General features: G+C 44.8%; 1 protein-coding gene and 1 long non-coding RNA gene across 2 annotated transcripts; one reads left to right on the forward strand and one right to left on the reverse strand.

Annotated features, from left to right (window-relative positions):
• Nucleotides 1–93: 93 nt before the first annotated feature.
• LOC119444553 (uncharacterized) lies at nt 94–7,558 on the forward strand. Its single transcript, XM_049664643.1, has 8 exons — nt 94–911; nt 1,011–1,136; nt 1,718–1,811; nt 2,041–2,204; nt 2,674–2,882; nt 3,724–4,141; nt 4,886–4,986; nt 7,390–7,558. Exons 1-8 carry the CDS (start codon nt 706–708, stop codon nt 7,434–7,436), a joined length of 1,365 nt encoding a protein of 454 aa, XP_049520600.1. The 5' UTR covers nt 94–705; the 3' UTR covers nt 7,437–7,558.
• Nucleotides 7,559–40,938: 33,380 nt separating this feature from the next.
• Nucleotides 40,939–56,096, reverse strand: LOC125943878 (uncharacterized). Its single transcript, XR_007465958.1, has 4 exons — nt 55,924–56,096; nt 48,530–48,689; nt 48,017–48,114; nt 40,939–41,178 (listed from the first exon to the last, which is right to left on the reverse strand). It is a non-coding gene; the product is annotated as an uncharacterized LOC125943878 (long non-coding RNA).
• Between the last annotated feature and the right edge of the window lie 3,903 nt (nt 56,097–59,999).

Consider the following 59,999-nt stretch of genomic DNA (forward strand, 5'->3'; position numbering starts at 1 on the left):
CATTTATTCCTCACCTTAAGTATCTGAGGGCAAAATGCCTGAAGACAATGAACCTTTTAAAGCTTCTGTCGCGTACGACTTGGGGTAGTGATTGAAAGTGTTTGCTTAACTTGTATAAAAGTCTTATCCTCTCACGCCTTGACTACGCATCTATAATTTACAATTCAGCAACGCCCAGTGCATTAAAAATCCTAGACCCCGTCCACCACCTGGGTATCCGTCTCGCGACCGGTGCTTTCAGGACAAGTCCAATCCAGAGCCTGTACGTAGAGTCGAATCAGTGGTCGCTTCATCTCCAGCGGTCATACAACAGTTTCACGTATTTTCTGAAAGTACAAGCAAACATTAAACATCCTTCTTACTCAACTATAAATGACATGACCGCTGCCACACTCTTCCATAATCGACCTGCAGCGAGAAAGCCGTTCTCTTTACGTGTGAGGAATCTTAGGGCACGTTCACACTGGGGAATCCGGCGTCTGCAGCGAACGGAATTCTTGTGCCGCCGAAATTCGCGCCGTTCACACTGCTTGCCCACCGCGCCGCCGGAACGCGATACAGCGCCATCTGCGGTGTAAAGCGCTAACCTCCGAACAAGCGCGGGATATACCGGATGTGTCCACAGCGCCGAAACTGCGCAGTTATCTCCGCTCGCGTTGAGTTCGCCTGGTTTTATTTTTCGCCTCATCGCTGCAAGCAACGACAATGAACACTGAGCAAGAAGAGGCAGTACTGCTAGGCTTGTTGGCAAGCACTTTTCTGGCGATGCATGACGCGGAGAAGCATTCGCAGAAGAGACGACGCCAGCGGCGGTGGTGGGTTCGTCCTGCTTTGCAAGAGCGCGAAAAGCTTGGTCACGCCACCAAACTACTACCCTTTCTGCGAGATCGCGACGTGGAGTACTACCGAGAGTAAGTTGAGATGTATTGTTATTCGTGACAACAATAAATTACGGGAAATCGGATACCTCGATGTGGTGTTGGCTGTACGTAATGTATTTTTATTCGTAGGTACTTAAGGATACCTCCACGTACTTTCGACACGCTCGTGCAGCTTGTCGGACCCCACATTCGGAAGAAAGACACTAATTTCCGGAAAGCAATCAACCCCGAGCACCGGCTTGCGCAAACTGTCAGGTAAGATGTCCAAAAGATACGTGCATGTCACTGTCGAGGACGTCTCGTGTTCTCTGTGAAATGAAACCTAAAAAGCGTTCATTTCAGATTTTTCCCGTGGTATCAGTGACCCTACCACCGTGTCTTCTTGGAAATGCGTTAATTAACGAAAATTTGTCTAGCGCAGTGAATGGCTTTTAAGGGTGACAGGTAATGTCATACCTGTCGTTTAAGTTGAGCAGGTAATGTTAAAAGTACGCTTCTCCGAAGCAGTGTTTCTTTAGCATAGGAACCTCTATTGTTGCTTTATAGCATCAGAGGACGAATGTTATGTCGCTATGTTCTTATTGTTTGTAGCGTTGAGAAACTGAGCCTATTGGTCATACATTACATACTCATATATGCTCCTTTGCTTTCATTGGTTTTGAGCAACATGCTACCTGTGTCGAGCCACATAATATGCCAGACAATTGCAATGCAACATCCTTGTGAAGTTGTTATCGACTTCCTTTAAGTGTGCATATTTTCCCATTTAGTTAATCTTGCACCCCTACGAAAATGTGCACACTCTCTGAATTTGTTTATGTATTTATTTTGTACAGGTTCTTGGCTGCAGAGGAAACTCTCCACTCATCTTGTTTCAGTTTCCTAAATGGACGCTCGACAGCATGTGGCATTGTGTCGTCGGTGTGCCAGGTGCTGGGACGTCCTTGGACCTTTATATGTTGCCTGTCCATCAAGTGCAGATGAGTGGCTACAGGTAAACACCATGTAATACACACGTTTTTGATACATCTATTTTTATTGTGATCGCACGTATATAACTTATTTGTCATCTCTGCAATGGTCATTTTCATCAATGTGCCTATTGCTCACAAGACAGCAATATGCATTAATTCTCATCTCATGTATGCTCATCTTTCAGATTGCAAGCGACTTCGAGGAACAGTGGAACATGCCCCACTGTGTGGGCGCAATCGATGGAAAACATGTTGCCATCGAATGCCCCTCAAAATCAGGAAGTGAGGACTACAACTACAAAAACTGTTTCAGTAAATCACTGCTTGCTATCAGCGACGCCTGCTACAGGTACATGCTCATAATCGATGCATTACTGGTGCTAACATTAATCATGGTCAGCAGCGTGCAGTACAATTATGTTCAGTCTGAGGTACTAATCAACAGTGTACTGATAACTGTTCTTCAGTAAAAGGCATTTACTTATATTTAGATGTATGTTAAAAAGCCCCAGCTAGGTCAACATTAATCCGGAGTCCTCCATTATGGCATACCTTGTAATCATATTGTGGTTCTGGCACATAAAACCCCAGAAATTTTAATTATTTCAGTAAAAGTAGTAAGGGGGGGGGGTCTTCGTATGTCGAATTACTTCAAATGTGTAAAGCGTTTTGATATAAAAGGACAGCTTACTGTAATGTAGGCTGTGAAGTTGCATCCTTGATGCTTGTTAATATAGATTTTTTTGTAAGCCAGTACTTTGTAGTCAACCTAACAGGTAGGTGGAGTGTTTACAGAGAAATGTTCTTGTTATCTTCAGATTTCTGTACGTAGAAATAGGACACCACGGGAGTGACTCAGATGGTGGAGTGTTCAGCCGAAGTAGGCTACAAGAGGCCATTCTTTCAAACAAGCAAGGATTTCCCCCCGATGCACCGCTTGGCAACGTTGGCAATATTCCCTTCTACTTGGTGGGAGATGAAGCGTTTCCCTTAAAGACCTACATGATGCGGCCATATCCCCGGAAAAGCAAGTGCAACCTTTACATTTATTTGCCTACTGGGCTGCATTGTTTTAATGTTACTTATTTAAAGCTGTTCTAGTTGTCATTAAGCGGAAGAAATGGAGCTGGGCAGGCCATGTTATGCGTAGGATGGATAACCGGTGGACCATTAGGGTTACAGAATAGATACCAAGAGAAGGGAAGCGCAGTCGAGGACGGCAGAAAGTCAGGTGGGATGATGAGGTTAGGAAATTCGCAGGCGCAAGTTGGAATACGCTAGCGCAAGACAGGGGCAATTGGAGATCGCAGGGAGAGGCCTTCGTCCTGCAGTGGCCATAAATATAGGCTGCTGCTGCTGCTGATGATGATGACGATGATTTAAAGCTGTTTAATGACCGAATTCACAGAAAAATGAACTGCTCAGAACACATTGTTATTGGGTTAGTGCTTATTGAAGGTAATTCGTCAAATAGGGCATTGAGTTATCTGAATCAGATGATCACATAGTTCTTGAAGATACAATTTTGTCAACATATTTGTCCTGCTAGAACGGCATTACCCCGTGGACATGGATTACACTAGCCGGGCACATATCGGTCTAGAAATTTACAACGTACTTGGCGGTTGCTAGCATAATCGTAATTTTTTCGTTATAGACGCCTGAATCGCTTTGTTGACATATATGTAAACTTTTGTTTGGAAGTGTGCTTCTTCGTTTCTTTCCTGAGAAAGCATTTTCTTGATACACTAGCAAGACAATGTTACAGAAGCAAGGCACGATGTACATACTGCTCTTGCACATTATCTTGTCACATCTGTTACAGGAACAGTCTTTGCAGCTAAAAATGTGCATAACTTGTCGTGCAGGTCTTCACCCATTTTTGGCTGCTAGCACGGAGGAGGAGCAGTTACATGGTGACCAAGGCGATTCTGCATTGACGAGCCACTTCGCTGAGCCCCACAGCAAAAGGATATTTAACTACCGTCTGAGCAGAGCCCGTCGGGTCATAGAGAATGCCTTCGGCATAATGGCACAAAAGTGGCGCATCCTGCGCCGCCCGTTCAAAGCTAAGGATGACAACATGAGAAGAATTATCTCTGCTTGTGTCGTTCTGCACAACTTCCTGCTCAAGGAGTCCCCCACTTCCCGGTCTGCATACTGCCCTCCTGGAACAGCTGACCACCTAGACTGGCAAGGAAACATCACTGAAGGCAGCTGGAGGGCCGAGGATAGCAGCAACACTGCACTGCCGCCACTGCGTAGCACAGGCTGTCACTCAACCAGGTAATGAAGTTTTGATGTGGTACGTTTATTGCATTGAAGTGTCCTTAAACGTATATAACACCTGTTAGCATTTGTCAAAAGTTATGTAAGTTACATTCATCCCTTGTTAATGATTAGCAATACAAAGGCCAATAACAGTGGCTCTTGTGACACATGTGTAAGTGGGGGTCTGTTGAAATGTTGATACGATAATTGTATTAAATAGAATCTGCCTATAAGAACTGCGAATTGTAAGTTTTTATGAGCGCATCAGCAGACATACGAAGTGGCAGTCTCATTCCAATCGACAATGCCACATCACACCACAACACAGTGTGTCTTGTAATCACTGCAAACGTGTTGCAACTCAATAGCAATTTTCGCTGTCTCTATTGTCCTGGCTGCAAGTTCCTTGCAATGGCTACTAAGAAGACGCGCTTCACGTAGAGGTGTACAGACTAGTGGTGGTACAATGTACGTATTCCAAGTGCACACTTAGTACTTTGCTGCAAGGCTTGATATCAATAGCATTACTTTCACAAAGGCAAACTATTCAATATTGAAAACCAAATAGGGGATTTTCGTTCGTTCTGCGAACGAACGAACGAGTGATTTTCTTCTGAACGAGAGATTCTTCTCTCACTATTAGGTGAGAGAAGCAAGGTAAAAAAACTTGACAGAAAGCATGCAAACTCATTCCTGTGCGCAGGGCACTTTCGTCATTTTACTCCTGCATATTTACAGTTGTGTGAAATTTTTTCCTAGAGCTGCCTACAGAGTGCGAGACCTCCTTGCCAAGTACTTCGTCACTGATGGCAAGATCCCTTGGCAAGAGTACATGATCAAGGACAGAACACTGTGCAGTGGTGAGTAAAAGGTTTATTGTCACAGTCAGGGTGTATTTACATCTCGTACTGCTTCATGGCAGCTCAAACGTGCTGAATGTACATACAAAGCCTGTCTCTCCGAAAGGCGTTCAGCCATGCTCTTAGAAAAATAGATGCTTCGTCTTTGGCGCTAACTTAAAATTGTTCCTACATGAGAAAAATCGCGCCAGCTGAGGGATATGACACCTGCAAAGAAAACACATCACCTGCCCTTTTGATTATCTGTTTTCGCTAAAGTACAGTCGAACCCAGATATATCCAAATTTAAGGGTATCGGGAAATATCTCAATATATTGATAATTCAAAGTCTAACACGCTTCTATCTAAAACATATTTGTAAACTCCGCATGTCTGGGACACTCTTCTGCATGCTCACTCCATGAAAACATCGCGTGCCATTCATTTCTTGCCGAGCACGAGTGCTGAACCAGGAAGCCTATTGACATTCATGAAGCACCGATTCTCTTTTCAGCACTGAATGGCAACTTGTTGTTTGCTTCACTGCATGCCAGTTAGTCCTTCCTGACTATAGCACGCTTCATCACTACATTACACAAGTGTGATGTTGTAAAGGTTAATAAAGAAAACTCACCATAATGGCGCACAAATAGGACCCTTGTACGAGCGCCCTCCAAATTTTCCGACGAGCTCCTTACTTATTACTCCTGCATGGCTTGCACAACCTGTCATATTGAATGCCTTGATAGCATCTGTTAAAATAGTGTTGTTCCGTCAACATGTACATTTCTGATGACATGACAGATCAGTCTTGTAGGGACCAGCATTTCATATATGAAATGTGTTGGCAAAAATAAATTACAGTAAGGTTTTACGTGCCAAAACCACTACGTCCTCCTGAGACCTGAGCACAATGATGGGACTTAAGCACTCAAGGTGGTGTTTGTCTGCTGTTATGTTTTAAATCTGAAAAACAATTTTTTAAATTTGAACATCGTGGTTAGATGCCAAAAGCTATGTCTCCATTGTGCGAGAAAAAAGTAACCACCTTTATCATCTTCTCGTGTTTGCTATGGTAAAAATGACATTTCATTGCTTAAACGCTGAGATGAAGATGTAACTATGCGTAGTATATTGCCATGTTGCTGCTGCGTCCGGTATTTTCACGCAATCTCAGTGACATTGAAAGACACCTCGAGGTTGCTTTCGGCCGTCTGGGACGACATAGAAGTCTCGACCAACTTGTCAAATTTCTCTAAAGCGGATGACAAGAACATAAGTAAACCGCTTCTTTATAGCTACATATGCACCGTACTTTATACCCAGAGTGAATATTTTGCGTAATCACTTCCCAGTGAATTGCGAAAAAGAGTTGAATGCAATGTATTGTACAAGGGGTCTTAGGAGGATATGATAATGAGGCGCATTGTAATGGGGGACTCCAAATTAATTTTGACCACCTGGGGTTCTTTAACGCGCACCTAAATCTAAGTACATGGTTGTTTTTGTTGCAGCCACTATGACAAACACTCGAACTGGCGCCTTAGTGCTTAACAGCACAATGCCATAGCCGCTAAGCTGCCACCATGTGTGACAGTGAATGGGTGTTCGATATGTGTATGGTACAGTGCCATACTTTTGCAATGGATTCCCAAGGGGATGTTAAAAATGGTCGACACAGACAACAATTCGGTATAACCAGGTTCGACTGTAAATAGTGTTCGATAGTTTTAAGACACTTCTTGTATGTGTGAAAGTTGAGCCAGGAAGCTAATTTTCAGCTATTTGACACTGCCTCTTTTGCTTCATTAATTTTCTCATGCATCACTTGTTGCAGTGCTGTAATTGCATCTATTTGCTGATGGGTATTCAGTAAACGTAACTGTTGTGCAAGCGACATGCAGAAAAAGTACGGAAGGTCGTGACATTCTCTAGTAGATTGCGATGTCCTGACAGCGCGCAATTGACTAAGACACTCTGTTGCGATGTCCACATGCGAGACCGGCGGTGCAGAGCTGCAAAGAAACATGGTATATACTTTAGGCATGTGATGGTCACAATATGTGCGCTCTTATCTTACTTAGAATCACTGGCGGACATCCTAGGGATCTTCCATGGCCTGTTCATCCAGAAGAGAAAATTGAAGTATACAGTGTCAAAAACAGGTTGTATTGCAAAGTGTGAATAGCATGGATGCATCAAAACTTTCACAGTAATCCTACTGCAACTACTTGCCTTTCAGCATGAAACACTGGATCTTGGTCAGTCTCTGCACTGTCTACTGACCTGCAGAATAAATTGCTGTCACCACATATATATTGGACTGAAGCTGAACATATAGAATGAAAATTTACAATTAATTTCGGGGACTTTCAGGTTCATGTTGAAAAGATTGCTCTCACATGTCTGTTTCCATAATTGCAGGTGTTACGGGGAGTGGTGATGCCCCTGCTCCTGAAAGCTCATCCTGAGAACTTGCGTCATAAGTGGCATCCTCCAGCTGCGGTGTCTCTGCAACCTCCGTGCTGCCCTCTGTGCTCGTACTTGGGCGATCCAAGTTTGGTGTTCTGTGTTGTGTCATTGACAAAAACAATCATGCGAAACAATTTTGAGCTTCCTCACTGCTTTGTTGAATAGCGTTTGTATCAAATGACCACTGGTGATTGCTTTCAAGCAGTGCAAAATTACTTCGTGGAACTGGAGAAAAAAATAATTTCAGACGAATTTTTCCAATATGTGCCATGCAGTGACGAAAATATGTACTAAAGCCACAATACACTGCACTGCGTTCAGTGCAATTTGAGTGCAGTTTTTGGTTATTTTGATGTACGACTTCATTTACACTTTAAGGATGGAAAACGAGCTGAACTCATCAAGCGCATACTTTGTAAAAAAGGACAAATGACGAGACTAGCTCGTCCAGCGCTTCTTTGTTTTCCATGCAGGCCTGAAGATGATTTAGCTCCTGTGAATGATGGTCTGTGCCTCTTCTAGAAGGTGCACGAGCATCTTCTGCTTCTATATAACGTCACATAGTGCAAGATGTTTAAGAGTAATGTTCAGAGTGCAGACCCTGTTCTGTTCCTTTCTGTATATTTTCTGTATATTTCTGTATATAGTAAGTGCATGCTTCAAGTAGTGCTGAAATCAAAATAAAATGTGATGAGTCTGAGTTTAGTGAGTGAGAGTGAGTGAGTGAGAGTGATTATGAACTGGCCTCGGGCAACAATCGTCAGCTGGCTTGTGCGCAGTGAAGGCCTCCCTTGTTAGACTGTTTTTTTATAGCAAGCTAGATCTTGCTGACCAAGTTATCATGCTGAAAAGTAAACGTGGTGATTGTTAGAGCTCATCTGCTTCGAGTGCAGGTGAATTTGAAGTGACATTGGTGAGCAGTAAAACCCCCATTTGCTTCAGTACAAAAATTTTTTTCAAGTAAGCCCTTCGGACCAAACTTTTTTGGATAATGTCCCTTTATGTGATCATGAGATTTGTTTGCACGCATAGAAAACGTGGCTTTTTTGCAAGTTGTCTGAATATTATTTCCATCCTTAAAGGGTCAACACACACCTTTTTACTGCCCAAATTTATTGGAAGCTCTGTGAGAGCTCCCTTGCAACTCAGCGTTCAGGACTCGCGAAGTCAATGTTTGTGCAGATGCTGAAAAGAGGACATAAACACATGTTAATTATGCTTCACCGTGCCATAGGTTAGCCAAACCCTTTCATGCCTAACCTCTCATCCATCAGATACATACCACTTTGCTAAGCTTTAGTGATTATTGTGCATCTCTAGTTTATCAGAGCAGTTGTTCATGAAGTGTTATGTAATAGCTGATGATGTTGCCAACTGCCACAGCTGTCCCCGATTCGTCGTCGGCGCGAAGTCAATCGACGGGGTAGACAAGCTGGTTGGTCGTTCCGTACGCAAGCGAGCACAGTGAAAAGAGTCAGAGTCGGGAGTAAACAAAAAAACAAGATATTTATCGGCTGATAAATACACACAGATTAATAAAATACAATAATAAAAAACACAAGACAGACTAACACACCTGAACTTAATCTGACACAATGATGAAGACAAATAAATATGAGCAATTAACAGTAGATATAAAAATGAAAGAGTGCGAGGATCGAATACACAAGAATACACTAAACACTAAAGCAAAGTTCAAAAGAAAACAAATGGTGTCATACGCATGGCCGGGCAGCAGCAGCAAGTCCATAAACCGTGGAAGTCGGTGCACAAAGCTTTCCCGAAGAATGCTGGCGGTCCGATCTTGTCGAGGTGGGTGCGAATTGCTGGGCTGGGTTTCCCGGGAGTCTAGATTTGACGTCTTCTCTCAAGCAGGTTGAGCTAACTTGAGGCGAACTACCGTGAGCTTCGTTGCAGACGCTGGTTTGACGTCTCGTACGTCAACAAGTTCCTCGGAGTTCTGACGTGGCCAGGCGGCCCAGGCGATACTGGACGGCACTAGCCCCCCAACGGCTTCTCAGCAGCGCATAGGTTCAGCTTCCAGACTAATCAGCAGGGCCCAAAACATGCGCTTAGATAGCCTCTCCTTTCCCTAGTTCCCTAGGTAGGAAAACTGCCGCTATGTAGCGTTCTCCGAATTCAGGGCTCTTAGCTCCCACCAATCTTGGCCGCGCCCTTTCGCTATGGACGAAGAACCGCAGATTATCCTCTCTCCCAATGTCAAGGACCGAAGTCGAGCCCGGCACTACCACGTGGCCGTACACGCACACTTCGGGGTCCGTAATCGGCGTGTCACGTCTGGAATCGAGATGGCAGCCCGAGCGGCCACGACGCTTTTGACGCCCGTAATTCGGCGTGTCGATGTCGAATGCATTATACGCTGCACAGTCAGGAGCCCACGTTTTTGACGCTCGTAATTCGGCGTGTCGTGAATCAGCGTCCAAACCATTCGAAAATATGCCGCTCCGTGACACCAACGTATAAATACTTATGAAATATTTAGCTTGGGTATCACATCGAGTGCGTGTTACTTTGGAGATCTGAAATTGTCACTGCATGACTATTGAGATGCGTTCAGATTAACGGTTATTTATATGTTATTTATCAACCGTTTGCATGGTTATTTATAATCATTTCTTCAGTGTACATGGTCACAATGTTTACTCTCTGTCAACACTATGCAGCACCATTTGTGGACTGCTATTGTATTGTGGTATCTAGTTGTTCATTTTTTCCTACATTGCAGTGCGTTCAATATAAATTTTTATTTCGAATTAGTTTGCCAACAGTGTGTATGTAATATAGGGAGCACTTCTTGTATACAGGATGCATGCGTTCGTTTGTTTTTCTTTGTGGTTGTTAGTATATATTTTGTTCATTTCTTGCATGTAATTGACTGAAATTGAAGTAATAAAGATAACCAAGAAAAGTCATGCTGAGCTCACATTGGATCTTTCAAGACTGGACCCATCAGAGACATCATTGACTCGAAGTGTGCCCACTTCACGGTTGGTACATCAGCTGCACCTGCTCCGCTTCTCATCGAGTCTTTGATTTTATTGCGGTGCTTGTTGAAAGTGTCCTTCAGGTTCTTGAATTTGTTTTGAGCAGCTATTCCTGCAAACATTTGATTTATTTATACACGCATGCATGCAGAGGCTGAGCCATGGTTTAAAATATAGTTAGCTATTCACAGGTGAAAGAGACTCTTTATTAGAAAAAACATATTTACCGGCACGTGTATACCCGCTGGCATGTATACTCTGTAAAGGGATGGGGAATGGAAATAAAAGATTCTAGAGGAAAGTGGCAAAAAAGGAGAACAAAAATAAATGTGAAATGCGCAAGTGGACCTGATACTATACATAAGTTGCACGTGACGTCAGTTCCTGCCTTCCGGTTTTGCGTCCGCCATTACCGAGCACATACGTCGTGGTGCCGGAGCAGCGGAGCTGTGTTTACGTCCGTGCGGCGGATCGTTTTGCTTTGTGCGTATGCTTTAATCGATTGCCTTGCGCGCGTGGCGAAGGAGAATTGTGCAGGACTTTGTCCTGCATACTTTGATGAACTTGTGGGACCAATGCGTGCCAGGTACAAAGAAAAAATCGCCCTATGTGACGGCGTGGATCCATATCGGCTACCAGTTGGTGCGCAAGCCGCTGGTAATGCAAGCCTGCTACCACCGGTTACGCATGTTGACATTATAAATTATCTCGTGTTATCAACAAAATACATTATAAATTATCTAGTGTTATGTTGCATTAGATCATATGAAGGCTTACAAGTCGCTCGACTCGCACAACTACTTTACGAGCGGATGGGTCCGGAACCTCATTGCGAAGAAGTTGCCGTCTAAGCGAGTTGTCTTGCTTAGCCAGATGAGTTGAATGCACTCGTCATTTCATAGCTGTGATAAAAAAAACAGCAATAACCACATAAAGGATCGACATACATCAGCCTAAGTGAAATTGAAGCTTCAACTCGCGTCGGCCACGTGGCGATGTCGCCGAGCGGGGATAACGTACACCGAATTTCACAATCTGGATCGGAAATGAGCCAACGCAGAGTGAAAGCAAAAAAAAAAAAAAAAAAAAACACCTGTTTCCCTGCTATCCGTTAAAGGAAAGCAGCTTTAGTGTGTCTACTGCCGAACTGTATTTTTTACTGCCCCTGAGTCCCTGTTCTTTTCCTTAAATTACTTGGGATTACCTGCAACGGGAGCACGACAGCTGCTTTCAAGACTTGTGCATGATCATTACCAGCTTTGTGTCAGCCAACAACACTGCAAACAGCAATTGTGGTGCTCAGTCACCACATTTTTTTCTTCTTTGCTTTGCAGCCGAACACAAGAATGAACAACTGCTGTGAGGAATAGCAAAAAAAAAAAACGATTTCATGTGATTGCTGACAGAAAATGAAGGAGGCTGTGACAGAGATTTTGTTTTGACTGTTTCTCTGCAGGTAAACATTCTTGAGGTCCTTCCTGTTGATGCGCGCAAGCCAAGTACCTCTCCGCTTCTCGGACAGCGCCTTTGTGTGGTCACACTGATTTGTTATTACCTCAGGCAAACAGTACACCCCCGAGTCTGGTCCCTTTTCATGCGAATTGCACTTACTTCTCGTACTGCAGCCAAATATTTCACAAATCGCCATTGCGACGTACGGCGTCGACGGGAAATGAGAAATCCGCACAGCTTGGCGCTGTGTCGTCTGCCGCAATGTGCTCGGTAATGGCGGCGCCTTGCGAGATCGTATCCCAGAGTTCCGCGGTGTGACGTAGTTACAAGTTATGTATAATAATTACAGGTGAGATGAATTTAGGCTTTTCTATATGAAATTGTATACTTCCTTGTGCTGGTATAATATTTGCTGCACTTTTCATATCTGCATTTATTCAGTGCCAATAAAATAATGTAGCTGTGGAATACTACTTGTTCAATATTGTGCAATAGTGCACAATATGTTCATGTTTCCCTATGACTCGCCTGCAAAACGTGTATATTCGTAGTGCGCCGCTACACATCAAGTTGCTTTCTCAAATTGTGCTCCTCGCCACCATAGAGCATGCAGCGCAACTGATGGGCACGCAGGATAGTGAACGGACACGCTCAGTGTTCGAAATAGCATTCCGGATGTGCGTGGCTTTTCCACCATGTCCCATCTGGCTGCGCTGTTTACATTCAGAGAATGCAGCACCTGCTTGTACACTGGGCTGGCCGGCCGTCAAACAAAAACAAACGTGCTCGCCAGCGTGTTTGGGCACATGTGTTGCGATCTTTTATGGGCATGACTGCAGAACCAATTCTGCTTTTCTGATAGCCTAGCGCAAGGCTGTATTATCGCAAGGCTGCAGCATCGCAAGCCTCAGCTGGAGCTTGCAATATGAGCACCAAATTAGGAAGATCATAGAACACGCACTTACCACTCAATCCAAGTTCACTGCCGTTCTTATTCCACAGCTCATCTTTTAGCACGTTGTCATTTTGCTTGACGTGGCGCTTGCCGAAGAGTACAGGGTAGTTGCGGACCAATTCTATCAACATTTCCGACGTCGCGACCGACTTCGACGACTGCGACATGACGCGCGCGTGCGACTCGGCCGCCCTCTTAGAAATTCTACTCGCGCTCCGATTGGTCCGCGGCGAGGGAATCCGCCGGCAGCTGCCGCAAAAATCGGTCCGAGACCGATCGGCGCGGAAAGGGCTATTCCGGCGGATCTCGCCGCCGCCGAACTCGGTTCCGCGCCGCTCCAGACGCCGAATGTCTCAGTGTGAACGCGCCCTTAGTGAGGAAATGGGTGTTCCGCTGCTTGAACAATGTCCTATGGCTCCAGCGAAACTGTTGCTGCCGTGGCACTGGCAACTCATAGAGTGTGACATATAGTTCGTAGAGGTCACTAAACACGCGCCAGAGGCACACATTAAAATGCATTTCTTAGAACTCCAATCTAAATACTCGTTTACACAGTTTTACACAGATGCTTCCAAGTCACATGCCGGGGTATCTTACGCAGCCGTCGGCCCATCCTTTTTGGAATCCGGTGTACTCCACCCGGAAACGAGTATCTCTACGGCTGAGGCCTATGCATTACTGTCGGCTGTGAATCATATAAGGGCATCAAAACTTCAAAAAGCAATTATATTTACAGACTCCCTAAGCGTGGTGAAAGCTCTGATGTCACTCTGCAAAAACAAAAATCCTGTACTTACTGAGCTCTATTCCATTTTATGCAGAACGTATATATCTAACCAGCATGTGACTATATGCTGGGTGCCTGGCCATAGAGGCATTGAGGGTAATGTGTTTGCAGACCAGTTGGCCACATCAACTACATCGCAAGCCATTAATCCTGCGGCTACTATTCCTCCCGCAGATCTGAAGCCCTTTCTGCGAAGAAAACTGCGAGACCACTGGCAGCACTTGTGGGACGCTGAAACAAATAATAAGCTTCACTTAATTAAGCCACAGTTAGGTTTCTGGTCCCCCGCAACGAAAACACGACGAACTGATGTCCTGTTCTGTCGTCTAAGAATAGGACACACATATGGTACTCACAATTTTCTGTTGAATGGAAATGATCCTCCAACCTGTGGTAGATGTAGTGAGAGCCTGACCGTCCTCCATGTCCTCGTGGAGTGCCGGAGAGCCGAAACCGAAAGAAAGAAATATTTTCCACAAGCGTACCAATATCATGTCCCGCTTCACCCCATTATGTTTCTTGGCGAAGAACCGATTTTTAATGCCAAAGCAGTCGTCGATTTTTTTGAACGATGTGGTCCTGCATGTTATTAGCCCAACTAGTTCGTAGCGCATCCTCTCTCCAGAGGACGCCGCTGTGATAGTTTTTTTATAGCACATGCCTCTAGGCCCTTGTGGTTCAAGGGCTCTGTTCAGGCAGTAGTGCTTCTTGCGAATTACTGCATCTTAAATATTTTAAATATCGTGTCATTCTTTCTCAATGCATTCTTCAGTGCATATTACACCTCATTAATCATTGCCATGATTTTAATACATGTATATGTTACGCACTTTACAGCGAATATTTTTAGGCCCCTTTACAGCCACGCCTCATCTACATCTCAGAATTCATCGCTCCACTGCAAACTCACAAACATTGGCATGGCGCTCTTTGGCCATAACTGGCCCTTGCGCCATAAAACACCACACATCATCATCATCATCCCATCAGAATCGCTATCAGGAGCTGTCGAATCGTCGCGCTCTCCTGTCAACGCGGCCTCCGCCTCACCGGCAGTGCCGGCACTTCACGATGCCGTAGTGTACTCGTCCTCGACAGCTCGCCGCGGTTCCACCAGATCTTCATTTCAGCTTCGATGGTATGAACCATCGTTTTTTGAGAACTCCTGCATAACAATGACGCTTCAACTGTAACGGAACATGCACTTTTTCTACCATAACAATTGAAGTGTCGATCGAATAAACAAAATTTACTTACAGCTTTAGCGAGCCGCAACCGGGCTGATGATCTGTTGATCTGGGCACTGTTGTGTCTGGCGGTCCTTCGAGACAAAGGAGGCTGGCGCCGACGCGCCCACCTGGCGACCCTTTCGCGCGGCTGAGAATTGTCACCTGGGACTGAGGGATTAGCAGTTGGTCTCCAGGCTACCTCAGGCGTCGCTAAACGGCGGCGTCGCCCTTTGGTGCGGCTCCGTCAATTACCAGCGCCGCCCGAACCACGACGAGGCTCGGCGCCGACTGCGGCGTGCCAACTGGCGCCCTTTCGAGACAGCCACCGCCCCCCCTGGTTCCGCGAACTGACCGTTATGGAGAGGCGAATCTTCAAAGGGGCCAGTGTCTGGCAATCCCGGGGGAACGACCTCAACGTTCGGTTCCCAAGGTGTCAACCGCTGCCTGTGTTCGGGGGCGACCTGGCAAGATTGGAGGCGGGGCCCGGCGGGAAACGACGACACATCACGTGCGGGATATGGCCACCTGATCCAAGATGCTGATTGGCTAAAAGAACTGCAGTGTATTCCCTCGTCGAGTGAAAGAGGGAAACAGAAGGGATAAAACAGGGGACTTGAGTGTTGTGAGGGGACGCTTGAGGCTTGACCATGTAGAGCACGCTTGACGATGTAGAGCACGCTCGACCATGTAGAACGCTCGGAGATGTAAACGCTACCACATGCAAAGATGTTAGCACGTAGACGACTCCAATATCATGGAGCCCATCCTGTAATATACCATGTACAGTGTATATAAAACAGTTTTCTAATCTCCCTGGATAACTCCTCCTCTTGGCACCTGGCACGGCATCATACATGGAACCTTCGTGGCCGCACGGACCATCACCATTCGCAACAGTGGCTGGCAGCTTATGGGATCGGCCGGCGTTGGCTACATCGGTGTGGTGAGTGCTACGTGTTTGCTTCTCTTTTCGCCAGACTCATTAGCGCAGGTTACTAAGTCGGTAATGATGATTTGGTGTTGTTAGTGATTTCATCTCGCCGACCAAGAATATAGTGTCTCGTGGGCTAAGTTACTAAGGGGAAGAAACACAGGGTGCACTGTAAATACGGATAAGTTTGAAATCCAGGAACTCCTCAAAAGTTGTGAGCCGATGGGCATTTTGGTTGTCCCTGCGGTAGGCAAAAGTCAACAATTGGAGCTTTTACAGAATGAGGAAGTGAGTTGAGAGAAGGCCGGAGAGGCCAGGAAAATTGTTTCATAAGAAGGAACGAAGAGAGAAATTCTGCGATCTCCTGATGGTAGCGATAAGGACGGGCTTAGTGCCTGAGTTTGCGCTTCATGTCGCCAGAACTCTCTAGTACAAGTAGGTAGTTGCTAGGAGATTAACTGTGTGTTTTCTGGCGGGCACCATTTTGGGAAATTCACCTTCTTTAAATAGCGAATTTTAAGAAGGGTGAATTTTGAAGGCAAACGAGATCGCTATGGAGAAATTCAGAGAGCAGGACCTCCTTCTAATTTGCGAGGAGTTAGGCATTTCGGTCGACTCCGCAAGAACGAAAGAAGCGGTTCTCGACGTCATGAAGGTAGAAGAGGTGACGGTCGAGGAAGCTGATGAGGCTTGGGAGACAATAGAGGAAAGAAAGCAAAAGGCAGAGGACTGCAGGAGGCGCGAGCTTGAAGCGGTAGAGAAGCGCGAGAGGCGCGAGCGTGAAGAAGCAGAAAGGCGCAGGCACGATGCCGAAATTCGCGAGAGGCGCGAGCAAGAAGCAGCGCAACGGCACGCTCTTAGGATGAAAGAGCTCGAACGGGAAAATCAGATGCTCAGATGGCGGACAGCGCGACGCCAGCTCCACACTTTCGAGACAGACGAGGGTATTGTTAATTTCCTCGCCGGTTTTGAACGAGTGTGTGAGAAAGAGGGTGTCAGCCGGGACTTGTGGGCCGAGCGATTAGGAGCACTTCTCCCGTTTAGTGTCGCCGCGTGTTTTATGCATTGTTTGTCCGAGGAGAAAGCGCGCGACTACGACAGGGCTAAGAGGGCTTTGTACAGACGCTTTGGTGTAGCATGGCAGGCCGACTTCGAAGGCCCAAAAGACAGTGAAAAAGCCGAGCCTGTCGAAGGTAACATTAGCACTGAGATGACTAGTGTAGAAAGCTCTGAAAAAGGTGTGATGCAAGTGGCACACACACAAAGCGAAGAGAGCGGCAGATTTCCCGCACCAGAAACGGAAGGCCCTTTAGGCCAAGTGTGTACGGCGGCGGCAATTTCGGCCAGCCTGCCAGACAAGGTCACGCATTGCTTCTCGAATCGGTCGGAGCAAATGCTGAGGGAACCGGGAAAATCCATCTCCAGCAAGGGAGCTTTCAGGGCAAAGCACGTGAGGAGACTCAGAGACTGATAGGCTTATTCCCTATTGAGCAGCGGTCACAGGACCATGGAACGATTCCAGAGGCAGCTGTAAGCAGTGATGAGTTAGACGGGTTAGTAGCCGGAAGCGAGGTGAATACGGTCACCGAAGAGAGCTGTGGTTTTCCCGCCCTAGAATTCGTGGCCGGCTGCGAAGGCCAGGATGAGAACAACAAAGCTAGTTCAGACAGCGCTGAGAGGGCTGTGGTGCCAGTAGTTGACGGAAACAGTGACAAGCGCGAAGAAACGCTTGTTTCGCCATTTAGTAAGGCTGTTTTGAAAACAGAGGCCGACTTCGAAGGCCAGCAAGAAGTTTGGCATGCTATCGACGGCAGTGATGGAGCTAGGCCACCTGAAGATAGACTTAATGACGAGCTAACTTTCTCAAAGGTCAAATCTGGTCCTGCTCTATTAGAACGGTAGTCACGCTGTGAAACCCAAAGGGGCAAGGAAATTTCAAGCGCGTGTGCCGAAACTGCAGACTCTACGAAGCATGCCAAACAGAAAAGGCGTAGGCGCAAAACGAGAACGGCGGACGCGGTCGAGGCGCTTGGAATCAAACATGCGGAGCGCCAAAGCGACAGGGGCAAATTCGCTAGGGTCAGAGTCCAGACAGAGAGCGTGAAAAAGCGAAGGAGGGTAAACCCCAAGCTTAGGCGTTTGCTGCGGTCAGGGACCGGCGTGACGCACGTCGCGAAAAGGAGAGTTTCGCGAAGATTCAGGCGTGGTGAACGTCGCCTAACCGCATCTCGTACAACGCATAGTAGGCAGAGGGACAAAGGGAAGCGTCCTGTAGGCTGTTACAATGGCCGATCACTCGCAGGGGAAAAGAAAGGAGTCTGCCGAGCAGATAACTGGAAAGTGCGCGCACGGGTCTGTCAGTGTATCTCCCTCCCCGTACTTGGAGGCGGTTGTCCTAAAGTCACAGCTACCGGATGTGTCAGGCGAATTAGTGGCTTTTGCCTTCTTCGCGACGGCGCCTCGCGAAATCCCCGGAATGCGCGACCCCCTCGAGTGCGTTTGAAAGAAAGGGGTGCGTTTGAGGCCCGAAAACAGAGAAAACAGGAAGACGGGTAGGAGTTTTCTTCTTTGTATTCTGTCTGCCCGAGATTGAGTTCAGTTTTGAAAGTTTGACAGGCGTAAAGAATGCCGCAGTTTTTTTGTTATGTTGTTAACTTTCCGGCTCAGGTTAGACCCACGATTTAAAGGGGAGTGTGTACGCGGCGACAGATAAAGAATTGTATTGCAAACAGTGTCAGGGTTACAAAAAGTTTAGAAGGTCACGCGCAGGTTGCGCAAGTTGATGACCGGAGTTTTCGCGCGAGTTAGTGTCGCGTCATGTTTTGTTTGCTTTCATGAAAACGTGACAGCTGATTTTGGAAAGCGTCGGATGGTTGTTCCCGCACGCACGTGGAGAGGACCGCGCGTTAGAAACTGGTTGCGCGGATCGCCTTTAGCGATAGATTTATTTTGTCTTCAACGTCTTACAAAGGGGTATGTCATATGAATACGGCCACCTGCTCAGATGGAGCTTATAGCATTAAAGCAGCACAATTTCGAAGTGCGCAGGGGAAAATGCAGAATAAGTTAGGCCTTGTGAGCCACTTTGGGCACGGGATAGATGGTTTTCTTATTTGCTGATTTAGTATCTCGGTATTATGTAATGATTGTGTAGCTTTTTTGTGCTAAGTGTTACGGACTATGAATTGCTGAAGGCCAGCTCTCCCATCGCCTTCCTGATCTGTGGAAGCTCTAATTCATAATAACTTAGCTTCATTACATTAACCCAGATGGTGTCTGTTTCCGAAGACACATCATCGGAAGTTTTTTGGTACTTGTCCGGATCAACGAGCACCTGGTGTTTCAGGGTTTTCTTTAGATAGGGGGTTGTCAGATTTTTGGAATTGGTAGAGTCTGGCGATGAGAGTGGCTTGCAGTGGCGCTTGCAGCATTGTGTGTGGCTGACAAAGGTCGCTCCTTGGAGCTTGTCATCTTGCATTTCTGCAGCCCAGTCAGAGCCCACCTATGAAGAGGCCTTTGGCGGGAAGATCATCATTCCTGGAAGCAGCGGCCCCATGGCTTTGAGCGAAGCAGGCATCAAACCGGCCGAGCTGCATGGAACAACTCGACCTCCCGATGCATCATCTGGCGGCGGGGGTGCTGTTGTGTCTGGCGGTCCTTCGAGACAAAGGAGGCTGGCGCCGACGCGCCCACCTGGCGACCCTTTCGCGCGGCTGAGAATTGTCACCTGGGACTGAGGGATTAGCAGTTGGTCTCCAGGCTACCTCAGGCGTCGCTAAACGGCGGCGTCGCCCTTTGGTGCGGCTCCGTCAATTACCAGCGCCGCCCGAACCACGACGAGGCTCGGCGCCGACTGCGGCGTGCCAACTGGCGCCCTTTCGAGACAGCCACCGCCCCCCCCTGGTTCCGCGAACTGACCGTTATGGAGAGGCGAATCTTCAAAGGGGCCAGTGTCTGGCAATCCCGGGGGAACGACCTCAACGTTCGGTTCCCAAGGTGTCAACCGCTGCCTGTGTTCGGGGGCGACCTGGCAAGATTGGAGGCGGGGCCCGGCGGGAAACGACGACACATCACGTGCGGGATATGGCCACCTGATCCAAGATGCTGATTGGCTAAAAGAACTGCAGTGTATTCCCTCGTCGAGTGAAAGAGGGAAACAGAAGGGATAAAACAGGGGACTTGAGTGTTGTGAGGGGACGCTTGAGGCTTGACCATGTAGAGCACGCTTGACGATGTAGAGCACGCTCGACCATGTAGAACGCTCGGAGATGTAAACGCTACCACATGCAAAGATGTTAGCACGTAGACGACTCCAATATCATGGAGCCCATCCTGTAATATACCATGTACAGTGTATATAAAACAGTTTTTTAATCTCCCTGGATGACTCCTCCTCTTGGCACCTGGCACGGCACCAATACATGCAGCCTTCGTGGGCCGCTCGGACCGTCACCATTCGCAACAGCACGTAGAAGACACTGCTTGGATTTAGGTACTTTTTGTACCTACCACGCTTCCTCCGTTTTTTCTGCGGTTCCATATCCCCAATTCACAAGTGACCACTAAGCGTACGCACGTACGTGGGCTAGAGCACTGCAAGGGCCTGATTTTTCGGCCCGAGCCCGGCCCGGGCCCGTAATACAGAGCCCGAGCCCGGCCCGGGCCCGGGCGTACATGACCAAGACCAGCCCGGGCCCGGCCCGGGCCCGTGTTACTGAGCCCGGACCCGGCACGGGCCCGGGCGTTCATTACTAAGCTTAGCTAGGGCCCCCGTGTGCATGACCAGGCCCGGCCTGTAAGAAAAAAATTCTTTTTTTTTACTTACAGATTGTACCGTATCTGTCAGCCTCACCTTCTCGAGGTTTAATCAGCTGCAGTATATAAGCAATAAAAGGCCGAAATCTTTGTTTCTCCCACGGGAACATCAGTAATCCGGCCCATTGCCTGTGCTACTATTTTTCTGGTGGTGCGCATGCACTTACCTTGATTTGTACGATATGGTTCTATAATGTCATTTAGCATGCAAATATACAGGGCGTTTCACTTTAGCTGAACCAAATTTTTAAAGATTGCCTGTGGCAGATAGCTCAGTTATAATCCTTGATCTAAACTACTCGATGAGGCGGCCATTACTTCCACGAGAAATCAAAACGCCTAATTAAAGAATTAACCTAATGACGCTAATTAACGTTTTAAATAATTATTTTATGGCACATCTTTCAATCTGCGAATTATAGCCGCCGAGTTCGCAAGCCGTATCCACTTGGAACGAATTCTCAGGACTAAACCAGTTTCGAGATAATAATTTTCAAAGTGTCCAACGAAATCAATCAAATCAAATCAATTTCTTGTCCAGTTTACATGCTGGACGGTCATTTTGGACTAAAAGCTACATATGTAGCTTGACGTGACCCAAAAGACCAGGCGGGGCAATAGTACAGCAAACAGTGTGTACAAATGCACAATAATTCACATATATTTCCAGCTATCGCTGGAATTCCTCATAGACGAAATAGCTATGAACAGAAAGACAAAGAATATTTGCGTCACGGCGAGTTAACAGAATTGGAAAAAGTTTTAACAGAATGCATTTTAAACAACACTACAATAACAATACTAGCTATACAAAACAACGCAACACCAGCTACACAACATAGCATGAGACTGAATTTTACAAGATGAACATTTGCTAAGAAAACGAAACAGGATTTACATTATATACTCAGAACCATGCACAAAGAATAATCACATCAGATACATTACAAGCGACCAAAGTGTCAGCTGAGTTCTTTCTTACTGAAATTACCGCCATTTTTGTATCTGTTCAAAGTGAATGGTAGGTAATGTATTAACGACTGATGCTTATAGAGTGTTCTGAAGTATGGAATTGACAATATCTCAGGATTTCTTCTGTTCGCATTAATGCGACGACGCTCTGAGGAGGCTAATTGATTTATGTAGTTCCAAGCTTATTCTGACATGGATGGCCTAATGGATGGTCAGAACGCCTAATTGAATATTTAACATAATTACGCGAATTAACTTCTTAATTAATTATTTAACGGAACATCCTTCAATCTACGAATTATAGTCGCTGAGTTCGCAAGACGCATCCACTTGGAACGAATTCTCAGGACTGAACTAGTTTCGAGATATTAATTTTCAAAGTGTCAGACGAAATGCATGGGCGTTCCAGTTAACTTTTAGGGGAAAAGGCTGTTTTATGCATTGAAGCACAAAAGTAACTGGCCTTAACGCTAAAATAATGTCATAGTATCGGCACTGATAATAGTGCGACCGCAAAAGCGGTAACATGGAAATGGTTTGAGTAGTGGTTCTTTGTATAATTTATTTTTCCTTACGCGGAAACAATGTTCGTTTTTGCGGAACAGAACAAAAAAAAATGTGCGTAGCTTGCACTGGCGGCGCAATGCTAAAGAGACAGCGGAGATGATGGGCACCTAGCTAGTCCTGGATTTTGGGCTAGACTGAGCACTACCAAGTCATCCCCAGCATTTCCCGGAATTTATTTATTCCTGATTGATTATCGATTAGCTATTCATTGGCTATCGATTGTCCATTACAAGATATTGGCCACGTACTTGGGATAGGCCAATCACTACCAAGTTATCCAAATTTATTGATAATTGATCCATTATCGATTAGCTATTGATCGGCTGTTGATTGGTTATCGTAAGGTATCGGCCACGTATTTGGGCTAGGCTAAGCACTACCAAGTAATCCCCAGCATTTTCGGGAATTTATTGATTATTGATCGATTATCGACTAACTATTGATTGGCTATCAATTGCCTATCGATAGACAATTAATTCCCGCCATTCTTAGCTAGACATATCCAGGCTCAGCTTTGCTAGGTCACAGGTGTATGTGCCATTGCTCTTGGACCCTTTCTGCACTGCTGCCAGGATCGGCTCACATTTTTGGATTCAGCGAACACATTAGGCCCGGCTGAAACAGCTCCGCTGTTAAAAATGAGAACTTCATCTGTTTTACTATTTTCTTTGATGAGATATAGTCATCTGATAAGATATGCAGTCAAGAGAGCAGTGTGGATCTGAGAACAAACTGGGATAACCGATATTCTAGTTGACATTAAGCGGGAGAAATGGATCTGGGCAGGCCATGTAATGCATAGGATGGATAACCGATGGACCATTAGAGCTACAGAATTGATACCAAGAGAAGCGAAGCGCAGTCCAGGACGGCAGAAAACTAGGTGGGGTGATGAAGTTAGGAAATTCGCAGGCGCAAATTGGAATCAGCTAGCGCAAGACAGGGTTAATTGGAGATCGCAGGGAGAGGCCTTCGTCCTGCAGTGGACATAAATATAGGCTGATGATGATGATGACAGTCATCTTGCACATGTCACTTCAGCTTGGCACAGAATGCATTGAACCATGCAATGCATAACGGTCGCGTGTGCTCGAAGGCCTACTTAGGCCCTTCAATGAGCGGGCCCGAGTCTGGCCCGAGCCCGTGGCTTCAAGCCCGAGTCCGTCCGGGCCTGCGGCCTCAAGCCCGAGCCCGGCCCTGGCCCGCGGCCTTAAGCCCGAGCCCGGCCCGGGCCCGCGGCCTCAAGCCCGGGCCCGGCCCGAGCCCGCCGACAAACGCTTCGGACGGCCCGGGCCGGCCCGGGCCCGTGCAGTGCTCTAACGTGGGCTGCTTGCAGTCCGAATTCGGCGCGCGAGACTCCGCTGCAGCAGGCAGCTAGGGTTGAATCGCTGAATGGACTGAGCACCATGTGGATGTGGAACACTAACAAACGTTGATACCAATATCGCTTATGTTGAGAATTTTACTGCGTAAGTCATCATCATCATCAGATTATGTTTATGTCCACTGCAGGGCGAAGGCCTCTCTCTGCGGTCGCCAATTACCCCTGTCTTGCGCTAGCTGATTCCAACGTGCGCCTCCGAATTTCCTAACTTCATCACTCCACCTAATTTTCTGCCGTCCTCGACGGCGCTTCACTTCTCTTGACATCCATTCTGTAACTCTAATGGCCCGCCGGTTATCCATCCTACGCATTACAAGGCCTGCCCAGCTCCACTTTTTCCGCTTAATTTCAACTAGAATATCACCCCGCAGGGGTGTCTGCGTCAGCAGGCGTCTGTTGTGTGGCGACACCACGGACCCGAGCACACGAAGGTTGGACCCTCCTGCGTGTAGCCGTGCGCAGCTCAGCCATGACTGGGGAAAGGGGGATCCTGGGGGTTGAGCCGATGCTGGGTGTTCGGACCTTTAAGACCCCCCGGCGGAGGCAACACACCTCTTCGGCCTCTGCTTCACATAGACGGCACCTCCAGACTGGCCCACCTGGAGGAAATCGGCAGTCGCCTTTTCCTGTCTCTCTCTCCTCAAATCTGCGTCTCTCTCGCAAACTTTTGGTCTTTCCTGTCTTCTACTCTCTTCCACTTCCTTTTTTCGCTGGCGGCAAGGGTTAACCTTGTGTGGCTATCCTACCTTGGATACAGCAGATTTGGTTATAGTAGCGGCGTACGACTGGCGTCGTGCAGACTTGTGTACAAGCTCTGCCGCGTCCCCTCGTTGGGCTCCGTGGTGGGCGGTCGGCGCTGCTGCCGAACATATACACCTTTTTATGGCAGCGCAAACCGCTGTCGTCTATGATCGGCCTCTGAAAAGAGGCCGCACCGAAGCAACGTTGCAGTTCTCCTTTCGGGCAACAACCCAGCATTCCCCAAGTACCATGTAGTCCATAGTGAAAACAACACACCCGTGAGAAAGCTGTCTCCTTTCCTGGTGGTCAAGTGCCTAAAAGACAAAATTGGACCAACATATAAAGCCTCAAAAATGTCTAGCGGGGACCTCCTCCTAGAATTAAGTGACAAAGACCAAGTACAAAAGCTCTCGGAACTTACCAGTATTGGCGATATCACAGTAACAATTTCAGCCCACAGAACTCTAAATGCAAGCAGTGCTGTGATATCCGAGGAGGACTTCCTTGGTTTGAGCGATGAGGAACTGCTGGAGGGTTTCCAGGAACAAAACGTGACCAAAGTACAAAGAATTGTCATTTATTTATTTATGTATTTATTTTTTATGAATACTGCGGTCTAGTTAGACCATAGCAGAGTGGTACATTTTGTAGGAAACATACATTTGGGCAAAAAAACAGACAATAACAAGTGAGTATTAGAAGGACACGGCACATTTAAAATAAACGCTCTTCAAAGGACACCAACGATTTTTGGGTTACAGCTTCGTTGGAGAGGTTATTCCAATCGTTTATTGTACGAGGAAAAAAAGAATATTTGAAAGAATTGACTCTTTGTTTTAAAGGCATAATTGCTTGCGAATGTCGGTTTCTAGTTGCGTATCTTGTAGATGGAGTCAGTATATGTGATGTGTTAATTCTGTAATAACCATTTACCAATTGATAAAGGAACTTGAGTCTACAAGCCCTGTTTCTATCAGTAACTGGCGGGAAAACAACCTTTTTAATTAATTCACTGATAGAGCTGCGACCATATGAGTTGTAAATGAATCTTAGAGCCTTTTTCAGTATTCTTTCTAATTTTTCAATGTTGGAGTAAGTGAAAGGGTCCCAAATTACTACGGCATACTTCAACATAGGACGGATAATGGATTTGTAGGCAAGAATGCGCACTTGAGGGGTAGCTAACTTGAGCGTACTCCTTAAAAAGAACAATTTCCTTAAAGTATTGGCTGCAACATTATCTATGTGTGTATTCCAGGAAGGTTTGTTAGTAACCAGCAATCATAAGTATTTATATTGCTCAACCTCAGAAAGTACTTGAACAGAAGTAGAATAATTAAAGAGCAAGGGTCTCTTATTGTGAGTAATTCGCATGAAAACAGTTTTTTTCAAAATTGATGGGCATTTGCCACTGCTCACACCACAAAATAATCTTCGCAAAATCGTCATTTAACTCCACCTGATCACGCACAGAACTGACTAATTTATGCAGAACGCAATCATCAGCGTACAACCTAATATTCGTAGAAATGTCTTTAACAATGCCATTTATATGAATACAAGAAAAAGCAAAGGCCCGAGAACGGACCCCTGGAGAACGCCAGAATCAATTGTCACCCCCTCGGAGGAAACCCTATTGAACGCCACATATTGGCATCGATCTGAAAGATAGGCTCTGATCCAATTTAATATCTCGTTGTTTTTGATTCTGTAGCTTAATTTGTACATTAATTTTTTGTGCGAACTTTACCAAAAGCTTTTTTTAAAATCCATGAAGATTACGTCCACCTGCTTTCCTTTATTTAAAGCCTCTGCAAAGTCATGTATAATGCTAACTAATTGGGTGGTGGTAGAATATCCCCGCCTAAAACCATGTTGAGCATTTGTCAATATGTTATGGTCATCGAAAAAATTGGCTATGTGTTTATGTACTATATGCTCTAGAATTTTGCAAGCTGTTGATGTTAAGGATATCGGACGGTAATTTGTAATACATTTTTTATCTCCAGATTTATGAATGGGCTTGATTCGGGCTGTTCTCCAGTCGTCTGGCGTGACACCCTCCCTCAATGACCTCGTGAACAGTACATGAAGAAAGTTAGAGCACCATTCCGCGTACTGCTTCAAAAAAGCGTTTGGTACTCCATCAGGTCCTGGGGACTTTTGAACATTCAAGTTTAACAATAAGTTAAGGATACCCTCTTTTGAATTTTCTATATCTGGTCATCTGGGGTACTGATGCACTGAATTCTGGCAGACATCCGTTGTCTTTGGTGAAAACACTTTTGGAATATCAATTGAAAGCGGAAGCAATTACCTCTTCGTCGCTTTCACATGTTCCATCTATGATAAATGTCTCACTAGGATTGGAATGGTGTGTAATCGCTCTCCAAAAATTTCCGGGAGAAGTTCTTATATAACCGGGAACAGTTTCGCCCAAATATTTTTCTTTATCTTTTGCAGTTTGTATTTTTAACTGTTCTGATACCTCGTCTATGGTACTTTTAATTTCATGACAGTTTGGTTTTAAGGCCTTTCGCTTTTTTAATCCTTTAAGTTTGCGCTTCAAATGTATAGTGTCTCGAGTAACCTAACGATTTTTGTGCACATATTTCTTAGTTATCTTTGGTATAACGCGCTCTATACAGTCTTGTATAATTTGTTTAAAAAGAATCCAAAGATCGTTCACACTACACGTATTTTTTTTTGAAAACTGCTATATAGAAAGCTCAACTCATCAATGACAGACTCACTGACTGCGTGAGCAAAGTTGGGAAACGTTTTACTTTCATTATGGTGACGTAATAACGTGCCTTTTAATATTAATACAACAGCAAGGTGGTCCGAGATGCCATTCACTACTTCAGCCATAATATCATTTGTTATATTACCGCTTACAAAGAATAAATCCAGCACTGACTCAGAGTTAGTGTTTTCTCGTAGGCTCACAGACAACCTGTAGGAGATCAAAATGATAGGCAATGTCGAGTGTTTCAGATTCAGGAGATTTGGAGCATTGGGTTGTGAAGTTAACGCAGTTAATGTTCGGCAAGTTAAGGTCACCAGCAAGGATAAGCCTAACATCACTTTTAACGTGGCATTGCATATAAGACTTTAATTGTTCAAGACCATAAGCTGAAGAGCCAGGGGGTCGATAGAAGGCTCCAAGTACGTACCTTACTTTATTCACATACGCTTTGCAAAACAAGGCTTCTACATGTGGTACATCGGACATTCCATAAAGCTGAATAGAAGCTTTATATAATATGGCAACTCCCCCACCTCTTCTGTTACGATCTTTGCGAAATATTTTGTAATCACTTGGAGTTATTTCACTGTCGAATATATCTTCACACAACGAAGTTTCCGTAAGCACTACAAGTTCGGGATCATGCAAAGCCAAAAGGGTTTCAAGCTGCATTACTTTATTAACTATACTTCTACAATCTATATTTAAAATTCTTTCCGTTTACTTTTCCTGCTGTCGTCACTTCCCGTTTCTAGTGATCTTGTGGCGCGTGTTAGTGACTTCATCCCAAGCATATATAGTGTCACCTATGGCCAATTTATCAAAAACTAGATTTGCCTTAGCACCATTATTTCTTTCTTCAGACGAGCTGAGCCATAGCTTTTTCCTAATTTCTCTTACCCTCATTGAAAAATCTTCACTGACTGAAATCACGGAGCCCTTCAATTTGGAGCATGATTTCAATATCAGTACCTTTTCACGATAATCCAGCAGTTTGATAATGACTGGCCGTCCTTGGCCATTCCTCTTTTTCCCTAGCCTGTGGCATCTTTCAATGCCATTATTAGAGAGTTCTAGTTTTTTCTGGAACAGATCATCTTTTATTATACCTAGAAGGCCGTCCTTAGTTTCACCACTGGGCTCATCAATGCCAAAGATGACTAGATTATTTCTTCTGCTTCTATTTTCCTGCTCATCATGTATTCGCGTTAATTCGGAATTATTATTATGAAGCAATAGTACCTCTGACTTGAGCCCCTCGACTTCGTTTTTCAACGTGCTAATAATGGGCGAAAGAGACTCAATAGCACTGATCCGTTTAGTCAAATCTGCTAAATCTGTTTCCACCCTTGCCTGTTTGGCGAGAACGTTATTAAGTGTCGCAGTCATATACTGCTGCCCCTGAAGTAGTTGAAGCAGTATTTCATGATCGGAGGGACCAGGGTTAGCCTCAACATCACCGCACATCAGAAGACACTTTTTAAAAGAACAAATATCTGAAAGAACATTTGCTACAACCAGTGGGAACGGCAGCAGCACTAAAAAACGATTGTCGCTTCTGTAACAATACGCTGGCAAATATGCACTAACCTGCAAGGCAAAGCAAAAGGGGTTGCTCAGCATCGAGCCCAATGTGCTGCTGCCAGGCCCACTGAGCGGAATCCGATAGCCGATGGTTCTTATAGTCTCCGGTAAGTCGACGTGGTCTGATGTCACAGTGGTCAGCGCAGACGCAGTTGTCCACACTGTCGGTGCAAAGTCATTAAAGAAAGGACACCGGTCGACACGTGGCGTTGATTCCCCGAAGCCAGCACTTTCTCGTCCAGCGATGATGCGCCCAGTCTGAGAACAGCCGAAAGTGTCGAAAGTGTCCGTCTGCGCCAGCATCAAGGCGGCAAAAACCTGCACGGCAAAGCAAAAGGGGTTGCTCAGCATCGTGCCCGATGTGCTGCTGCCAGGCCCACTGAGCGGGATCCGATAGCCGATGGTTCTTATAGTCTCCGGTAAGTCGACGTGGTCTGATGTCACAGTGGTCAGCGCAGACGCAGTTGTCCACACTGTCGGTGCAAAGTCATTAAAGAAAGGACACCGGTCGACACGTGGCGTTGATTCCCCGAAGCCAGCACTTTCTCGTCCAGCGATGCTGCGCCCAGTCTGAGAACAGCCGAAAGTGTCGAAAGTGTCCGTCTGCGCCAGCATCAAGGCGGCCAAAACCTCCACGGCAAAGCAAAAGGGGTTGCTCAGCATCGTGCCCGATGTGCTGCTGCCAGGCCCACTGAGCGAGTCATCCGCAGAAATAATCAAGAAATTCCGACAATACATGTCATACTCTCCTTTGGAACAAGCGAAATGCCTACTTCTCTAAACGCAGGGTACGTAAAAGTAAACGTCAGACCATATATCCCGAACCCCCGACGATGTTTCAAGTGTCAAAGGTTTGGACATGCTTCACACGAATTCCGAGGACAATCAACCTGTGCTAAATGCAGTTCCAATGATCATCAATCTGACAATTGCACTTCTCTACACAGTGTTAACTGCAAAGGGGACCATCCAGCCTACTCGCGGTCCTGCCCTTGCTGGAAAAAAGAAAAGGAAGTAATTGCACTAACTGTGAAAGAAAAAAATCTCGTTCTATGAAGCAAGAAAGCAACTGTCTTACCTTTCTAGAAGAAGTTATGCCGAAGTGACGCAGGTGGGGGCAGCGTCACAGAGGCCTCGGTAGTATTGCGGGCCGACACACAGTGGTCCTGCAGTGACTCCTCCCGCCCCCGTGGTGGAAGCAGTCAGCGCTGCTTTATCGTCTTCGAAGGACCCGCGGACACCAGTCCCGCTAGGCCCTAAAATCAATCGAACCCCAAGGCCCGAGACACGTGTTTCGGCGCCGAACTCTCGGTCCTCGAGCGCCTCAGGGAGAGCGATAGAGGTCGACGCAATAACCCCGGTGTCGTTGACGCCGAAGGACAAGCACTCTGTCGAGCGCACAAAAAGGGACAAAGTTCCAATAACCACGACAATTAAGTGATAACCTAAAGGTTATCGCTCCTTTGTATTAGCCTTCTCCACATCTATGTCACCTAACATCTTATATTTTATTCAATCGTAATGCCATTTTTTACCCTCCAGTTTTAATATGGCTTTTATTATCCACTGGAATTGCAGATGACTTTTACACCACTTAGGTGACATAAGAGATATAATGAGTAACTTCGCTCCTGTGGCTTTGTGCCTACAGGAAACAAACTTATGGGATAAGAACATTAATATCTTACAAGGCTTGACTGTTGTGCGGCGCGACCGTACTCAGGCTAACCGGCTGTCGGGCGGTGTGGCTGTTGTTGTCAAGCACGGTATTCCAGCCAGAGCAGTGACCGTTAATAGCCACATAGAAGCTGCTGCTGTCATCATTATAGCACATAAAACCATTACCATCTGTTCCCTCTACATCCCTCCACACACGCATTTCACTGTAAGATATTTAGAACTGATTTTAGACCAGCTACCAGAACCATTTCTGATAGCGGGAGATTTTAATGGGCATAATACACTACGGGGAAGCAAAAAAAAAAAAACTGACCACAGGCGTCAAACAATCGAACATTTTATCCTAAGTAACGAACTATGCCTTTTAAATACTGGTGATGCCACATACTGCTCCACAAGCACAGGAGCTATGAGTTGCCTTGATTTGGCACTGTGTTCTCCATCTCTGTTCACTGATCTCCACTGGACTGTAATAGCTAATCCCTACGGTAGTTACCATATGCCTGCAGTCATAAAACTAACGTCCATGCTACCCATGCTACCTTTTAGACCACCCCGTTGGAAACTTGACCAAGCAAACTGGCCTCTCTTCACTAAAAAAGCCAGTTTAGATAAAGTTATTTTAGATTACCTAAGCATATATGAAGCGAATGAGAGGATTACTGCTTGCATAGTTGCTGCGGCGGAAGAGGCTATTCCCCAATCTTCTGGATTCTTGAGTAAAAAACTAAAACCCTGGTGGATGAACGAATGTACAGAAGCTAAAAAACTTCAAAACAAAGCGTGGGGTATCTTCCGAAGGTACCCAACCCAAGATAATCTCTTATTATTCAAAATAGCGAAAGCAAAGGCGAGGTATGTCCGTAGACAAGCAGAAAGAAATTCATGGAAGAATTATATCTTCTCGATTAACAGTTCAATAACATCCAAGAGAATGTGGGACCAGGCTCGCAAGTTTAGGGGCAACTATGCTCCCTACACGATCCCCATACTCTCAACTCCAGGCACACAAACAAGTCTCCAGGAACAAGCAGACATATTAGGCCGTTCTACACCATATCCAGCTCAGCAAACTATTCCGCAACATTCCTAAAACACAAACAGTCCGCAGAAAAACAAAAGCTTCCGACAACGGGAAGTTCAGATAGACCGTTCAATGCCCCTTTAACACTCCACGAAATAAACAGAGAAATCTCTTTGGCTAAGAAAACAGCACCGGGTCCTGACAAAATACATTACACTATGCTGGCCCACCTGTCCCAGAAAGCGGTACAGGCCTTGTTGCGTTTTTTTTCAACACGATCTGGGAAACGGGTAAAATGCCTGCAGAGTGCAAAAAGGCTGTTATTGTTCCCTTCCTGAAAGCGGGAGAGTCGCCAAATACTCCTACCAGCTATAGACCTATTGCACTAACAAGTTGCCTCGCTAAATCATACGAAACCATAATAAATATCAGATTAACATACGTTCTCGAAGCAGGTAACTTGCTAGATGCTCACCAGTTTGGTTACAGGAAAGGCTGCTCAACAATTGACCATATTGTTCGTCTTGAACAAACCATACGTGAAGCCTTCCTTTACAAACAGCACTGCCTAGCGGTCTTTTTCGACCTAGAAAAAGCATACGACACCACATGGAGGTATGGAATTATACAAGATCTACCAACACTAGGAATACGCGGCAGAATGCTCAACTGTCTGGCCGATTTTCTGTCAAATCGAACATTTCAAGTCCGTCTGGGGGCAACACTATCCCGAGTCTTTGTTCAAAAAAATGGTGTACCACAGGGTTGCGTATTAAGCACTACTCTTTTCGTGGTAAAGATGAATTCCATAAATTCAGTTATACCGTCCAACATTATGTACTCTCTATACGTCGACGACCTTCAAATTGCATGCCGTCCCTCGGGTATGTCCACATGCGAAAGGCAAATCCAGATAACAATGAACAAGTTGACGCAATGGGCCGATAAAAACTGGATTTCGGTTTTCTACACAAAAAAAACTGTGGCAGTGGTATTTTCACAAAAAAGGGGGTTACAACCTGACCCAGCTCTCAAATTAAATCAAAGCCCGTTACCGGTTAAGCATGAGCAAAAGTTCATAGGAATCATTTTTGATAGTAAACTAAACTTCATCGCCCACATTAAAAGCGTAAAAACTAAGGCAAACAAAGCACTTAACATCCTGAAGGTCCTATCACGTAAGCATTGGGGCGCCGACCGAACATGCCTGTTACGCATTTACCGCGCTGTCGTGCGCAGCATTCTTGACTACGGTTGCATAGTTTACGGGTCAGCAAGGCAGTGGTACATCAAACGTCTTGACCCCACGCACAACCACGGACTACGCTTAGCAACTGGTGCGTCCAGGACCTCACCAGTAGAAAGCCTATATGCCGACAGTAACGAACCCTGTTTGGAGCACCGAAGAGCCTTGCTTACAATTTCATACGTGCTTAGAATCACAGCTCTACCTAATCATATATGCCACACTCTTGTTACGTACACCACACACAGAATACACTATGCCAACAAACCACATAGCGTGAGACCACTGATCCTTCGATTCGAAGATATGTGCCAAAGCTACACTGTTCCGAGCGAGGCCCTCAAAGTCGCCGAAAGACCGAACAGACTGCCCCCGTGGTATGATTTTGCACATTTTTGCGATTTTACTCTAACATGCCACAAGAAAAAAGAAACACCGCTTGAACACATAATGCAAGATTTCTCAGAATTACAAGAAAAATACAGTGACGACGTTCTACACTGACGGTTCCAAGACAAATGAACATGATGGAAGCGCAGTCATATCGGAACACTGGGACAATTGTCCTAGGTTGCCACAGTTTGCTTCGGTTTTTACAGCCGAAGTATATGCCCTGCTTATCGCCTTGGAAGAAATAGTAACCGGAGATTATAAAAAAAGCAGTTGTCTACACAGATTCCCTTAGTTCACTTAATAACAAGCCTGCAGCGAGAGAGCCATTCTCGCTCCGTGTGAGGAGGCTGAGTGAAGAAATGAACGTTCCGCTTTTCGAAAATTGCCTAACGGCTCCTGCTAAGCCGTTACCGCCGTGGTTGTGGCGCACCATTGACTGCGACACGTCATTTGTGGAGGTAACGAAGCACGCTCCAGAGGCCCACATTCGTATGCATTTTCTAGAGTTACAATTTAAGTACTCGTGCCCAGAATATTACACAGATGCATCTAAATCACATGCCGGCGTATTATATGCGGCCGTCGGCCCATCCTATTCGGAGTCAGATGTTCTTCACCATCATACAAGCATCTTTACAGCACAGGCGTATGCACTATGGTGCGCTGCGAAACACACCAAGCAGTTAAAACTACATAAGGCGGTCATATACACATACTCGTTAAGCGTCGTTAAAACATTGATGTCATGCTGCAAACATAGAAATCCAGTAATTGCAGATCTTTTCTCTCTCCTATGTACTATTTATGCCTGGGGCCAACATGTTACGGTATGCTGGGTGCCTGGACACAGAGGTATCGAATGTAACGTGCTAGCAGACCGAATGGCAACTTCCTTAGATACAAAATCTTGCAACACGTCCATAGCTGTTCCAGTTATAGACCTGAAGCCATATTTGCGGAACAAACTCAGAACCTACTGGCAACATGAGTGGGACGCTGAAATCCTTAATAAGCTTCACGTGGTTAAGCCACATTTAGGGTACTGGCCATCACTGACCAACTCAAGACGAAGTGATGTCCTATTCTGTCGTCTCAGAATAGGGCACACTTATGGTACACATAGTTTTTTGCTGACTGGCGGTGAACCTCCAATGTGTAGTAGATGTGGGGACACACTCAGTGTTCAGCATGTCTTCCTGGAATGTCGCGATGCACAAGCCGAGAGAAAAAGACACTCCCCTTTAGCATATAGGCAGTGTATACCACTTCACCTGGCACTGTTTCTAGGCAGAGAACCGCTATTCGACATGAAACCCGTTTTAGCATTCTTAAATGACGTCCATACGCTCAACGCATTCTGCCCAAGAAATTCGTAGCACGGCCTCCTGCGAGAGGCCGCTGTTGCGATGTCAACCTTCGTTTATAGCACATGCCTCGGGCCCCTTGTACTCAAGGTACCTGGTGAGGCTGTTGTGGTACTCGTTGTCAACTATCACTTTTTCATTTTTAAATACATGTTAAGTTATCACAACCTTCTTCCACCTTTCAACTCATAGCATACGCCACTTCAGCCACTATTATTATTTTATTACCTATATGTTTTACGCCATTTACAGCGACAGTTTTTAGGCCCCTTTACAGCCATGTCACATCTACCACGAGAAACTCATTGCCCGCGTCATAACAGCTCATCGATTACATTACCACTTGTCATAAGCGGCCACCATAGTTTTTCAAACCTTCGTGGGGGAGTGGTCCACTCCTCCCAGCTGCCAGGACGCTGGTTGTGTGGTAATTTGGAAAGTATTGTATTTTTGAAGATGGCGTTTGCAGGGCACTCCCACAAGATGTGTTTATTTGATGGATAGGCCCCGCACTGTTTACAAGTGGGGGAGCCTGGGTCCCTGTTAATATAATGCGTATAGTGTGGTGTGAGTAATGTGTGTGTTTGTGCTTTTCGTATGATTGAGGCGTCCTCTCTCGAATGCGTGTAGGATGGTGTATTGAGAATTGTTGATGCTTCCCTGCGAGACTTCAAGATATGTATCCTTTCTTTCCGCTGCATCTTCTGCTCTTCTCTGGGGTTGTAAGTATCTTCAACAGGCCAAAGGATAGGAGGTCCCGGATTTTCTGCGCGGGTGAGTTGGTGTGCTCTTACATTTCCTCACAATCCTTGATGGCCTGGAACCCATTGTATGCGTATGCGTAGAAGGGGGTGAGCATGCATGTACACGTGGAGCTTTGTGCGTATGTGGTGCTTCTGGTGCAGCACGTCAAGAACGTTCTGGGCCAGGAGGCATGAGCCTACCAGGAGGCCCGGACTTGGGCTTTAGTTCCTTCGGGGCTAATAAATGTTATTTCTCTCTCTCTCTCTCTCTACCACTTGTCATGACGCTCTTTGGCCATTCCTGGCCCTTGCGCCATAAAACACCACACACCATCATCACTTAATTCTCTCCGAGAATGCTCGGCAAATGTGAAAAGCACGGTAAAATAATTCGTCTCTGTTGGGTTCGAAGCCACGTGGGAATTCCGGGAAAGGAAAAGGCGGACAAATGTGCAGCACTCAGAGCCCGTAAAAAATTAGACAAATAAATCTTCCATTCAAGGACTGTGTCCGCGTGGTCCGTGCTGCGATCACCTCAAACTGGCAACACGAGTGGGGCTGCCAAGTAAATAACAAACTACAAATAGTAAAACCCATACTACAGGAGTGGAAGACATCATATCACCAGGAACGTTTCATGTAAGTTATTCTATGTCGCATTCGCATCGGACACACACATCTCACACATAAATTTTTATAGAAAAATGAACAACAAGCGGTTTGTGATCACTGCCAAGAATCGATAACTGTGAATCACATTTTAATAACATGTCGGGCGTTGGAGGAAAAAAGACAGAAATATTTTATGAACTTTACAAAACACTAACACCACTTCATCCATCCCTGATCCTAGCTGAAAATGCACTTGTATCTCTAGACGATGTTTTTAAGTTTTTAGATGAAACAGGGTTCTTAAACAAACTTTAAAGTAAATGATCTTTGTTGCTTGAAGCACTTTCATCAAATTATGTATTTTCATCCTGTGCATGGCGCATCATAGCCTTAGTTGCTTTTGCGCCACAAAACCTTACATAACTAACATCAACTAGAATATCAGCTATCTCCGTTTGTTCTCTGATCCACACCGCTCTCTTCTGTCTCTTAACGTTAGGCCTAACCTCTTTGGTTCCATCGCTCTTTCTACGGTCCTTAACTTGTTCTCGAGCTTTGTTAACATCCAAGTTTCTGCTCCATATGTTATCACCGGTAGAATGCAATGATTGTACACCTGTTTTTCAACGACAGTGGTAATCTCCCAGTCAGGATTTGGTAATGCCTGCCGTATGCATTCCAGCATAATTTTATTCTTCTATAAATTTCTTTCTCATAATCAGGGTCCCCTGTGAGTAATTGACCAAGAGAAACGTACTCCTTTACAGACTACTTTCTTGATAGGTAACTTTCTACATTTCTTGTGGAGAACCAAGGTTGCTGTGCAATCCTTGTAGATATTTGTCCATATATTCACGTATGCATCCTGTACTCCTTGGTTGCGTAATGCCTCTATGACTACTGGTATCTCTACTGAATCAAATGCTTTTTCAAAATCTATGAAAGCCATATAGTGAGGTTGATTGTACGCCGCATATTTCTCTATAGACGAGGCAACTTAAAGTTTGCCCGTGCGGCAGCAGCGCCGATTGCTCCCCTGGTGGACCGATGGAAGTGTCGAAGGTCGCCCGTGTGTCAGCGCGCGCACGTGTTCTCTACAGCGCGAGAGCTAGTGCGCGTCGTTTTCGCGATGGCGAACGCGACTTTATCAACGAGGAAAGGTGGCACGCAGTACTGCTGCGTTGTTCATTGCCACAACAGCCTCGTAAACACGAAAGTTCGACCCCGCAGGGGCGTCTGCGTCAGCAGGTGTTTGGTGTGTTGCGACACCACGTACCCGAGCACACGAGGGTTGGACCCGCCCGCGTGTAGCCCCGTGCGTGGCTTAGCCGTGTCCGGGGAAAGGGGGATCCTGGGGGTTGAGCCGATGCCGGGTGTTTGGACCTTTAAGGCCCCTCGGCGGAGGCAACACACCCCTTTGGCCTCTGCTTCACGTAGACGGCACCCCCGGACTGACCCACCCGGGGGAAATCGGTAGTTGCCTTTTACTGTCCCCCTCTCGAGTCTTCGTCTTTCCCTCTCACTTTCAATCTTTCCTGTCTTCTACTCACTTCATTTACTTCTCGTTTTTCCAGGCAGCAAGGGTTAACCGTGTGTATCTATCCAATCTTGGGTACATATATTAGGTTATAGCGGCGTTGCATAGCTGGCGTCTACAGGTATTTTCCTAACCTCGTAGCGTCCCCTTGTTGGGCTCGGTGGTGGGTGGCTACCATCGCCGCCGAATATTCCAAGAATGTCATGGAAAATGCATTCCCCGCCCTTCCAGATCGCCCTAACAAAAGAGGGCGCACCGAAGTAACTTTTGATTTCACTTTTCGAAGCAACCCAGAAACATTCCCACGTAACCACGTAATGCACAGTGAAGGAACCACTCCTGTAAGAAAGCTATCACCATTCTTAGTGTCGAAATGCCTCGTAGAAAAAATTGGAAAACAATACAAGGCCTGAAAGATGTCAAGTGGGGACCTCCTCATCGAACTCAAAACCAAAGACCAAGTGGAAAAGCTGGCTGATCTCACCAATATCGGTGATATCAAAGTCACACTTTCAGCGCACCGTTCTCTAAACGCAAGCAGGGGCGTGATATCAGAAGAATATTTCTTAAATCTGAGTGATGAAGAACTCCTTGAAGGGTTCCAAGAACAAAATGTAATCAAGGTTCAAAGAATAACTCTCCGAAGAAACGACGAACAAATCCCCACCAAACACGTCATACTTACCTTTGGTACCAGTATTGTGCCTAGTTCACTTGAAGCAGGATATGTGAAAATCAACGTGAGACCGTATATCCCCAACCCGAGGCGGTGTTTCAAGTGCCAGAGGTTCGGGCATGCTTCACAATCATGCAGAGGGAAATCAACATGTGCAAAGTGTAGTGCCAATGATCACCAGTCGGACAACTGCAATGCTCCACACTGTACAAGCTGCAAGGGAGATCATCCAGCGTATTCACAATCTTGCCCTTGCTGGAAGAAAGAAAAGGAGATAATTGCACTCACGGTGAAAGAGAAGACTTCATTTTATGAAGCAAGGAAAAAACTTGCATTTACCTCAAACATCCTATGCCAGTGCGGTGCGGCAGGGGGCAGTACCACAGTGGTCTCAGGGGTCTACAGGGATCACAGTCAGTGGCCCAGTAGTAACTCCACCCGCCCCCTTGGTAGCAGTAGTCAGTGCTGCTCCATCATCATCAAAAACGGGCCTGCAGGCCAAGGTTTCGCAGGGCCCTAGGCTAAATCGAACTCCAAGGCCTGAGACGCGCGTCTCAGTGCCTGGTTCTCGATCATCCAGCGCCTCCGAGAAGGCTATGGAGATCGACACAAAAACTCCAGCGTCCTCGACGCCAAAAGATCAGCGCTCTCTGGAGCGCACTAAGAAAGACAAACTCTTAGTAACTGCGCCAAAAAAGGGATCGGTAACCTGAACGGTTACCGCTCTCACATTAGTACAATCCCTTTAACACATGTCACCTACAACTTTTGAGTCCATACACATAAATTAACATTCTCAAATTCCGCCACTATGGCTTTTATCGTGCACTGGAATTGTAGAGGCCTGATTCACAACTTAGGTGACATTAAAGACATAACAAATAAGTTCTCGCCAGTCGTATTTTGCCTACAGGAAACGAATTTAGGCCCTAAAAATAAGCCAATTGCTCAAAGGTTTCACCGTCGTCCGAAGGGACCGCGAACAGTCTAGTCGTTTGTCAGGAGGAGTTGCTATAGTCGTACAAGGTGGCACTCATAGCCGAAACGTTCCATTAAATACCTCTTTCGAGGCTGTAGCCATCACTGTTCTCTCATATAAAACTATTACCATCTGTTCAACTTATATCCCACCTCATGCCCACGTTACGATGAGAGAGATGGAAAACCTAATAGAACAGCTGCCTGAGCCTTTTCTTTTAGTTGGAGATTTTAATGCACATTCTGCTCTTTCCCAGTAAACTACGAATGTCCCTAAGATGTCTATAGGATGCTAGGTTTTGGACGTTCAAGACATCCAATGGATATCCAGCATTCTCCCAATGACATTCCACGGATGTACTATAGATAATCTAAAATGCATCCAGATCACAAACCTGGTATGTTATATAGATGTTCAGGCTGGATGTTATGTACATCTGAAAGATATCTATTCATGAAACACTGACATCCATAAGATGTCCACAGGAGTTTTAAGACCACTGTTCGCGGCTCCCCCCAAAATTATAGAAAGGCCCATAAAAATGTGTTCTCTTAGTACTGCACATTACCAGTGCCCGGCTGAGTGTTTATGAAATTGTTGCGATATGAAAGTATGAAACCATTAAAGTATTTGTTTGTATCCAAGTTAACAGAACACCATGAGTAAACGAATCGGAGATACACTGCAATAATGTTCCAAACATGCTGGCATAGAAGCAGTACCATTGCACTGCCTGCTACGCTGAAAGCACAACACAGATCTAAACTTTTTTATTCTTTTATTCAAGGACCAGTGCAAGGCTATCACACATGGTAATGTGTCGAACATACATGATGAGACATTATGAGATCTGCTGACACAAGATACCAGATTCTTGCTTACATTCACAACTAAGCACTTTAGTAACATTATTAAAAGTTGGCTCTTGCTATTATTATTAAGAGTACAGGCTGACCATAACAGGCACTTGTCATGACTAGGTTATGTGAAGAAGTAACTCGCTTCTCAATGTTTAACATTTTGTTGCAGAAAATGAATGCAATGAAAGACTACAAAATTTTTCTACAAGGATAACCACAAAAGACAATACTTTAGGAATGGCTAAATGACGAGAGGATAAAGTGTGATACAGCAGCCATGCAATATCACAAAAAAAAGAACACGTATGCAGACGAATGCAAAGTAGACTAGAATAAAAATGAAAATTTCCAGAGTTAAGCATGTTGGCCATGACTTCACCTTAACAGGCACTTTTTATGACTAGGCAAAAACTAAAGATATTGCACGATATCACAAAATATCACAAGTATGATAAAACTGACTAAACAAGTAAAAGGAAGAAATTATTCTAAAGCAACAATGCAATGTGACAAAAAAGACCAAATACACAAGCTTGGTTGCTAGGCAATTAGATTATAATAAACATGGAACATTCTAGAACACTAATTAAAAAGTCCAACAGCTGACAGTACTTTCAGATAGTGGAACATTAATTCTGTGTTGATTAAAAACCTCAAAATGGTTCACATTGCGAGCTGACTAGCTACATATATTTTTTAATAGGTGCCACCACAAAAACATCCATAACGAGACCTTTAAAACATCTCCCATCCCAGCTCCTACAAAGGTAGCTTTCACGCATACATTACTGTAAACTTTATCAATATAATGGTCACATCATGGAAAGCACTGTTAGATGTTTTCAAATATGCTCGGACACTACAAAAACCACAGCAGTGCAACACCTGCTGCTAAGATAGGTATCCCAAAGCAGAAGAGCAAGAAAAAGAGTGGCACTGTACCAGCTTAAAAAAGTCAACTGCAAGTAACATTCACTAAATAAAACATATGCTCTTCTTGCATTCAGGGCACCATAATTTTTGCGCAGCTGAAGTCAAAAAAGTGCTTAAGGTGCAGTAAAAGTGCAGTGACTACTTCAGCAGTGCATGCAAAATGTGCCAGCTAATGCGAAGCAAGTTAAAAGAAGTAAAGCCTTCAGTAAAGTAAAAACCCTCTCCCAAAGCAACCTGCCGAAGAAGCTCACGCCCAACTTATGTTCATGCCGTGGCAGGGGCTGGCTGGATGGATCACTGGTCTAGTAGTCGCTGGCTGGATCACTGGTCTAGTTCGCTGGCTGGGTCACAGGTCTAGTCGCTGGCTGGGACACGGGTCTAGTCGCTGGCTGGGACACGGGTCTAGTCGCTGGCTGAATCACATGTCTAGTCACTGGCTGAATCACATGTCTAGTCACTGGCTAAATCACGTCTAGTCACTGGTTGGATCACTAGCTGGCAGGCTGGAAGGATGGCTGGCTGACTTCAAGTAGAAAAGAAAAAAAACGGCATTGCTGCAGTTCTTACAGTTGCAAACATAAGAACATTAGGCATTTATTAACAGGATCATCGAAGCGATTCCCATAAAAAATTAAAATGCATGTGGCTTTTGTGTTTCTGAGATACAGGACATGGATAAAACTTCCCATGGCATCGACAGAATGATGAAGTTTAATGTCACATAGCAACATATACAATTATGAGGGTTGCCACAGTAGGCTCCAGCCCGCAGGGGCGTCTGCGTCAGCAGGCGTTTGGTGGGTTGCGACACCACGGACCCGAGCACATGGGGGTCGGACCCTCCCGCGCTTAACCGTGCGTGGCTTAGCCGTGTCCGGGGAAAAGGGGATCTTGGGGGTTGAGCCGATGCCGGGTGTTTGGACCTTTACGGCCCCTCGGCGGAGGCAACACACCCCTTTGGCCTCGGCTTCACGTAGACGGCACCCCCGGGCTGACCCACCCGGGGGAAATCAGTAGTTGCCTTTTCCTGTCTCTCTCCCTCCAACCTTCGTCTTTCTCTCTCACTTTTTCATCTCTCCTGTCTTCTCTTCGCTTCGTTTTACTTCCAATTTTCCAGGCAGCAAGGGTTAACCTGGTGTAATCTATCCAACCTTGGGTCTATTATATTAGGTTATAGTGGCTATGTACAGCTGGCGTCTGCGTCTCCTTCGGGTCTCGTAGCGTCCCCTTGTTGGGCTCGGTGGTGGGTGGCTGGCATAGCTGCCGAAATCATCGTTACCTTTATGGCTTTTTCGTCATTCCCCCGGCTCCCTGATCGCCCTCATAAACGAGGGCGCACCGAAGAAGTTTTTAAGTTTTTTGGCCGCCAAGATTTCATGTTATACATTCCGAGAAAGCAGAAAAGTCAGCAAGAATCGTCTCACCTTTTCTGGTTGCGAAATCACTGATGGAGGCTTTTGGCCCAGGCTACAAAGTTTCCAAATTGGCAAGCGGTGATCTACTTCTTGAACTCCGTGATAAATTGCAATACGAAAAGCTACCCAATCTTGTGTCTTTCGGGGCCATTCCAGTGAGTGTCACCCCACACCGTTCTATGAACACCATTCGTGGTGTCATCTCCGATGATGATCTAATGGAACTAACTGAGACTGAACTTTTGGAGGGATGGAGTGACCAGAATGTCATCAATGTGAAAAGAATTAAGATGAGGCGTGATGGTAAAGAGATTCAAACCAAGCATCTAATCCTAACATTCGGCTCAAGTGTACTTCCCGAGATTATCGAGACAGGCTATGTAAAGATCCGAGTCAGGCCCTATATCCCGAATCCCCTCCGCTGCTTCAAATGCCAGAGGTTTGGCCACAGTTCTCAGAACTGCCGAGGCCGAATAACCTGTGCCAAATGTGCCGATGAACACACTTCTGAATATTGTGAAAACTCTCTCCACCTGTGTAAACTGTGATGGGGAACCTGCCGCATACTCGCGGTCCTGCCCATCCTGGAAGAAAGAAAAAGGAAATTGTTACAATTAAAGTTAAACAAAACATTTCGTTTGAAGAGGCACGAAGGCAGGCGTCCTCCCTGCCAAAAACCAGCTTTGCCGAAGTGGCGCGTCAGGGGGCAGCGCCACAACGGCCTCCGGCGGCTGTCAGGCCCACACACAGTGAGCCGGCGGTGACGCCATCCGCTCCCTCGGCGGCTGCAGCTAGTGCTGCTCCGCCATCTCAGAACAAGGGGCCATCGACCTCCGGGCTGGTGGCCTCAAGGGTCTCGTCCCACGAGACGAGGCGGTCACGACACACCAACCGCTCGCAAGAGCGCGTGTCCAGCACCTCGCAAGAGGCGATGGACACAACAACCGGCCAGACGGCGCCGCCAGCGCCTAAGGAGCGGCGGGAATCTCTCGACCGCTCCAGAAAAGAGAAACCTCGCGTCACGGCGCCTGGAAAGGGCACCGTGAGCTAGTCTTCATCTTCTGAACACACAGCACAAACTCCTTTCAATATGAACACGCAAATATTACAATGGAACGTTAGGGGTCTCCTTCATAACCTTGATGATGTCAAAGAGCTCCTTCTTAAATATAGTCCGAGGGTGCTGTGTGTCCAGGAGGACGCATCTCAAAGCAGAGAACACAAACTTTTTAAGGCACTATGCCATTTTTCGCAAGGACCGCGACGACGCTACCGCCTCGTCGGGCGGTGTCGCTATAATAGTAGATAAAGGTGTTGCCTGTCGGCAATTGAACCTCCGAACTTCCCTTGAGGCAGTTGCTGTCCGAGCAATACTGTTCGGTAAGCTAGTCACAATTAGTTCGATTTACGTCCCTCCTTGTTATCAACTTTCCAAGACACAGTTTCAAAGCTTCATTGATGAACTTCCTCCGCCATACATAGTTGTCGGTGATGTGAACGCTCATAGCCCCTTATGGGGCGACTCTCGTTTAGATGCGCGAGGACGCCTTATAGAAAATTTTCTGTTTTCTTCAGGTGCATCTATACTTAACAAGAAAGAGCCAACTTATTACAGCGTTACACATAACACATACTCAGCCATTGATTTAAGTATAGTATCGTGTACTCTAATTCCGTATCTGGAGTGGTCTGTTCTCAGGAACCCCTTTGGGAGCGACCATTTCCCAGTTATGCTAAACTTAACAAAACAAGATACATGCTTGCCACATTTTCCTCGATGGAACATGGACTCGGCCGACTGGGAAATGTTCCGAGAGCTTACGTATTTAGGCAGAGATGAAATTGCTGTTTTTAATGTAGAAGACGCTGTTGCATACCTAACAGGTTTCATTATTAGCGCTGCAGCTAAATGTATTAAGCAAACTAGCGGATTAGCTAATAAGCGTCGCATCCCATGGTGGAACGACGAATGTCGGAAAGCGCGCAAAAATCAAAACAAAGCTTGGAGATTGCTTCGCAATTCTCCAACTGCTGAAAACCTCCTTAATTTCAAACAGATAAAATCACAAGGTAGGAGAACACGTCGACGTGCAAAGAGGGAAAGTTGGGATAGGTACATCACCAGTATAAATTCGTACACCGATGAAAGAAAAGTCTGGAATCGGGTAAATAAACTAACAGGTCGGGAGTCGCATCCCCTACCCTTAGTAAGTACACAAGGTGATAGCCTCGAAGATCAGGCGGATTGTCTAGGCGAACATTTTGAACATGTGTCAAGTGCATCGCACTATACCGAAACATTCCTGAGAATCAAAGAACGCGAAGAGCGGCGACCCCTAAATCGCAAAGGCTCATCGAGTGAGGCCTACAATTCCCCATTTACTTTAGCTGAGCTTCAAGCATCTCTCGCTTGTTGCAACAACTCAGCGCCAGGTGGGGATCGTATCATGTACGAAATGATTAGGTACTTACACCCCGAAACACTGAAAACACTCTTGTCTCTTTTTAATGCCATGTGGGCGCCTGGCTGTATTCCGTCTTCATGGAAGGAAGCCATAATCATCCCCATACTTAAACAAGGCAAAGACCCGTCCTTGGCCAGCAGCTACAGGCCAGTAGCTCTAACAAGCTGCCTGTGCAAGCTGTATGAAAAAATGATAAACCGGCGCCTAATATGCTTCCTAGAAAATAACAAAATTTTGGACACCTTCCAGTGTGGTTTTCGAGAAGGTATGTCTACTACAGACCACCTTGTCCGCATTGAGGCATATATTAGAGATGCTTTCATACATAAGCAGTTCTGTCTGTCTGTATTTCTAGACCTAGAGAAAGCTTACGACACCACATGGCGCTTTGGAATTCTCCGAGATCTTTCGGCAATGGGTGTTCGTGGCAATATGCTTAACACAATCGAAAGTTACCTCACTAATCGCACATTTCGCGTAAGGGTGGGCAGAGCTTTGTCTAGGTCATTCACACAAGAAACGGGTGTGCCGCAGGGCGGTGTGCTTAGCTGCACACTATTTATTGTAAAAATGAATTCGCTGCGTACAGTCATCCCACGCACAATGTTTTATTCCATTTATGTAGACGATGTGCAGATAGCCTTTAAGTCATGTAATATTGCCATCTGCGAACGACAGGTACAGCTGGGAATTAACAGATTGTCCAAATGGGCGGAGGAGAATGGTTTTAATGTTAACGCTCAGAAAAGCACTTGCATACTCTTTACAAACAAGAGAGGCGTAACGCCTGTCCCAAGTATACAAATCAAAGGAGATGCGCTCTCTTTGAGCAGCGAGCATAAGTTTTTAGGAATGATTTTAGATTCCAAGCTTACATTTATTCCTCATATTAAGTATCTGAGGACAAAATGCCTGAAGACAATGAACGTTCTAAAACTTCTGTCCCGCACAACATGGGGCAGTGATCGAAAATGTTTGCTTAACTTGTATAGGAGTCTTGTCCTCTCCCGGCTTGACTACGGGTCTATAATTTATAATTGTGCAACGCCAAGTGCATTAAAAATACTAGATCCCGTTCACCATCTGGGTATCCGCCTCGCGACCAGTGCTTTCCGAACAAGTCCGATCCAAAGCCTCTATGTAGAGTCTAACCAGTGGTCACTCCATCTGCAGCGTTCATATCGCAGTTTCACATATTTTCTGAAAGTACAAGCAAACAATGAACATCCTTCTTATTAAACCATAAATGACGTTACCGCTGCCACACTCTTCCATAATCGACCTGCAGCGAGAAAGCCATTCTCCTTGCGTGTGAGGAACCTCAGTGAGGAAATGGGTGTTCCGCTGCTTGATCATCGTCCTATGGCTCCAGTGAAACTGTTACCGCCGTGGCAGTGGCAACTCATAGATTGCGATACATCGTTTGTAGAGGTCACTAAACACGCACCAGAGGCACACATTAAAATGCATTTCTTAGAGCTTCAATACAAGTACTCGTGTACAGAGCTTTACACTGACGCCTCCAAGTCACATGCCGGGGTGTCTTATGCAGCCGTTGGCCCATCCTTCTCGGAATCCGGTGTACTCCACCCGGAAACGAGTATTTTTACGGCTGAGGCCCATGCACTGTTGTCGGCTATGAAGCATATAAGGAAATCAAAACTTCAAAAGGCAATTATATTTACGGACTCCCTAAGCGTCGTAAAAGCATTGAGGTCACTCGGTAAACAAAAAAATCCTGTACTTACTGAGCTCTATTCCGTTCTCTGTCAAGCGTATTTATGTAACCAGCATGTCATTATATGCTGGGTGCCTGGCCATAGAAGCATTGAGGGTAATGTGCTAGCTGACCGAATGGCTACGTCAATAACATCACATGCTATTAACCCTACAGCTGCTGTCCCTGTAACAGATCTGAAACCTTTCCTGCGAAAGAAACTGCGAAGCCACTGGCAACGCTTGTGGGATGCTGAAACAAGTAATAAGCTTCACTTGATTAAACCACAGTTAGGTTTCTGGCCCCCCGTAACGAAAACACGGCGAACTGACGTCCTATTCAGTCGGCTGAGAATAGGACACACGTACGGAACCCACAGTTTTTTGTTGACAGGTGATGAACCACCAACCTGTGGTAGATGTGGTGAGAGGCTGACCGTCCTCCATGTCCTCCTGGAGTGCCGGGAAGCCGAAACAGAGAGAAGGAAACATTTTCCTCTTGCATACCGATACCATATTTCTATCCATCCCAATATGTTTCTTGGCAAAGAACCGATTTTTAATACCAAAGCAGTCCTAGGTTTCTTGAATGACGTGGTACTACATGTAATTAGCCCTAGATATTCGTAGCACATCCTCCCGCCAGAGGATGCTGTTGCGATAGTGTTTAGTATAGCACATGCCTCCAGGCCTTTATGTTCAAGGGTTCTGTTCAGGCAATAGTGCTTCATGCCAATTTTCGCATCGGACATATTTTGCAAATAGTAATATTTATTTGCAATACATATTCAATGTTCATAGCACACGCCATTAGTCATTCCCATAATCTTATTACCTGTAGATTTTATGCACTTTACAGCGACAATTTTAGGCCCCTTTACAGCCACGTCATATCCACCACTCGTAATCCATCGCATCAATTTAAACTCATTAAGACTGGCCCGGCGCTCTTTGGCCATTATTGGCCCTTGCGCCGTTAAACCCCATATATCATCATCATCACAGTAGGCTAGCCACCTCGAGTTCTTGTACAGACGTGGTTTCTACTTGGAAAGGAAAAAGCTGCTATGAGAAGCTCATCACAATAACTTTTTCATGCTTAAGCATAAAGGGACCCTAAAAAACACCCAGTCAGCTTGAACTGACAAATAACTCTAATAACTCTGTTAGTTTTACGGTAACAAGTTGATTATTAGAAATGAGGACAATATGTGAAAGCTCCGCTTTTTAAAATTTTACGCTGAAACTGTTAGCTGCGCTACATTACGTTGACATCGTATTTGTGCCATTGTAGCCCAGTAAAATTTCTTTAAACTTGTGAAGTTCAGTCTTCCTCTTTTTTCGACTAGAAAGTAGTCCACCTTTACCCACAAAATTTTGTTAGGCCAAAAGCAAATGCTGTAAACATCCATAAGACCATGGTGAGCTGGTGCTGGAAGTTTAAGGCGGCATTGCCTCTTGTCTCGTTGTTGCGCCTATTCTAGTTTATCAAGCATTTTCCCATGTCATGAGTGGTTTTTTTGTGTTATAAATAGGTAGCTTACTAGCACACCTCAAATTATTTCTTTTTAGCACTCCATTAAGCTACAACACCAAGTGCGCTGTCAAACATTTGTGTGCTTGTGGTTCCGGCGTGAACTGCTGCAAGGACTCAGTAAATCTTATCAATGACAGCAGACGTCAAATTTCTGCAATATTGTTCACACTGGTAAAATAAATAACATAGCTTTCTGTAAAAATTACTAACGAGAATGCTCCTAATTACCTTTTCCGATGCACATCTTGCCGGGGCGTGACGAAGCCAGTCTTTGGTTGCACTTTCCACTACAAAATTGTCACATTTATGGGTGACCTTTACAGCATCTGCAATTAGAAAGCATGGACAAAACACAAAGTAACACAAGCTTGCCTGTTGTGCATTGACAAGCTTCACAAGACTAGCAATATTTAAAATGCCAAAAATTCAAATTTGCCACATCCTTTGTTAAAATGCCTGCATGACAAGCAAATGATGATATGGGGTTTTATGGCGCAAGGGCCAGAGATGGCCAAAGAGCGCCAAGAAATGGTGTGGGGAAGTTGATACCGTGGATGACAAGTAGATGTTGCGGGCTGTATAGAGGCCTAAAATATTCCATGTAAGGTACGTAAAATATACAAGTATTAAAATAATGTCGAGAGTGAGTGATGTCAGCAATGACCATAAAATATATTCTAAAGGAAATAACATGAAAAGACAAGCGAATACTATGTTATGTAAAGTCATATATATACATACCAACAATGCACTTGGAGAGAAGCAGACAGTCAAAGGCATTCTTCCCCTTTCGTCCGTGCCATGAGAATGTTGATGCAAGTTTGTCTGACAGCACACTTCTCAAAACCCTGCGCGTGCAAGACTCTGGGCTTGGACCCCCAATGTTTGCAAGCTGCTGAACCTGCAGAATTCAAAGTTACTAAAAATCAAGTGCATGAAAAATGTTGACGCATGATCAAGTGTATCTTTATAAGTTAGACCCAAACAAACATGAGATATTGAGTTAATCTGTTCAAAGTTCAAGGAAGCAATATCTGGAATATTCAGATGTAGTCAGGTAAGTTGAATTAATCAAGAGCAAACAAAAAGTAGCCCAAGATTACTGCACTATTACCAAAACTTGCCTTTTATCTGGTATCTAAAACTGGACGAAAAGGTAAAGCATCGAAATTGAAATTTTTAGCATTACTCCTGAGCCATGTAAGAAAACAAGCACAAATTTCACCAGAAACTTCAGAAAAAGAAAATGTTTATGTCGTCTTATTGAGTCATGCAAAGGCTATTTCAGATGTGAGCTATGTTCTTTTAGAAATGTGCTTCAGCTAAACAGTATGTTTTATATCCAAGTGTTAAGTTAATCTGCTGCCAATGACAAACAATGTCATGCATGTATCTGAACTTCAACATGGCCAATAGAAAGTTGCCCTTCAAGAAAACATTTCAGTTTTTGAGTCCTGTAAGGGTGGCCCACCTTGAGTACAGTGCTGCATGTCCTGTTCCAAGTTTACATTGCATAAAAATGTAAAATGGCTTTCCATTATTAGCACACTTCACGGTGTTTCTGAGGGCTACATATTTGCCCGCCAATTTGGGTCACTGGGTAGTTCATGGTCTAATGGCGAGCATCGAGCTGCTGTCCCATCCTCGGGCCAACTTGTGTCAGAGATTTGTGACATTTCGTAGGTGACGCTGATCAGTTAACTCGGTTCACACTAACTTGTGTCACTGGGATATGTCACTGTTTATGTGCTGCCCTTCAAATGAACATCCTTCATCCTAACTTATGTCACTGGGTATATGAAAGTATGTGCCACGTGTGAACGAACCTCTTATGTCAAATTTGGTCACTGCATATGTGAATTGGGTATGTGCCGCTTTTAAATAAACCTCTTTGACACCAACTTGGGTCGCTGGGATGCGTGATGGTTTATGTGCCAGGCTTCTATAATAAACCTGTTTTGCACCAACCTGAGTCACTAGGTGTGAGTCCTTCAAACTGTTACAGCACATATCCACGCAGGGAAAAAAACAGTTCAACACGTGATCTGTTTAACAGCAGTAACAGTTTGAAGAACGGGTCACCAACTAGCCCGCAAGGAAGCGTTATTAGGTATGCGTTGCTTGGTAACTGGCACCCTTCAATTAAGCTATTTGACACCAACTTGGGTCACTAGTTATATTAACTGGGTTATGTGCCGGTCTTCAATTAAACTTTTTGGTGCCAATTTGGGTCACTGGATGTGCCACTGGGTACTTGCCACTCCTCAATGGAAAAAAATAAAAATTTGTCTGGTGCTGGGCAAAATGAAACCCGCGTCGTATTTCTCCACAATCTTGTTAAAATATATGTTCACACACGTGCCACACAGGGACATTACGGCAGCACTATGTGGTGCTGCATGTCCAGAGGGAAGCGTTAAAGAGGAACCCGGCAGTGGCATAGTGTTGATACATTCCTTCAGTGCTAATCACAGTAAAGTCGACACTCATCATAAATTGGTTTCTCCCAGAATTTTTCATTGATGATCATGCCTGCCTTAAAATGTATTCGGAACTTTCGTTTTGGACAACACTCGTAATAAATTTACTTTTCATGTGCAAAAGACATGGAAGGTCCGACAAGGTAGCCTTTGGAAGCAGAGCAATATCTTACCACAGCCTCCCTGACTGGTCCAGTTAGCGTTTGGTCGAATTTCTTCAGTTCGTCATAGCTGCCAAACTGGCCCACTACAACTTGAGGAGCGTTGTCAGACTGTTTCACAGTGCACCGGGTTGTCAACGCTGTTAGCAACTCGCCTTGCTGCTGCTGAACAATCCTGAGTACGGAGAGCCGTGTCAGCACATCACGCTGAAATTCTGCACATAAATGTATGAAAGGTGCAAATATCATGTGCTGGCAATTGTAATTCAAGTACCACAACAGAATTCCGCAAATGCAATGCTGCAAATAATGCAAAAACCAAAACTCTAGAAGCACTTTTATCAAGAATGTATTTAGATTATTAAGGCATTCGTGTGCTATTGACATGCAACTTTGGTATAGATAACATTGCAGAAACTAACAGTCCAATACAATTTCCGTTTTTGCCATAAATTAACCTCACCTCCAATAATCTCTATACCATGTCATATCAAACAGGCACTGAAATGACTATTTTATATGCACATCTCCAATGCAACAAACAATGCTGGATAGATCACTATCAGCTGTGGAAAATTCAGTCCAACTAGCCCTTACAGATATTAGAGCCACACGAAACTTTCAATTTTTATATTTATTGCTGCAAACAAGTGACAGGTTAACGAATACGGAACCCACCTCATTCACCAAACTCTGTCTTGACCAAGCAGCTGTGCTGCCTGTGATTTCATGCTACTTGCAGTAGTATGGTATTACTGGCACGCTCCACTAATCCCTGCTACATCTTACAGCAGTTATTCACTTATTGCATAAGGGGCTTGAGAAGGTGCCACATACAGTTAGTCTGTTATAGAGTAACTTCATAACACAAGCAAGTCTGATGCCTATGGTGTATCTAAAAAAACTGAGGTCTTAGTTTAGTAGGGTCCTTTTGTTAGGCAATATTATCAGGCCAATCTGCCTAATTTAAAAAGAACTTCTTGTGCTGTACTATTTTGAGTGAAATGACATTTTTTTCCTCTGCACTTTTATTAGCAACACAAAAATATTACTGCATTATAGCAATAGTACGTTTTTCTTCACTTCCACAAAAAACAAAAAAATGAAAACCATATACACTTCACAATTTTACATTCAACAAACGCCCAAAGCCCAGATAGTTGTGCCTGTCACGTACCTTCCACAGGCAGAAGCTTCCTAGGACGTGGGCTAGGCTGTGATGCCCTTGTAACAGAATGGGGTACTGGGAAGAAAAACAAAGCAAGTGTCCAATTTTCTAACATATAGTGCCAGCTTCCAGAAGCTATTTTAATGAAATATGTTGCAACCAAAAGCAGAAATACCCAACTAAATGTGAGATGTAAAGATGAAAACTTTACGCATAGGTAGTTCTTACAGGCCGAGAATAAAAACAAAACTTAGCACACTTAACCATTGTGTTCTCTTATGATATTTCAGCTATTTTAGAAGAACTAGTAGCGCACTGAATTCAGAACAGATATGCTGAATGAATTAGTACCTCGTGCCTGTGTATTATCAGACACATGAGCAGCCTCCTTTGTGCACATCCAGTCTTCATTATCTGTTGAAAGAAAAATTGATTTTTAAGGTGCGCTATACACCCTAGGAAAACATGCAGGCTTCAGTTAAACATAAAACTTAAATACAATGTAAAGAAGCATTCTTGCATTGTGCCCTCCTAGTCTAGCAACAAGTGTTATTTCAGTGTGCTATCTACCTCTAAAGAAGGAGAGCCACGAGACATACCAGATGAGTCCTGTGACAGAGATGAATCTTCTGCACAACAGAAAACAAGCACTTAGTTACATATACCAAACAAGAAAAAAAAAACATGCTGCTTAAAAGATAAACAAGAGACTGTACCTTCTCGAAGGTCATTCTCCAGACTATCTGCAAGAGAACAAAGGCTCTGTGAGCTTTCGAGTCATTGACATAAAGTTAGTCAGAAAGCTAGTCAAGTTAGTGATTTCAAGCTGATTATTGCATGCATGTATTGGGGGAAGAGACATCTTCCTCGAAGGAAAAAAAGTTTGTGAACTGCTCAGCTTTATAGCTTCCGTTACCTTGGCTTCTTGAGGGCCCTGGGAAATTATGTGGTGGCTTTGGAGCATTGCACATCTCTTGATCAACGTAGCGACTTGGCTTGTGAATTTTCCTTTTCTTGAGTTCTTGCTCCATATCAAAATCTCATGAGTATTCTGCCATAGGGAGCTTTCTGCGACCATCCTCGTAGTTATCTGTAAATCAGAAAAAGAACACAAAATCATGTATATTTTTAGTTCTGAATTAAATACATTCAACTGAGTCTTACCAAAGGTTCCCTTGATTATGATGTGGTACTTCTTCCAGCTTTCCTTTGGCTCATAGCAATTCGTAATCGCTGTCTGGCACCCAGGACCAGGAGGCCAGAAACAGTACTTGCCCACTACCCATGTTGCAAGAACAAGCTCTATGCTTTTTTCATCCACAAACTCCACCAGGCAGTACTTCATCTGAAAATTGCTAAGCTTTGAAGGACTAATCCAGAAGCCATAAAAAAGCAGTACACAATACTGCCCATGCCTGCTCAAAGACGTGCCAACTACAAGACGCCACAGCTAATAAAGAACACATTTTCCCAAGAGGACTGGATAACTAGACCGACTTCAAGTCTTTCATATTTCTTGCACTGCTTGAAAACAAATGCATCCTTCGGACACCAACAAGGCCAATTTCCTAATACTGTACAAAAAACAATACCACGCAAAAGACATACTAGGGTCTGGTGCAACTACTAAGGACCTGAAGAGAACAACACTCAAGTGGACCGGCCATGCATTTTTCAGTATCCACTCTTGAGAAGCAACAAGAATACCAGCATAGTAAACAAGCTTCACTACACACTTGTCCTGCCTCATTTAAAGAAACCAGCAAGAGAATACAAGAAGATGTAAAAAAAACTAACATAGCGATAAGAAAGTACATAATACAAGAAGTCTTTCCCATATTGGCATAATACAGTGCTTGTTAAAAATCACTGCTCATAAATCAAGCATGATCAGAAAAGCATACACTATGCCGTATGCAACAGTGGCAAAACTACAAATTTGTCTTTGTATGGCAGCTTGACAAGTTTCTTTTTTACTTTTTCAACAGGCCAACACTTTACGGAAGAAAGTTTGCTGACAATAGCAATTCCAAGTCTTGTTGAGTCCAACGGGTAGCTATACAATGGTTCAATGTTACAGAACAACCTGCCAAATATGCATGGTTTTCCGTCTGATCTCCTGTGAGCGAAGCCCTCAGCAATCACAATGTCTTCATCAACTTGGCAGCAATTGTCGGATGGTTTCAAGCTTAACGTGAAGGACTGAAACTTTACAGCATTGTATTTAGGAAATTTACAGTCAACTGGTAGATTTTCTTCTGTACTCTCTCCCAATAGAGTGAATGGAGATGACTGACGAATAAAAACATCAGCTTGATGCTTGTGCATACGGTTTTCTTCCAAGCGGTTATAGAGCTGGCTAAGACGATAGCCAGGTTTGCGCAATAGTCTTTTGATAAATTGCATGTTGCTTTCAAAGGGGAAAGCAGAAAATGCATCCAGAGGGCCAAACAAACGGGCATCCTCTGCAAGATGCAACAAACAGTGCACATGTATGACACCTCCTCTTCGCCATAGAGCTGTACAAATCCTTTCACAAAGTGCTTGAGGAGTGTCTCTGCAAAACCCGCATGATCCTGGCAAAGTGATCGAGTACTCAGTATAGTAATTGCGACATGAAGTACCAAAAAATTTGAGTAGACAGCTTCAGATAGCACATTTTTGAGGATTATGGGCCCAGTGTAATGAAGAAGTGCCCTGAACTCTGTTGCTTTCCAGCGATCTTTCTCTTCCAGTGTTCTCGGTTTCCTCACAAACTCCATAGGGACATGTTTTTCCAATGCAACATTTCTTACAGATATTTCTTTGCGATCTGTAGGGCCTAGTCTAAACCCTAAGGGCCCTGAAAGCCATGTATTGACGAGCTTTCTCACAACTCCGAGGTAGACTAGGTGCATTGGGTCTAAAGGCACACTATTGATGGAGTCAATTGGTAGTTCCATTAACAATGATAAACCCTGATGATGCTCCAGGTCTCTTTGGTTTCGGAATGACTGGTCTGTTCGCAGCATAGCTGATGCAGCAGGGAAAAACATATTTTCTTTGTAGCTACCCTCTACGGTACATTTTGGGCACCCTGAGTAATCACTGTGTCCTTTAGTTTTAAATATGAAGGCTCGAGCTGGGGCATCACATATGAAGTTTCTCATTTCAACTTTAAGAGGCTTGTCTATAACTAAAATTCCCTTCAAAAGCAGATGTTTGAGCTCATCTACAAAAGGTTTAAGAAACGCATTGGCACAGTCAGGCTTTGATGAACCAACAAATGCACCAACAATGATTGGACCCATGGTACTTTCATCACCAGAGCAATCAAAATGTGCCAAGCACTGAATTGGCCAGAGTTGCTCCCGTGAGCTTTTCGACAGAGGCAAGCCATCAATGTTGAATGAAAGGCTGACTTTTTGAGCGCTGTGTACTTCACCAAGTAAGCTGCTCAACCCTTTCTCTAGTCCAAAATGGCAGTACTGTCCAGGAGGCAGATAAGTAACATCAGCGACAACAGCAGTTGCACGAGGTGTTTTGAGCAAGGTTCTAGCGTCCTTTGGAAGTGTGGAAAAACAGATATGAGTTTTCAAAAAAACAGTAGAGCTGAGAGACATTGATGAGTAATGTTGACAACAGCCCATCTTGCCAACTCCGAGGGAAAATTGTCACTCGCATTAGAGCTTCCCTTCTCAGCATGCCAAACCGAATTTTCGTGAGTGCCTGGCTGCGGACCGTCAGTCATTGGATCACTTTCGGACCAAATTCTGACCCTTAGCTCGTGCTCAACATCACTGCTATCAACGGGGCTCTGAGTTTCAGAAATGCACTCCAAGACACAATGTGCATTTTGCTGGGAAGGCGAAACGCTTTCGCTGCTAAAGGGGAAATTCGAGCTGCGAACAGGGGACAGTTCACGAGCACTTTGCTGAGAAGATGAACGGCTTTTACAGCCAGTGGGTGAATTAGAGCTGTGAACAGTTATTTCTTGAATGCATTCTTCATTGCAAGCAGTCCCAACTGAAATTTCAGCTGAATGCTCCGTCACTGCAAGATTCAAGCTTGAAGGTCTTTCCAAAATTGCCGCGACTTCGAGACGAGGTCTGTTGCGAACATGGCGCTTTGTCCAGCTGAGCTTCGGCATGCTGTAGAAAACAATAACCAAACGCAAAATTAAACAATGCTAATGAAGGCTACCATCACGAAAATGAAATCACAAATTCTAGCGCTGAGCTTTTCAAAGTTGCTGCACCATTAATGCCATTACGAACTCTATGGTTCGGAATCATGATGGCGAACCTCAACGCCCAATTCAGTCTAAGAAGCGTCAACTCAATTTACCTTTACGTTACGCAGAAAAGGATGAAGGCTCTCGAAGCTTGTGTCTTTCGGGCTCACAAGAAACTATTAAAGAAAATAAACAAGGCTCTGAAAACGGCGACCCGGGCGGCTCGGAACACAGCAGCACCACAGACCAAAAGCTGTAATAAAATGCGCGCGAACGAGCGGCGAGCGGCTACGAGCGGCAAATGGTGCTGGCGATGACAATGGCGGCGTCCCAACTTGTACAACCACGAAGCACAGCAACTTGTACAAGCACAGTCACAACTTTATTTTTAAGGTGTACAAGAACATGTATATTTCAGTTTTTTATAAAATGACTTTAAAGAGCAGGCTGTTTTTTTTTTTGTTCTGCTAGTGACGATGTGTTGATGAAACCGAAACTAGGCAGATGTGATGCCGAAACCGCGTTTTCTCAACTTCCATGGGGCATCCACATGACTCAAAAGAGCTTATCACGGGGCTCTATTGCACGATGGGCGTTAAGATCACTCATGGAAAAATTAATTAAATGAATTTTGTAATTTATCTGAGAGACGCCTATTTAACTAGTGTCCGCCGCGCTGAATTGACGATCGAGTGAATAAAACCCTTTCACATCAATTAAATTTGTTTCCAATAATAGCACCTCGTATTAATGCGCAAGCATTCTTCAGCGAGTACCCCAGGAAAATCTCTCCGTGACGCAAGAAGTGTAATGCCTTGCATCTGTACTAAAATGCGTAATTTCCGAATACATTTATTCGTTATAATAGTGTAAATGTAGATGATTGGCGGTCCAAATTTCCGGAGTTCCCCACTACGGCGTGCCTCATAATCAGAACTGGTTTTGGCACGTAAAACCCCATAATTTAATTTTTTAATTTTTGGCAGCTTTAAAATAAGCATTAAGGAACAATAAAAAAATACTGTAGCTTGCACTAGTGGCGCAAGGCTAAAGAAACAGCGCAGCTGATCGGCACATAGAACTACCAGGTCATCCCCAACATTTGCCGAAATTTATTGATTTTTGATTGATTATCGATTACCTATTGATTGGCTATCCATTGGCTATCGGAATGTATTGGCCACGTAATTGGGCTAGTCTATGCACTACCAAGTCATTCCCAGCATTTTGAGGAATTTATTGATTATTGATCGATTATCGATTACCTATTGATTGGCTATCGCAAGGTATTGGCCACGTATTTGGGCTATGCTAAGCACTACCAAGTCATCACCCCTATTTTCCGGAATGTATTGATTATTGATCGATTATCGATTAGCTATTGATTGGTTATCGCAAGGTATTGGCCGCGTATTTGAGTTAGACTAAGCACTATGAGTCATCCGAACCAGCATTTTCCGGAATTTATTAATTATTGATCTATTATCGATTAGCTATTGATTGCATGGCTAATGCAAGGTATTGGCCACGTATTTTGGCTAGACTAAGCACTACCAAGTTATCCCCAGCATTTTCCAGAATTTATTGATTATTGATAGAGTATCAATTAGCTATTGATTGGCTATCTATTGGCTATCACAAGGTATTGGCCACGTATTTTGACTAGGCTTAAACACCTTCGCTAGTTCACAGGGTATGTGCCATTGCGCTTGGGCCCTTTCTGCACTACTGCCAGGATTTTGGGGTATGCTTCGCATACTTAGACAACTCCAGTGGAATTTCTGCTGTAATATGTGTGCTGCTGTCGCATACATCTAAAGCACGTCCATGGTTCACATGTCATAGATGTACGTTAGACATCCAGAATAGAAAGCCAAAGAACGTCCCTTGAACAGCCACATGGCACGAAGCACGAATGGGACATCCATTAGATGTTTATAGAATGTCGTTTTTCGTCTTGGACATTTCGACCTTACCAGTACGTCCCATGGACATTCGTGGTTTACTGGGTTGGGGCAGCGATAAAACTGACCAAAGAGGGCAGCTTATTGAAGATTTCATTTTATCAAATAAGGTTTGTCTTTTAAATTCAGGTGCACCAACCTATTTCTCGCCTACCTCACGTAACTTTAGTTGTCTCGATTTAGCCTTCTGCTCACCATGTGTTTTTAATGATTTTAAGTGGGAAGTCCTGGACACTTCATATGGAAGTGATCTTTTGCCAGCAGTCATCAAACTATCATCCCCATTACCTATCATAAGCTCTAAACCACGTCGCTGGAAGTTACAACATGCAGACTGGCCTCTATTTACGGAGAACGCAAAACTTGAAGACGTCCTTTTGACAGAACTAAACATAGATGGAATGAATGAAAAACTCACAGCAGTCCTAGTAGCAGCAGCAGAAAAGGTAATACCCCAATCATCAAACATTGTGCGAAAGAAGCTAAACCCCTGGCGGACCCCAGAGTGCACAAAAGCAAAGAAACAACAAAATAAGGCTTGGGGTATCCTGAGAAGATACCCCACTTATAACAACCTGATAAACTTCAGGCAGGCTAAAGCCAAAGCGCGATACGTCCGGAGGCAAGCAGAAAAATCATCATGGCAACTGTATGTGACCTCAATAAATAGTTCAATCACATCCAAAAAGTTGTGGGATCAGCTCAAGAAATTCAGGGGAAACTATTCGTCATATACAGTACCTTTAATCACAACTCCAGGCATACAGACAACACTACACGAACAAGCTGACATACTAGGTGAACACTTTTATAATGTTTCCAGCTCAGCGAACTACTCTGATACATTTCTAAAATACAAACAGTCTGCAGAGAAACAGAAACTGCCTATTACACGGACATCAAACGAACCCTACAATGCTCCCCTAACACTTCAGGAAATAAACAGGGTACTTTCTGCTGCCAGAAAACAGCAGTTGGCCATGACCGCATTCATTATTCAATGCTTTACCACCTTTCACTTGCATCCGTAAAAGCTCTACTAGAATTCTTCAACAAAATATGGGATACAGGCATAATACCAAAATCCTGGAAAAACGCAATCCTAGTACCTTTCCTGAAAGCCGGAAAACGCCTACACCTCCCAGCAGCTACCGACCCATTGCTCTGACAAGCTGCTTAGCAAAATCCTACGAAAGCATTATAAATACAAGGCTGACATTCATTCTTGAAAGACAAAACATGCTATACATTCACCAGTGCGGGTATAAAAAGAACTGCTCAACAACCGATCACCTTGTCCGACTAGAACAAGAAATACGGAATGCTTTTCTGCATAAACAGCACTGCCTTACAGTTTTCTTTGACCTGGAAAAGGCATACGACACCACTTGGAGATTTGGCATACTAAGAGATCTGGCGGATTTAGGGATCCATGAGAAAATGCTCAAGTGTCTAGCCGACTTTTTGTTTGACCGAACATTTCAAGTCCGTCTAGGAACGGCGTTGTCACGCATATTCGTCCAGGAAAATGGTGTACCCCAGGGATGTATACTAAGTACAACTCTGTTCGTGGTGAAAATGAACTCCGTAAATAGAATAATTCCATCTTCTCTCATGCATTCATTATACGTTGACGATCTCCAAATTGCGTGCCGAGGATCAAACATGGTAACCTGTGAAGGACAAGTTCAAATCGCACTAAATAAACTAATACAATGGGCAACCGAAAACGGTTTTCGTTTCTCCACTGAAAAAACTGTCGCTGTGGTCTTCTCCCAAAAAAGGGGCTTATATCCAGACCCTGTCCTGAAGATGCACCAATCTGTTCTACCAGTTAAAAAAACACAAGTTTCTAGGCGTTATGTTTGATAAGAAGCTAAACTTTATAGCACACATAAACAGTTTGAAAATAAAAGCCAACAGTGCACTGAACATACTTAAAGTCTTATCACGCAAACGCTGGGGCTCTGACCGGAAATGCCTCCTGCATATATACCGATCTTTGGTACGCAGCAACATAGACTACGGTTGTGTAGTCTATGGGTCAGCCAGACAGTCTTACCTCGCGCGACTAGATCCAGTACACAATCTAGGGCTACGCTTAGCAACTGGTGCCTACAGAACTTCCCCCGTTTCTAGTCTGTATGCAGAAACTAACGAGCCATCGGTGGAACAAAGAAGAACACAACTCATGCTAACTTACGTTCTCAGAGTTCGATCCATCA

This window comes from Dermacentor silvarum, chromosome 3, assembly GCF_013339745.2.
Source record: "Dermacentor silvarum isolate Dsil-2018 chromosome 3, BIME_Dsil_1.4, whole genome shotgun sequence".
Classification (NCBI taxonomy): domain Eukaryota; kingdom Metazoa; phylum Arthropoda; class Arachnida; order Ixodida; family Ixodidae; genus Dermacentor; species Dermacentor silvarum.

Coding starts and splice junctions, on each gene's coding strand:
- LOC119444553 (XM_049664643.1), top strand. CDS start 706: ATGAACACTGAGCAAGAAGAGGCAGTACTGCTAGGCTTGTTGGCAAGC. Junction 1,812..2,040: donor TTGTGTCGTCGGTGTGCCAG/GTGCTGGGACGT, acceptor CTCATCTTTCAG/ATTGCAAGCGACTTCGAGGA. Junction 4,142..4,885: donor ACAGGCTGTCACTCAACCAG/GTAATGAAGTTT, acceptor ATTTTTTCCTAG/AGCTGCCTACAGAGTGCGAG.